Source organism: Miscanthus floridulus, chromosome 7 (assembly GCF_019320115.1).
Source record: "Miscanthus floridulus cultivar M001 chromosome 7, ASM1932011v1, whole genome shotgun sequence".
Classification (NCBI taxonomy): Eukaryota; Viridiplantae; Streptophyta; class Magnoliopsida; order Poales; family Poaceae; genus Miscanthus; species Miscanthus floridulus.
In genome coordinates this window covers 105450209-105521752 of record NC_089586.1, presented here as the reverse complement: position 1 = coordinate 105521752, position 71544 = coordinate 105450209, and the positions used below count along the sequence as shown (strand labels likewise).

Sequence of the window (71544 nt, the reverse complement as noted above, 5' to 3'; positions counted from 1 at the left end):
ATAACTCATCAATTCTAGTATTCTTGAACTCACTACCATTGTCACTTCTAACTCTCTTGATGATTGTTTCAAACTCATTGTGAATGCCTTTGACAAATGATTTGAATGTTGCAAATACATCATTTTTGTCCACTAGAAAGAATACCCATGTGTATCTAGTGTAGTCATCCACTATCACAAAGCCATATTTATTTTCACCAATACTAGTGTATTGTGTTGGCCCAAACAAATCCATGTGTAATAACTCAAATGCTTTACTAGTGCTCATCATGCTTTTCTTAGGATGGGTGTTTCCAACTTGTTTGCCGGCTTGACAAGAGCTACAAAGTTTATCCTTCTCAAACACAACATCTTTCAAGCCTCTAACCAAGTCATGCTTAACCAATCTATTCAATTGTTTCATTCCAACATGACCAAGCCTTCTATGCCATAACCAACCCATGCTAGACTTAGTGAACAAGCATGTAGATAATTTAGCTTCACTAGCATTGAAATCAACCAAGTATAGATTCTCATATCTAAAACATTTGAAGATCAAGTTAGAGCCATCTACACTTATGATCTCTACATCATCTACTCCAAATATGCATTTGAATCCAAGATCACACAATTGAGCCACGGATAGCAAATTGAAGTTCAAGCTCTCTACTAGCAACACATTGGATATGCTCATGTCATTAGATATTGCAATCTTACCAAGCCCTTTGACCTTGCATTTGCCATTGTCACCAAATGTGATACTATCATAACCATCATTGCCATTAGTGTTGATTGAGTTGATCATTCTTGCATCACCGGTCATGTGTTGAGTGCACCCACTATCAAGAACCCAATGCCTTCCTCTGGCTTTGTAATTAACCTACAAAAGAAGATCAATTCTTTTTAGGTACCCAAACTTGCTTGGGTCCTTGAAGGTTAGTCACTAAGCTCTTTGGTACCCAAATGGCTTTCTTCTTTGAGCCCATCCATGGTTTACCAATGAACTTAGCCTTCACACCATTTGTACCCTTAGTAAGCATATAGCATGAATCAAGCTTAATGGAGGATACATTAGCATTTTTGCTTTTGTTTTTGCATTCATGCTCCTTATGACCCACTTGCTTGCAACTAGTGCAAAACCGACCATTGTTCTTCATAAAACTAGTCTTGTGAGGAGCAAAGGCCGCTTTGCCTTTCTTGAGGGTATAGCCTAATCCCTCTTTGTAGAGAGACTCTTTGGCTACCCAAGCACATAAGCAAGCGGTCCTCACCACCATAAGCTTTAGCTAAGGTGTGAGTGAGCTTATTGACCTCCTTCTTGAGATTCTCATTCTCAACCACTAGTGAGGTGTCACAAGTGAGACCATCACTACTAGATGAGGTAGAAGTGAAGGTGCTACAAGAAGGGTTAGTAGGAGCAACAATGATAGGCATGGATAGTGATTCATCAATTATATCACAAGTTAAACCTACATTGCAAGTTTCAACATGCTTCTTTTTATTTTGGTCATCAAGCAAAGATGAATGAGCCTTTTCAAGCTTTTTGTGAGCTTTGCCAAGCTTCTCATTGGCTTCCTCTAGCCTCTCATGAGATGCATTGAGCTCATCAAAGGCTTGCTTAAGGTCCTTTAGTTCCTTACACAAACTTTTGCATTCCCTTCTCTTGATGTCAAAGTGTTCTCTAGCATCTTCTAGCATGTCAAATAATTCATCTTTAGTAGGTTCATCAATATCACTATCACTATCATTTTCATTTTCATGTTCATTTTCATCATCATGTTCTTCATCACTTGCATCATCACAAGATTGTACCTTAGTGGCCTTAGCCATGAAGCATGATGAAGATTCGAAGAGAAAAGGCTTCTCATTGATAGCAATGCTTGCAAGAACCTTCTTCTTGGTGGTCTTGTTATCATCACTATCATCCTCATCATCACTTGAGGAAGCATCACTATCCCAAGTGACTACATATGAACCACCCTTCTTCTTCTTGAATGCCATCTTGTCCTTCTTCTCTTTCTTTTCCTTCTTGTCCTTCTTCTTGTTCTTCTTGTTGTCATCATTATTATCGCTATTGTATGGGTATTGAGCAACAAGATGATCTTTGCTTCCACACTTGAAGCACCTTCTTGACTCTTCTTTGTTCTTGGATGAAGACTTCTTTCTTCTAGCACGATAGCCCTTCTTCACCATGAACTTGCCAAATCTCTTGACAAAGAGAGCCATCTTCTCATCATCATCATCATCCCAAGATTCATCTTCTTCACTTGATGTTTCTTGCTTAGCTTTGCCCTTGGATGATGTGACTTTGAATGTCATGCTCTTTTTCTTGTCATCCTTCTTTTCATCTTTCTTCTCCTTCTTTTCTTCCTTCTCATCATCATCTATATAAGTATCATCGGTCATTATATCTCCCAATACTTGGTTTGGTGTCATGGTGTCCAAACCGCTTCTTACTAGAATGGTGACCAATGTGCCAAATCTTCAAGGTAAGCATCTTAAGAACTTATGGGAGAAGTCCTTGTCCTTCACCTCTTCTCCAAGTGCTTTGAGATTATTGACAAGCACTTAAAGCCTACAGAACATCTCCGGCACACTCTCATCCTCCATCATCTTGAAGCTTGCAAACTTCTCTTTGAGGATATATGCCTTTGCACCCTTTACGGCTTGAGTGCCCTCAAATGATTCTTCCAACTTCTTCCAAGCTTCATGTGTCATCTTAATATTCTTGATTTGCTCAAATGTTCTTTCATCAATTGCATCATGAATGGCACTTAGAGCAATATCATTATTTTGGAGAAGCACTTCTTCGGTCACGGTGGGATTCTCCAGATCTTCAATCTCAATTTTGGTTTCTACCACCTTCCAAACCTTTCTATTGATTGACTTGATGTGTGTGGTCATCTTTGACTTCCAATAAGGATAATTTGTGCCATCAAATTGGGGTGGCTTCTTGGTGTTATTGATTTGAGCCATTTTTACACCGAAGGTTGTTAAGCCTCAAATCATGGTGACCTTGGCTCTGATACAAATTGAAAGGTCCTAATTGCTAGAGGGGGGGTGAATAGCCTAATAAAAATTTCTACAACAACACTTAACAAAATGGTTAGACAATTATGAGGCGAAGCAAGTGTTGCGCTAGCCTACTCAAAAAGCAAGCCACCTACCACAATTCTAGTTTAGATAGAATCTATTCACACAATAGCTAAGATACTCCTCTATGTTAGTGTGCTCTCAAAGGCTAACTAAAGAGCTACACCAACCAAGCAAGTAAGCTCTCACAACTAGGTCCACTAAAGAGCTTGACAACTAGTTTGCGGTAATGTAATGAGAGTGATCAAGAAGGTTATACCACCACGTAGATGAAGGAACCAATCAATCACAAGGATGAATAACAATGAAGACCAATCACCTCAGAATCAATGATGAACACAATGATTTTTACCGAGTTTCACTTGCTTGCTGGCAAGCTAGTCCTCGTTGTGGCGATTCACTCACTTGGAGGTTCACGCGCTAATTGGCTTCACACGCCAAACCCTCAATAGGGTGCTGCACAACCAACACAAGATAAGGATCACACAAGCCACGAGCAATCCACTAGAGTACCTTTTGGCTCTTCGACGGAGAAAGGTCAAGAACCCCTCACAATCACCACGATCGGAGCCAGAGACAATCACCACCCTCTGCTCGACGATCCTCGCTGCTCCAAGCCTTCTAGATGGCGGCAACCACCAAGAGTAACAAGCGAAATCCACAACGAAACACGACCACCAAGTGCCTCTAGATGCAATCACTCAAGCAATGCACTTGGATTCTCTCCCAATGTCACAAAGATGATGAATCAATGATGGAGATGAGTGGGAGGGCTTTGGCTAAGCTCACAAGGTTGCTATGTCAATGAAAATTGCTAAAGGTATGAGCTTCAACCGGCCATGGGGCTTAAATAGAAGCCCCCACGAAATAGAGCCATTGTACCCCTTCACTGGGCACAACGCGGGCTGACCGGACGCTCCGGTCAGTTGACCAGACGCTGAGCCCCAGCGTTCGGTCGCTCGTAGTCAGCCACTTGTCCTGACTTTAACGGTCATCAGTCTTGATCGGACGTTGTGCCTGAGTTGACCGGACGCTGAACACCCAGCGTCCGGTCGTTTACAGTAAGGTTTCAAAACCGACTTTTGCCGACCGGACGCGTCCGGTCATGCTCGACCGGACCTTGCCAGCGTCTAGTCACACTATAACTTCTTACTGTGCTGACCGACAACATGACCGGATGCATCCCTTCAGCGTCCGGTCGCTGAACGACCCAACATCCGGTCAGTTGACCGACGCCAGCATCTTTGCGACCAACTCCATTTCACCTCTAACTTCTTCACCCTTGCTCAAATGTGCCAACCACCAAGTGTATCACCTTGTGCACATGTGTTAGCATATTTTCACAAACATTTTCAAGGGTGTTAGTTCTCCACTAGATCCTAAATGCATATGCAATGAGTTAGAGCATCTAGTGGCACTTCAATAACCGCATTCCGATACGAGTTTCACCCCTCTTAATAGTACGGCTATCAAACCTAAATGTGATCACGCTCTCTAAGTGTCTTGATCACCAAAACAAAATAGCTCTTATGGTTTATACCTTTGCCTTGAGCTTTTTGTTTTTCTCTTTCTTCTTTCCAAGTCCAAGCACTTGATCATCACCATGGCATCATCTTCATCATGCTATGATCTTTGTTTGCTTCGCAACTTGGAGTGTGCTACCTATCTCATGATCACTTGATAAACTAGGTTAGCACTTAGGATTTCATCAATTCACCAAAACTAAACTAGAGCTTTCACTGGCCTAGCACAGGCGAGCCCTAGGCACGCTCGACCGATGGCCTAGGTGGCAAGCCGCAACGGTGCGGACAGCCCAGCAACTGGCCCACGTGCGGCCTACCCACAGAGGGCGCGCAAATACACAAAAAGAACCCTAAGCTTACCTGAAATGAGCTAAGCCCCTATTAGCAAATCTATGGGTCTAGCACTTTTGCGAAATGAACCCGGTAAGACTCCTATTTATGCTTGAGCCCCTCTTTCTACCTTAAAACAGAGCCACGCAGAGGTAGGGGAGACCGACCGGTGGTGGTACTAAACACGGTGGCTCCTGGTGGCCTGACACCGGTGACCCAGCGCAGCAGCACTTGACTCAGGTGAGGTTGCTGCAGGTGCAGGCTCCTGACGCGAGTGGCCTAGCGGACGTGAACCGGGACGAAGGCAACCGAGGTCTGGTGAAGCAGAGGAGCTTGGCACGGCAGCCATATGCGGGGACGACGCCTAGCGGCCTGACCATGGGGAGGTGCAGTGAGGCGGGGCAGAAAAACAAGAGCTGGGTTGTGGCTCCTACGTGGGCCGAGGAGGAGCAGAATCGGGGGGGGGGGGGGTACATGTGCACGGAAGAGGCAGCTAGACACAGGCACGCCTGGCCATGGCGGCGGACCGAGGCAGAGGGGGAAGGATGGCACTCGCGTGTGGAGCGGCGCTCCAGGCGCAGCGGTGGCACGCGCATGTGAGGAGGAAAAAGCACAGGCCGGGGCACAGCACGGTGGCCCACGCGCGGCCACGGCAGGTAAACCGGCAATGGTAGCAGGGAGGTGCGCAGCTACGAGGCAACGTGGCTAATGCGGGTACGGTGGGGTCAGCAGTGAGACTCAGGCGCACGGGCACGGAAGGAGCGCTCACGCGAGCCAAGAAGACGGCACGCCGACCGTGGCGACACTGGTGCTACACGCGGAGGAGCGCGGCACGGGGCAACGCCATGGGCTGCAGCATGGAGGTGTAGCTATGGACCCCTAGATGGCATCGTGGTGCTGCGGAGTCAGAGCCCCATCATGGCCGTGGAGGCACGCGTGTGCTCGCACAGGGGAGGGGCCAGCACCGGCGGGCGTGAGACGTGGTCCGACGGCGTGCGACCACGGCGAGATTGTGGCATAGGGCAGCGTGGCCAACAGCGACTATGGCCATGGGCGCGCGATGCGAGGAAGGGACGGGCGGCGCTGTCACAGCGGTGGTGCTGGCGTGCAGGGCAAGGGAGCGGACGCCAGGGTACTAAGCACAGGGGGGGCGAATAGGCAAGGACCTACTGCCGCTAGATGGCTCGGCTGGCACTGCGACGTACGCGACAAGATGTGCGATGCTTGCGTGCGTGCCTAGCTCCGATGGTAAAGAAAAAGGGGAGCAGAGAAGCAGAGTCAGACAGAGGCAGCAGAGGTAGGCAAGTCAAAGACAAGCAAGGCAGGCAACAGAGGCAAGATAGATAGCGACGTTGATAGTGAACGCATGAGGGCAGCAGCTGCATGTGCGGCCATGGTTAGAAGGACGAGAGTGGACAGGGACAGTACAGAGCAAGCACGAGGAGCCATGCGGTTCACCACTAGCCTCATAAAGCCACGCAACTCAATCATGTGCCTGGACAGAGACTGGGCATTACAGTAGCTAAAGGCTAGATGTTCGTACTGCTAAGCCTGATGAGTGGTAAGCGCTGCATGTACTCACTAAAAACTTCACGTGAGCCACTGTGTTTTTGTATGGTGGACGACACATCAATCACAGCAGTCACCGCTCGGCATGTTGCTGATGCTGATAATATAATAATAGTGAAGGCAGGCAACGACGCTGCGATGAAAACAATAATGCAACGAGACAACAAAGGCAGACAACGGTACTGCTGCATCGACGATATCCAGCGAGCCCACGTACACGGCGACGGGGGTCGACAACACGACACGACGTTAATAATTCAGATGACGGATTTATTCAGAGCAGGGGAGACGCACCACTGCACTCAAACGTCCAGAACGACAGTGCGGCAAGGACAATAATGCTTTTAAATATAATTTCATATTTCTACCATGGACGCAAGAAACTGGTTTTTAAATTTTAAAATCCGAGAAAAAAATTGTTTTGGAAATTTTTCTTAGGCCTAAATCTTGGTGCTAAACGGGCTCATAACACCAGGGGTGTTACATTGACGAACCTATTTTGGTGTGTCTCTATCTCTCTCAGTAGTATATCTAAGTTTGCCTTTGATGTTCCTTGGGGTAGCCTTTAGGACCCTCTTGAGCCTTGGCAAATTGGTTTGGTCTCAACCGAGCTGGGTTGGTTTTGGTCGGAGCTTTAAAATTCATGCACAGCATTAGTTCGGCCGTTCGGCCCTGTGGCCGCGGTCACCGTGCCCTTGCCCTGGTGCCGCTATGTTCGGTTGTGTTGTGTGTCTGTTGTGCCGCGCAAGGGTCGGCTGCAGCTATTCCGCATGACAGCGTTGGCCAGCCCTGGCTGGCTGCTGCCTGGCCAACGTCGTCGCTGCTGCCATGTTGCCCCAAAGCTGTCCCTCCCTATCCGTGTTGTTGCAACTGCCACCATGCCGCTGCGTCGCGCGCAGGGTCGGGCCAGTGCCTTGGCGGCCGCCGTTGGTCGATGTGGCGCTCGCTCTGCCCCTTGTTCTACCTACAGCGCCTGTCTGTCCCTTGGAGCCCTACCGCCGTGTCGCAATGGTGGCCATACACAGAAGCAATGGGACATTTCCCTGTCGCGCTTTGCTTTGACCCACTAGCTGTCGTGGGTGAGCCCCGCTCGCGTCCGGTCACCTTGGTTCAACACGTCACGTCAATCTTATAGGTCCTGTCTCCTGTGAGCGTGTGTGCGTGCTGCTGCTAACTGAGCCGTGTCGCTCTGTTTTAACCCGCTCGTGCGCCTTGTCCACGACATCGCCCGGCTAGAGCACCATACCATCGTCCACCAGTCCACCTAGCTCTAGGCATTTATAGCCCGGGCCTTCACGCATGAGAGTGGCTTAGGAAGTCAATTAGGCACTCTATCTTCCTCATCCCTGGCCAAGCGCTATCGACAGCCAATTTGGCGTTTTCTCGCCGCCGACCATGAAAGCCGCCGCAACAGATGGGCTAGGGGGTAAGTCCCAATACGAGGGGAAAGAGCTCCAATTGGTGTTGTCTCAGGACTCGCCTTGACTCCCTTCACCCAATGCTCGCATTGCCTTGGCCTGGCAGCCCGTCGACGGCGTGGTGACACGATGTTGTCACACTCGGAGCGCCGCCGACCTCACTGCACGCACATGGCCAGTCCTCTTCGGCACTCCTCAGCCCCAACCGCCGCCGTAGTGAGCACCACGGTGAGCCACTAATACTCATCCGCCACCCCTACTCTACTGAACGCGCGTAGTTTAGTCGAAACAATCACGCCGCCGCACGATTTTGCCCGTCGTCGAGACCTAGCTTTGGTAGTGCACCGTTAAGCTCCTAACCACCACCCACCCTTGCACGTTTGGCCATAGAGCCCGGTTGGCCTCCCTATCTCATCGGAGTGTCGCTAAGTTAACCGGCATAACCGTTGTGGGCTGTCGATGGCCTGCGCCGCCGCGCGCACGCGCCAGGGGGTGAGTCGTTGTAAAGACGGGTTTTAGAGGGTGTTAGATGCAAAGCGCATGGGGCCGCGTAATAAATGAATAGATCAAGGTCTTTTCTGCAAAATAGCCACGAGCGCGTGGGATCCCGTCATGGGCCGGCTTGCTGTGCGTGGGCCAAGTCGGGCCACTAGGCCGAATCGTTTGGCCACCGACCCTTTTCATTTTCTCGAGAATTTTCTAATTTAGTTCTAAGAGAAACTTGTAAATTCAATATCAATTTGTGTAGCTGACCAAAAATTGTGAAACCAATTTTGTTAAGTTCTTAAAATTATGGTCTACTTGTTAGTGTATTTTGTTCATATAGTTTGGTATTATTTGTAGGGTTGCCAGAATTATTTTGAAATGCGTAGTTTTAATAAGACATGAACTTGTAGGAATTTTTGTGATAAAATTATAATAGTGCTAGCTTTGGAAATTTTATAGTAGTTTCGTAGTTTTGTTATGTGCTCTCTGTAATTTTCGTAGCTCCAGAATAATTAGTTTGCTAAGGTAGCTAACGAGCCCTAGTTCAATTATATATTAAATCAATGAAATGGATAAAGAAAAGCACCTAGGGATTTTATAACTAAAACATCATGGGAAATTAGCACCTAGTTCGACAACTGTAGCCTAGCACGTTAGAGCTATCTCGTTAGCTTGCGAGGCGGAATCGAATTTCTAAGAGTTTCGGTTGTCGTTGATTATTTACATCTATGCGTTGCATCCACGTATATCAAAATTGGGACAACGATGGATCGTGGAGATGACCGAAGTAGCGGAAAAGATGGTGTCATGATGATTGTATCACCATGATGGAATGCTAACTTTTGGTTATATCTTACCCAGACAAGCCCCGGTGCATAACCCCTATTATTCTGCACTTTTATACTTGTGCATTGAGTTTAAGGAGTTGAATGAAACCCACTTGCATATATATATATATATAGGAAAGATATTATTGTTGTTATTATATTACTATCACACAGAAAATATATGAATGATAATTGAAGACCGGGCAGAATGGTACTTGGATCTGGACTTGGTTTGGCATTCGAGCGAGGCTCAGATTGCGCTTGTTCCGCCTGTGTCGGTTAAGGACCGTCTGTTGCATTGGATTCTAGTCAGGTCAAAGACTTATTATCCTGAACACATACTTGTTTATGGGAGCAGGGAAGGCTCATTGCTCTCTTGTCGTGGGTTCCGGCTCTTTCCGGACCGACTGATTGTAGGCGGGGATGGTGGGTGTCTAAGCATCACACTAAGTACAGGACCCAGGTGTGGGGGCTTGAAGTCCAAGTTTGGACGGGGACCTAGACCCCTTGACAGGACAGTGGTGGGTTGGTCCTGCTTGTGCCTGGGGTACAAGCGTGGAGTGTGTTTCAGGGTACCCAGCTGGGCACATTGATTCACGAATCGCCGGGTAATCTGATACGACTTTGTCTACAGTCTAGCATCGTAGTAAGAACTGAAATATAAAAGATAGTAAAATGGTTCTGATTGCTTACCACCTGCTTGAAAGTAGCACATGTGCTTATATAGAATGGTTAGTTAGTGAACTAATGATAACTACTAATGAAATTGAATATAAGGACACACGTTTAGTAATACTTTCTGCAGATGCAATAAACCACAAGTTAGATAGCTTTGCATATTCTTGAAGTATTTTCTTTCCTCTGACGGGTAAGTATTGCGGAGTACAATTGAGTACTCAGGGTTTGTTCTACACTGTTGTAGGTGACAGGAACATGTGGAGCTGACATTGTGTGTGGAAACCTCCTAGTGGACTCAGTGAGGATTTCCTTAACGTTGCGGACATAGAGTTTATTTGAAACTTCCACCCAAAATGTTTTACAATGGAAAACTTATAACCTGTTATGATGTATATAACGGATCATCATGTTAATGTTTAACTTGTCGTTAAATAATTTTATTCCCTCTGAAAATCTGATAGCATGGTTATATTCCGATGTTATAAACAATAAATATTATACTATGATGTTGCATGGAAAGTGATGTAAGAAATGATTTAAGAATGTTGTAAGCTTTATTCTCTCATTTGTGATCTCGATGGAAAAATGTGGATTTTCGGGTTCTCCCTTCGGATGTGCTCGACAGAATTGCGTAATTTAGTGTCCTCCCTTGAGTACTTAGTGTCTAATGAAAGACAAGTACTCCTGGGAGGCATTAGATTAGGCGGTTCTGCCACAAAGACTCTAGACTAATCCCTATATCTATATGTAAATTATCCAACTCTACATTGTAAAAATAACTCTGAGTAAGTAACACATAATCTTCATCCACATTAACCCCACTCTTTTCATTATAAAAAATATATAAGGCAGTCTCTATATTTGCATCTAAATCATCCACCTCCCGGGATAAAAGATAAGAACAACATCTATACGATTTGAGGATTAAACTCAATATTGGGAACCATGAAGTCCGGGTTCTTTTAGATTTTAGAATCCAAATAATTATTCAAAAAAGTTCCAAATAATTAAAAACACTAAAGTCCTCCCATTTGAGCTTGTCTCTGATTACAAGAGTATTCGTTGTGAACTTGTGCCATCTCCAAGCTTTGGAACAACAAAACTTGGAGTTTAGAGTTTGAACTGTTTTACTTTAAAGTTTATGCCAACTTTAAAGTTTTCTATCACTGGTCGTTCCCTGCTCCTCGGCTACCTTGCGTCAGTATGGGCCTGTTTGGTTGAGAATCCAGGGAAGTTTGTCTTAGACAACAACTCACACCATTGATTTAGAGCTAGCGACCTAGATCGCTGCTAGACAGTGTCACATCGCGAATCAAATAGGTCATATAGCTCCTAATTACCATCCTCACCCCCGCAGCACTTGTGAAATTTATCGCTACCTTGTGGCTGCCAACCAACAACCTTCCCTACTTCTACAAGCGTGGTGCAGTGGTGGCACTAGAGCTGTTGCACTCATTTTTTTTATTTATATATATGCTTATGCGCTTCGTGAAATCCTAATAACTCTATTGTGATACCATCCTTATTGCAAATATAAATATATATGTACTAGCAGATATGCTTCTACGTGGAACGAAAGTATAATTGTCGGAAATTTATTCAATGATAATGTCATGCATTTAAAACGAGGTTATTAATGAACTATAGCTATATGGAGGCAGTGGAGACACATAGAGAGAATACAAGTACAACCAAATAAATGAACAAAATCATTTAAAAAAGATATTCCAAGTGAAAAGAAAACTCTGAATGTTACGGAGTACAATGTAAAAGAGCTGGCTAGCCGTGCTATTTACGAGGACCCCCTTGCTCCTTTGAATGAAAATAAAAGGTACGAAAAGAAAGGAAATTGCGTGGGGCCAGAATGTCTCTGTGCGAGCACTACCAGTTGCATGATCATCCGCGCGTGCTTGCGCCTTGCGGGGCAGCAAATTGGCAAATTGGCAAAGACAGGATAGGTCATCGCAAAGACCTAAAAGGTCATTCCTCTTCAATCGTGTGTTACATTGTTCCTGGACCATATTTCCCAAGATAAATAAAGGAGGACCGGAGAAGGGGAAGACGACGACAGCGACCATATAGGTCCCGTTCGGCTTACCTAGAAACCGACGTGTTCGGCTTGTTTTTTTAGCTGGAGCAGTGTTTTTCTCTTACAACAATTCAGCCAGAACATTGTTTTTTAGCCAAGATTCAGCAAGCCAAATTGGGTTCTCTAGTCTGCCAACAACCAAACTGCTTCCCGCCCTTTTGAGTCTTTGACACTAGTAGAAGAGCATTTCCTATTGTGTCCGAGACTATAGAGAACAGAAAAGGCACGCCATTTGTGTATATTTAACTCGTGCTGATGATAGCCGAGTGCCGCTTGCGGCCCTCGTTATCCTGCACGTTGTGCATTTCACCACGCATGCCATCGACGCACAGCGCATACCGGCATTGCTTTCTACGTTGGTTTGATTCATGGGGTCATGGAGGAATCTGACTTTACAAACATTGTTCATCCTGGAGTCTGGACTGAGACGCAGGAAATTGCAGGAGGATGATTCATGATGGCGTTTCGGTTGGTACCTGGCTCGTCCGGCGTTAAGACTTTGCGTTTTCGGTCGAATTGACATCTGGAACCAAATCACTGTCGTGTTATTGCCTGGGTCAGACATTAGAGTTATAGAGTATGATGAGTATATGGTGGCAAACATTTTTAGACAGAAATATGGTGGCAAACATTGACAGAGGAAACCTCACGGTTGCTTCCTCTTCCCTGAAATCTTCTACTGCTCCACGTGCTGCTCGAGGAGTTCAGTGATTGCACCGAAAATCTACTGTGGGAAGTGTAAATTATTTTCAAAAAGGAAAAAGAAAAGTCTTCAGTGTTTCTCGATGACGTTGGCTCACTATTCTTTAATCTTTCGTACCACAAAAAAGATCTCGATGTGTGGCTCCATGTCACTCGAATTGCACAGTAACTAATAACAACCAGAAGAATCTACAGCTTACTGACATTTCCTATTTTTCCATGACGAAGATACTTGTGGTTGTTGCATACCGGTAGGGGCACCGTCTCAGCATAAGACCGATCGTGCAGGTGCAGCCATCTAGCAAGGCCCTTTCAGGAGTACCAAGAACCCGCTCCATGACTGACACATTCAGACAGACGTCGTGATCTGGTTCAGACTCTCCTCCTTCGATCAGGCGGCGGGTGTCTCTCTCTCGCTTCAAACGGGCTACGGCCGGCGGCACGGCTGCGCATTTCCTTGGGTCTGGGTGAAATGAACCTGCCCTGTCCTGGCACCAACTCCAACCATCAAATTGCAACCAGAGGCGACGAAAAGAAAAATGCCAGGAGGAGGAAACCAACAACCACCATGCCATGGGGCGTCATTTTCGACCTGAGAAAATAGATAAAGAAGACTTTTCGTACTAAAATCATCACGTGCTCTGCTGACCTGATCATCCAAAAATTCAGAGGATAAATAAACAATACTACGGTCATCGTTAGGGGATGCGTGGGTCCCAAGCCCGTGCACGAGTAAACTAGGAGCTGCAAGTTGCAAGCGCTTCCATCTTCCGGGCAGTTTCCTCGCGACGGAGACCGCGGTTCAATGGGACCTCATCACCACAGTGACAGCTCCAGTGGCCGCTGCCAGTTTTTGTTCCTGGCATATTCCAGATTTCCAGTCCTTTGACGCATTGCAGCGGGCAACGGCGATGGATAGCGATGCGACCGATAGTCGTTGACGCTAAAACACTTGCTACAGAGGGAGGACATCATGTGGGTAACCAATAGCAGCACACTAGAGCAACTCGGGTGTTTTATTGGGCCATCAAACTCATTTTCCGAGAGATACTCCCCTTCATTTCGAATTATCAGTGATTCTAATTTTCTTGGAGAGTCAAAATATCTCAAAAATTATAAAGATTTATGACATCAAGTAAATATACTATAAAAATATAATTAATGAAGAATATAAGAATACTTATTTGGTACGATAAATATTATTTTATTACATAAATTCGATCAAACTTGAGATGTTTTGATATTCATATAAAATTAAAATGACTTATAATTTAGAATGGAAGGAATAGAATAATAATAAGAAAAAAGGCTCAACAGGACCCCTATTTAGCTTTAAAAAATGGAAAGGCTTACAAATCAGGCCACAAGCCCTCATTTTCATAAGTCCTAAAGCATCTCCAGCAGCTCTCTAATAATCTTTTTCTTACAAGAGATTACTCTAAATGATCCGCTCCATACTTGACCATACATTTGGAACTCAGAACAATTCTCAGTAAGAAAGGCTTACAGACACTTGAGTGGGCACCTAACTATATATCGAGCGTTTAAATGGATTTGGAAAAGCTCATGCTAAAAAAAGCACAAAATTTTCTTTTGATGGCTAATAAAGCATAGACTAAGTACAAGGGAATTACTAATAAAAAAAATATAGTTATGCAAGACTACAACTGCCCACAGTGTGATGGACTTACATAGGAATCTTTGATTCACTTGTTTATACATTGCCCATTTGCAATTCATTGTTGGAGATGGATAAACATCCAGATTGATTACACCCTGGACTTTTCCCAGGTGTTACAAAGTTTCAAGGAACAACTTTAAGTACCCTTCTTCATGGCAATAATTATTATAATATGCTGGACAATTTGGAAAACAATGAATGATCTCATTTTTCTTGAGACAAATCCAGCAATCCATAACTCCAAGGCCTACTTCAAGTCTGAGTTTGACCTGCTGCTTCTGCGAACCAAAAGAAGTTATTCACCCCGTATCAATCAATGGATAGCCAGTCTTAAGCTCGATCCTGCTTTTAGTTTTTCTCATCTTCTTTACCTCTTTCTTTGTCTCTTGAGCTTTTTTCCCTTCCCTTTCTCCACTTAATTTGTATTTCTTTGTTGTTTCACGCAACTTTTAATATATATCCAGCAGGGGCTTGACCCTCCTAATCTATCTATATCTCTTATAAAGATAAACCCCACTAGCAATTTATCTTGTCATGCAAAGTGTCCACATCAGCATCCATTAGAACATCCCACTAGCATATTCAACTATTTCGCCATGCAAAGTGTCTATATCAGCATCCACTAATACATCTAACTAACATATGCCATTATGTCTTCATTCAAGTTATTCACATTAGTAAACGACATCATTTGCTAACATATATTTAGTTGTCCACATTATAATGCTAAAAAACATCCACTAACATGTACTAGTATATTGTCCGTGCTAACGCTACGGTGGTATCTAAAACATAAATCATAAAATTAAAATAAATAACCTCTTCAGGCTCTCTTCTAGTAAAACCATAAAAGTGTGCATATTTGTATGAGGAAATAAAAGTGTGCTTCAGAAAAAGGATCAACATGTAGATGTCAATTAATATCCTGTTTTGGCAAGGAAGCAGACCGCCCAACATTACTGTTTTGCTCTCGTTCTTCTGTCGTTTATGGCAAAGATGCATTAAGAGGAAAAGTATAGGAAGAGTATAACCGACGGGTGGCAAGAACCCTAGCCGCACTATAGGAAGAGTATAACCAAGGCAGCCGCCTCAAAGCAACCGCCTCAGTTAATCAATTAACCGAGACGGTTGTTGGGCCGGCTGCCCGGCCACCGAATAACGGAGGCGGGCAACCGGCCTACCCGCCTCCGAGCCCCAAAAGCGAATGCCTAGTAAAAATTTTAGTGTAGTAGTGTTCAATACAAACTCCCTCTGTTTCTTAGGTTTAGCCTAGGAGGGTTAGGGGCAGAGAATTGAACTCCCTGTCTTCAAAACAAAATAACTTTAGTACTTGAAAAAGTTGACAAAAAATAAAGGATCTAAACAACACCATAGACTTTTATATAAGCTTTTATAGGTGTGAAACTTTTACCCTAGTGTGGAGTTGACATAATTAATTAACGTAATTAATTAAGGTGGACAAATAGACTATGGTTTTGCTATATGTATTAGCTAATTCAGCAGTACAATAGATCATTTTACACGAAAATAGGAAAAGCTCATAGGCAATTTGCATTAGGAACCCTGTGTCAGCAGCGTTACTGCAGCGGCACCTTAACCTGGTGACATGGAAGGCGACGCCGTCCACACACCTGAATAAGGCATCGCCCGAACTAAAGATGTCAACCTGGGCCGAAGGCGTGGCGCGCGAGTGAAGAGGCCCAGTGTCTGAGCCCAAGGCCCTGGTGGGTGTGACCCAGTCCAAGATGAGAGAAGTCGTGGGAGAGAAGCATAAGTAGCTGTGAGAGAGAGAAGGGGAGATTTAATAAACAACAAGAATACTTGTAATATTGTTAAGCACTCCTCTGTTCTATGCAATTCGTCTGAACTATCCACTGCTGTGCTACTCCTATCTGTATTCTGTTTTCTGATTGCCTGCTATTTCTGAATCAATCCAGTCCTTTTCTATTTTTCTTTCTCCGTAGCAATTTTTCAACTGGAACCCTCCGTTGTTATCTATTCTTGTCAGCAGGTCCTAGTTTTTTCTCAGTTCACGCTACGACGTACAGACACAGCACAGGCGGCACTGAAGTCCGGCTCTGCGTGCAGCCTCTCGGCTTCAACTCCGGGGGCACAGGAGGGAGCGGGTTCCGGCAGGAGTGGAGGTAGGGCATTGCACTTACATTGATTGTGGACGCGAGGCCGCGGGCAGCGCTGATTATCGCCGGCGTCCAAGGAATCCTCATCCTCCGATCTGAGATGCTCGGAGCTTGGTGGACGTGCGTACACGTAGCTCCGTGGAAACTGACACCAGTGATTAATATCAGGACCTGCATATTGAACCATGTATGCAATTTCAGCACCAAATCATGGCGGCCGGACGCTGATGACCTGTGTGCATCGATCTTGAACGGATCAGACCAAATCACGGGGGCCGGCCGCTGTGGCTGCCGCAGGCCGCCACTGATAAAATTCAAAGGGACAGTTAGAGGATAACCTGGACGAAGCTGATGATCTGGGTGCGGCGATCTTGAACGGATCAAGCAGTCGCTGACTTTAACGTCCTATGGCAGCGAACGGATGAAAAACTCGATCATGAGTTTAGGGTGAGAACTGAGAATGGATGAAGACCAAATCATGGGGGCTGACCTTTGTCGGCGTTTCACTTACGTCGATTGTGGGCGCGGGCAGCGCTGATTATCGTCGTCGGCGTCCAAGGATTCCGATCTGATTAGGGCGACAAGGTTATCTGTACAGCAGATGGAAAAGAGGGTCGCGTGTATATGGAAGGGGGCGTCTGATCATGCGGGGCGCTGACTGCGGATGGGGTGCGGGTGCCGATCCTGCGAGGTGCGGAGGTCCCGAGCAGAGCGCCGACGTAGGAGGTGGGAGGGGCTGAGGAGGTTGACACACACGATCTTTGCCCTTGGATTTGAGTGAGCAAGGAGAAAGGAGAGATTAGAAGCGATCTACACAGTCTGTTTTAAAGTTGTTGTTTTTCTAGGTACACTTTTCTGGATGGATGGACGGTGGGCTTCTCAGCGGGGGACTTTTTTTTTTGTGTGGATCTAAGAAAGAAAAAGATAGTGAATTAGTAGGGTAGATTATGATATTTATTTAATCATATTAGTAAATATAAATAATATAATTTCATCGGCAATTTCCGCGGCAACGCGCGGAGTTCTATAAAAAACACCCCACATTCTCATAAACCTGACATGTCAGGAGAGTCTATTTCATTACCCAGCAGCCCCCCTCCAATAGCACTACCTTTTTTGGTGGCTAAAAAAAACCTCTCATCTCCCCAGTAAGCTTGGGCCCACTCCAACTACCGCTGATGGCATCCCTCCAAGCTCCGGCGGCATCTCCTCCAAGCTTCGAGATGGCCATGCGCACCGGTGTAGCTCGTGCCTGACGGTTTGCTCGAGCGGCATGCTGTCCAAACTCAGAGATGGTCGTGCCCGGCGGAGTTTCCTGTGCCCATGCCTACTGGTGTGCTCGTGCTGCTTGTGCACGCCAGTGCGCCCGCCTCTGGCATGGGCGACGGGTGTCCTTGCCAGCATTAGCGGAGCCAAGATGAGCACCTCGGGGGGCTAATCAATAGAGATTTAGAACAAATATCGAAGATTAATGGTGAAATCACGTTTTTTCCACAGTAAATACAAAGGAAAATCACTCTCACAGGGGGGGCTGCTGCCCCCCTAGCCCCCCCGTGGATCCGCCACTGCTTGCCAGCGAGAAGACACGACAAGGCCCGGGACGTCGATGAGTCTGACGTGTGTGTGCTTGGGACGGAGGAGTTCGATGAGTTGGTCAGGGCCGCCGTGGCGATGTTCGGGGATGAATATTTGCAATTTTAGCTACTAAAATATTCCAAGGGGTCAATTTATCACCCACTAAAGCTTTTCAAAAAGACACATTCTGTGAAAACTAGTTCATGACATGTGCCACTGTGACATGGGTATACTCCCTCATCCAGAAATGATAGGGTGCATTTGTCCACATGAAACATCAAACAGAGTAGAATTTGACATGTAAATTCTTTTATAGTAAATAGTCAATTGCTAAAGAATCAATGTCATCATAGAGTCACTTTGTACACAAATTTATTGATGCAAGTTTTATGCCCTAAATTTACACATAATTTGACTAATTATTGGTGGGCCATTGTAAAATGTGACTTTTCCTCTAGACAAATACACCTATAATTTAGGAACGGACGGAGTACAAGTTAAGAAATTGTTTTTTAAGGAACTTAAACCCTACTCAAATATCCTTCCTAAATCTAGTTTGTAAACCATCTCTTATTTTGAAGGTTCCACACCCAGAAAGTCTTCCCTAATATTGAAAAGACCTTCCAAAAATGAGAGTGGTCGGGTTTAATATGTACATGTGATAAACATTTCGAACTCATAAATAATTATTTCGAATAAATATGTCAGCTAGGTTCCATCTTCATCAAAAGATCTCTTACGCCTAGACCACCTTGATCTTTGAGGCGACAAGGAATGTCCCACTTGGCAAGGTGGTATTTTTCTTCTTATTATTATTACGTTGCCAAAAGAACCTTCATCGATAGAAATCAAGTCTCTTTATAATACCTTATGGGATTTCGAAGGAGGACATTATAAATATAATTAGACTACTAAGGATTGAGTCTAATAAAAGTCAGGTACCTGAGACATGCTAAGTTATTAGTTTAGAGATGATTAGACCCAATGGTTCCGGAGACCTAATGGGTGCAGCTGTAGGTATGCATTCTTAATTGTTAAACTTTGAAAGTAGCAGTACTTAGGACCTGTTTGGCACGGCTCCTCCTGAGGGGCTCCTCCGGAGGAGCCGGAGCCGTTTTGGAGGAGTCACAAATTGTGGCTCCTCCAAAACGGCTTCGGCTCCTCTGTTTTTTACTGAAAAACGGCTCCTCCAAGAAAACGTTTGGCAGGGCTCCTCTGGAGGAGCCGGAGCCGGAGCCGGAGAGGAGCCCTGCCAAACAGGTCCTTACTTCCGTTTGGGCTTGTTTGGCTGATAAGTCATGGCTAAAAGTACTGTTGGCTGATTTGGTGTGAGAAAAAAATATTGTTCGTCGAGTGATAAGCCATGCCTTATAAACCAAACACGACCAAACGAACAGGCTGTTCTATATGAGTAGCCTATTGCCTCCTCCATGATCAAGCCCCCCTGCATCACCACCACCGCTCCCCTCCGGCCCTCCTCGTGTGAGGGCCTCGTCGGCACAATGGAGGAGCAAAACCCTCCGTCGTTTGGTCTAATTGTAGTAACTAGTAAGTTAGGATTTAGATTAAATGAATTCTGCCATATGGGCTACCAAGTGGTATCACCTTCGTCAATCCCTTGTCGGGTCTTATTTCTTATAGAGAATTTCGATGTGCATGGCTTTCTAGGCATCCAGCCCGGCGTTCATCATGCAGTTTTGGTTTTTTGCATGGTTGATATAGTCGGTGGGGAAGTTCGTGCTCCCTGGTTGCATCTTTGTATCACCAACTTGCTGGATTCTGATTTCTAGCAGAGAAATTATCCAAACTTCCAGCTCGAGCATGCGTGATACTCTTGGTGCCAGATTGATGTCTCTTGACCATATTCAACGATGAGGTGACATATGCTCTTTCAATGTCACATACATCCTAGGAAGTTCTCATGGTGTTGGATAATGTGGTGTTTCAACAGCTCTGTTCGGCATGACTTATTGCTGCTGCGGCTGATTTGTAGGGCTGATTTGTTGTGAGAGAAAAATAATGTTTCATGCCTAAAAAAAAATAGAGCTGATTCTGATTGATAAGCTCAAGCGAACAGAGCCAACATTTGGAGATTGTCGTTGTGGATGATTGGAGGATGACACTACGATGGAGGTCATTGGCGCCGCTGAACTGTGAAATATCGAAACTAGGCAATTGTTAAGGACATGGATGGACGTGAAGAATGTCACTAGGGGCTCTTAATTTAGTCTAGCATATCTTTCTTATTATTGTGTCATTATACTCCCAGTTTAATAGAATATCTCCACCTTTGAAAAAATAACTTTGCAAATGTAGGTATAATTAGGGCCTTAGGGGTTTAGGTTATGCTATCGGGCTATTTGCTTCACCCAATCGACCTACTAAAACTGCGAGAAATCAAAACCCTACCTGAAGTGCAGAAAACTGGCAGAATTCGTACCGAGCTACTGGAAGTATGGTTCCATAAAATTTGACGTCCAAAACAAGGACCGGAAGATGCATGTACACAAGTCGGTTCATGACGGTACAGATACATGATGACATATGGGCAATGGCCCATTGCTTGCAATCCTTGAATCAAGTTATAAGCCCAACTTTCTTAATGAAAGAGGCCCATGGATAATAAGGCCCATAAAAAGGCACGTCCAGGAAAACGGTAGAAGCATATGGGCAACAAGGTCATTTCCCTCCACTCCCGGCCTCCACCCTCCACTCCCGGCGACCTCGCCGTCGCCGTGGCCATGGACCGGTGGACCGGCGTCCTCCACGTCCCCCTTTCCCGAGGCGGACCCCTCTTCCGCGTCGCCGCCTCACTCTTCCTCTCGCCCGCCAGAACGCTCGCCGTAAGGCCAAAACTTTCCCTTTCCTCTTCAGAGTTCAGACACTGGCCTTCTGCCTGCTTCGCCTACAGAGCCTGAACTCTCTGATGGCAGCAGGTTCCACGGGTCAACGCGATCCTTTTCACGGGCGACCGCGTCCGCGGCACCGGCGATCCGGCGATCAAACGGCTCTCGGATGCCGCCCACCTGGCTGGGATCCTCGCTGAGAAGCTCCCTGTGGAGACCAATGCGTGGGTGATCGACGCCGCATGCTTTGCTGGGCCATTTGCGGTGTACCGAGAACTTGTTCCGACCGTGGACGGCGCTGGAGACCCCAAGGGGTATGACCCCACTGGCCTTCCTGCCGCTGCCGGTGTTGCCAACATCCTTGCACACAGCATCGGCGAGGTATAATGTTTAGGCCCCGTTCGATTCGCTAAAAAAAGCCGAAACGCGGTTCCGTTTGATTTGTTGGGAGAGAAAAACACAGTTCAAACTGAAAAAATAAGCTGAAAAGTACGGATTATAAGATACGAATTTTTAGCACAAATCATCTTTAGTCAGCTGCAAAGATCATCGGATTACTGCATGGTTTGGCTTCAGGGTTCCTATTTCTGTGCTATTCTCCCCTCAAGAGTAGTTGTAGAGCTGTAGTGGATTCTGTGCTGTGGTTAAATTTTCTAATTCAGGAACTGTGGGGAAAATGGTATTTTTGCTACTTTTAAGTAATTAACATGGTATTCAAAGCTTTAAGCTGCTATTGTGCACTCCTGAACTAATTTGTACTGAATATATCTTGGATTTTCTATTGGGATAAAGAGGTGCCGTTTTAGTAACTGGACGACAAACTAGTTTGTTTCCTTCTTTGTTCTAAGAATGTTGACTGAGCCTCACTCATTTGGTTCACGTTTGATGACATTAGCAAATGTTCCTCAAATTTTCCTTGCTGAGATAATGCTTAGGTACTGATGACATAATGCTCCAGTTAATTTGTGTAATACACTGTTCTTGATAAATTTAACCATTTGCATCGGTAATGGACAAAACCTGCTCCGGTGTAATATTACTACAGTGCTCAAACTAGATGCTTGCTTTCTTTAACTCGAAAGTTATTTCTTATCAACATTTTTTTTGCATACTGGGACATTTGGAATACCTCATCATTTCAATATTTCCATGCTGTTATTATGGGCCTGGTGCAAGCGGTAGAGTCTTACCGCTTGTGACCGGAAGGTCCCGGGTTCGAGTCGCGGTCTCCTCGCATTGCACACGCGAGGGTAACGCTTGCCACTGACACCCTTCCCCAGACCCCGCACAGAGCGGGAGCTCTCTGCACTTGGTACGCCCTTTATTATGTTGACATATTGTGTTTATATGGTTTTGAATTTTTGTGATGTTTCTGACCTAAACTGAAGCACCCAGTTGTATTTGTTTTCTGAAGTAATGCTAGCTGTATGTTCTTTTTTAGGTAACCCTATTTGAATTTTCATTTCGTAACTTTCTTGTAGTCATGCCATCATGGTAGACTTCCTACTATAAAACCCTGTGCTTTTCCATCCTCCTATTTAATCTTTTCCCCACGTATTATGTGATTAACAGATACAAAATCGGTTCTTGGGGTTCTCAGAAAAGGATTCGGCTGTCAATCAGCATCCTTCAGCATCATTGCCATCCTACTCTCCTCCTAGGACTATCACCCTTGGCTTCAGCAAGGGTGGAGTTGTTGTCAACCAACTTGTGACAGAACTTTCTCATTGGGCATCAAGATCAATGAAAAACTCGGTTGATGTTTCGAGACCAAATCCATCACATTTGACCCAGAATCTCTTGGTTCCTACTTCAAGTAGTGATGTGTTATCAAGTATTTCTGAATTCCACTATGTGGATGTTGGCCTCAACTGTGCTGGAGCATACATAACTGACCATGCAGTGATCAAGAGGATATGTGATTATGTCGTGCATGCTGGTAAGAACCTCCGCTTTGTCCTTCATGGTACTCCAAGGCAGTGGTCTGATCCGAACCGCTCATGGATCCGGAAGGAGAAAGACATAATGCTCCAGGTACTTCGAGATGAGGCTCAGAGGAGTGAGCGAAGACTAGTGTCATCTGAAAAGTTCTATTTTGAGGGTAAACCCCACAGCCTGCTGATGCATTTTGAGATTTTGGAAGCAATGGATATAAGCTGATTCTCGATCCGTACAGCTTGTAGCCTTGTATTTTCTCCATAGCATTTGGTACAGATAATGTAATGTGAATATACTTCAGGGGTCTTAGATGCTACTACTTTCCTTCATGCTGAAATGCTGAATTCAAGTTAGTGCCGTTCTGTTAGTTGTCTTTTACAAGATAGTGCAAGAGAAGTCATAGTTGACAATCAAAAACAGTACCTCAAATTAAAGTGATCGATGGAATACTTATGTGAGGTTCTTTGTCTGAAGATATTTTTGTTTTCCGTTGGAGATAAGCGTCTTCTTTTTTCTTATCTTTCTTGCTGTGCTTATGAAAAGATTTGGCGCAAAGACTATGAGCTCTGCTCAAGGCTGTCAGGATAATCTGTCCTCTTTTGCTGATGCATGACTTGCCGGCCTGCCATTTTCATTCTGCCATGCGATCGGCGGGATTGTCTTTTGTCAGTTTTTCCTCCCTAGTATTCAGCTGTGAACAAGTCTCCGGTATTCAGCAAAACGACCAGAGCCTGCTGGCTGCGACGTAGTTGTCGGATCGGATATAGCACGACCACGATACCGAGCAGTGACGTTTTCCCGCAACTGAATCCTGGTTGGATGGACGCGCTTAGTTATTTAGTCAGTTACTGTTGGTCTGTAGCGATATGCAAAGGAATGTTGAGCAATTCTTCGTCAAACAGAAAGGATCTCATGGTCCACGGGACGCATAAAGATGAAGCCGTAAGTGTAGGATAATGCCAGTAGTGGTTCTGTTAGTAAAGTGGCTAGTGCCATACGAACACACACGAATGATACAAAATTCGATGGTGATTCCAGCTGCATTCTTCTCACTGTTCTTGTCTCAATCCCTGGAGAACGCCTGAACCAGTCAAACGACAGTGTCTGCTGTTTCAAACAAGGTGCCAGATAGTTTTAGCACTAGGCCTTTCAACCCTACCCGTAGACGAATCAGGTTGACGCCCCTGTGATCTCTCGTATCTTTATACGGGACGTCCAAATCCGAACCTGCAGTTCCAGAAGAGAAGAAGGCAATCCATCTTTTTGGAAAAATGAGAACAATTCTACACTGCTTGTGTCCCATCGACAGCAATTTGCAAACGTGTAAGACGGTCGCGACCGTATCACGGAGCTTGGACGCACGCGATCAGTTGGTTGCTGCTGCTCACGCTCTTGGACTGACGCGCGCGCTGTCCGAGCTCGCTGCGCTTCGTTCTGGTCCTGATGAATGCTGCTGCTGGAAGCGATCCGCTGTCTCCTTGCGTGGCCCCTCGCTGCGGGACAAAACACGAGTAAGACCGCACGAACGGATCAAATCAACTGCAGGGCTCAGGCGGCAGGCCGACGCTGATTTGAGTCCAAAAATACGCTTTTTGGGGGAACCTGATTGCTTCCGTAATCGGATCGCGATCGCCCCTTGAAGCGGTCAGCTCAGAGCTCAGACTCAGGGAGATTACTCTCTTTGTTTATTAAAGTACTACCGATATCACTCACAGACCAACAAGACCTGAACGATCTGATCTTGTTTCTTTTTTTTTTTTTTTTTGCGACAAAAGGGAACGATCTGATCTTGCCGTGCCGCCCGGAATGCATACCCAAGGCGTGCAGGTGTTTGGGTCTGAGAAGCAAGTTGTCAGCCTGCCTGCATTGCTTCTGCTTCCGTCTAGAAAGATACGTGTAGCTTGGGTGTTGAGAGTGCAGAGCTCAGAGCTGGGAGGAGCCGTCAGGGACTCAGATTCCTGCATCGGTTTGAGCTCCGAATCAGACCACGGACGCGATAGATTTATGCGTTCAAAGCAATGCAGCCGTTTTCTAATCATTGCGATCAACTTGACAGACTGACAGGTACACACACGGGTGTTTTCCTGGAAGCATTAAGCAAAGTATCGTCCTCTAAGTATTAAGCAAAGCATCGTCGGATTACTCTAGCTAATCCATCCGCTCGTTACTACCCAGGAGGGGGCAATGTGACAGGGGGCGTGTGGATGCTGCCCTCTTCTCTTAGCAGGCCACGAGGTTGGTGATTGGTAAGAGCGTGCACTTCATTCACCCTGCATATTCCAAATCACCATCTCTGTCCCTGGCAGTCTATTCGTCCCCCTGCCTAGTGAATGTAACCACTTACCGGGCTGTGACAGCGAAATCTCCTGTTGGAACTAGAGACCCCTGTGTTAAACTAATCCAGCTACTAGAAGACCGATGCGAATAGTACAAGTTCGGTTTCTTACCGGTACGACGATTAAAAATAAGAAGAAAAGGAAACAGCACACACACTGCTAGAGCACCTTTGCTAAGCAAACGGGTCCAAAGCCTGATCAACTGTGATGTGTAATGTGTTCAGACCTAAAAGGGGTAACTAGTCTAATCCGTCTGCACTATGCAGGACAGCACATGTTACAGCCTAATAAGAATATAAGAGATTCATCAGGAACCAAAAAAAAAGGATAAGGAATGGCTAACGCAAAAACCGCGTGGCCACGACCACGAGGGCCCGGGGTGCACGCGTGCATCCGTGATCCCCCAGACATCGTCAAGCGGACCTGGACGTCCCGTGCGTGCGTGTCTCGACGCTCGGCCGGCCGGCACCCGGATCGCCTAAAATTCAGGTCATGCTTACCCGCAAGCGTCCAACGTGGGAGGAGGATTCGCATGCCCTCAGTCAGGTCCCTCACCCACCCACCCCCCGCGAGGTCAGGCCGCAGCGCCGCTTGCTCGGGCCGGGGTGGGGGCGGTCCGCGCCTCCGCGGTCGCGGGTGCGGCCTGCGCTAGTTTGGCGTGGCGCGCCGAGCGGCGCGCGGACGCGAGCCATGCGTTTGCCGCAGCTCATCTTACTGTCACACACAGTTACACGAGAGTTACTGTGCACATCCAGTCGGCCACCCATCAACACCGGCAGACCGATCGATCGCCGTCCGCCTTAACTACACAGCCTACAGGTGCTGTTGCTGTTCGCGGTGGAGCCGCTCATCCCAAGGTCAAAACGAGAGGGAGGGGCCGGCAGCTCGATCGGACCGACTTGGCGAGACAGCGGCAGCGCCAGGGCAGCTACCTGCCTACCTCTGTGGTTTATTTGCCGGACCAGGCCAGGTCCGCTGGAAGGATCTGTGTCGTCCGAGTGGCCACGGGTCAGGCTCCTCGCCACCTTTGACCTTTCACCCCTTTCCCTTCCCTGCGAAACTATACGTTACGACTCTGGAGGAACCCAGGCACCGCACTGGCACTGGTCTGTACAGTAAGTACAGATGTAGCGATATAACTCTCCCCATCCTTACGGTTCGCTTTTCTAGGTACTTTCTGAAGTAAAAAATTATGTAACTCTATAGTTTAGAATAGAGAAATGGTACCAGTGGATAACTAGGTTGTTTTTTTCTTTTCATTATATAACATTCAGATTTTTGTTTAAAATACTTTTGCAAATAGTTTGTAGTGTTTAGTTGTATTAGTCATATCTTTTGTTGATACATCGGCGCGAACAACCATATATCTATCACCAATCAATTTCTTGGCTTTAAACCATAGTCGTCTTTATTTCATCTTTTTTCTCTCATTCATATCAAGTGGTCGTGCAATTTTTAGCGATGCCAAAACAAGAGTCTTTAATTTCCTTTGATGAGCTCCATTCACCAATAAAACCACTGGCATTTCTCAGTTCCTTCCGCCCTTCATCTTCTTCAAAATCTGAACTCTAATTCTCTGAACCATCTTGTACATTATATTGGGCATTTTTTGTGCTATAATATTATTGTTTTCATCACAATTCTACTTTGTTGAGGCCAATACGACCTTAACTAATCGCTCACTGGCTTTGTCAATGAGTCAACATCCATCACGTCTCAAGCGTTGCCAAGGAAATTATGGAACCATCACTGATGGTTTGTTGATCTCATACCTGTGACCCATTCACTTTGCTGCAAAGATGTCAATCATGACATGACTATATTTGTTTCCACTTATTACTATTTTTTTCTTGATTTTGATATAGTGCTTGTCTTCACTCGACTTCATGTGAAAAATTATGATTTTTTATATAAGGGAGAAATGAGAGGGAAAGAGAGACTGGTTGACATACTATCTGAAAAGTGGCTTTGAAATGGTTTTTTGTATTCGAGTTGATGGGTTTTTAGACTCGACGATAATTTTATAAGCACTCAAATGGACTTCATTCTTATATTAATATTAACCAGGTATGTCATTTTTTTTAACAGTACATGTATTTCGTATATTAATATTAATATGCACGGAACACTCAACGATAGTATATGTACATTAATATACATGACAAAGGTACTCAAATATTAAGTCATTTACCGATTTACTTTGTATAGGTAAATCGTTTACCTGTTTGTACATTATAGGAGCAAAATGCTCTTAGATCACCTTGTTATTGAGCTTTAAGACGGGTGATGTGGAACGTACGTGACAGATAACCCTCACTTCTCCATTTTTCTATCTGTTCGGCTGGTATTAAAGTCGACTGATTAGCCGGCTGAACTATTTTGTTATGAGAGAAAAATACTGTAGATTCTAGCTGATAAGTAAGTTGAAGCAAACAGGCTTACACGATACTAGTAAGCAATTACCGGATTCCTCACAGCGGGTCATGCGTGTCGTCAATAAATTATATGGAGCCCGTAATATTCCCCATCTTCCGATCTCCTTTTATTGCTAAACCTGGAAATCTGATGATGAAAAAAAAAAGTTCTCCCCTCACGCCTATATAAGTTCGCCGGCCCAGCTCAAGTGCTCAACCTCTCCACCGCAGTTAGCAGTCGCGCACGCATCCAAACTCCTGAGTCCTCTCTGCTGCCTCGCGACCTCCAGACTCCAGTTCAGCTCCACACACACCGCCCGCGAGCTAGCTAGCACGAGCCCCACACCCGAGCCATGGACTTCAGCGGTGAAATCGACGACTTCTCCCTGCAGCTCATCCGCGAGCAGCTTCTCGGCGGCGAGGCTTGCCTCCCCGCCGTCGTCGTCCCTAACGCCTCGGCGTACTCTGGCTTGTCAGTTCATCATCCCACGCAAACGGCGTTCCACCAGCCCGCCGCGGCGTTCTTGCCGCAGCAGCAACAGCAGCAGGTTGCGTACGTCGACTTGACGAACGAGTACGCCGCGGATGCCACTGCCGCCTCGGCCGGCGAGGCGGCGGCCTTCTGGGCGGAGCCGGTGATGATCCGGTTCGGCGGCGAGCCTTCGCCGGTGTCGGACCCCAGCCGGAGGCCGCTGCTCACGATCTCCCTGCCTCCGACCTCGCACGCCTGGGGCCCGGCGGCGGCCGTGCCGCTGGTGGAGGCACAGGCACAGGCACAGGCCGCGGCAGCGGCCCTGGACGTGAATGACTTCCGCAAGTACCGCGGCGTGCGGCAGCGGCCGTGGGGCAAGTTCGCGGCGGAGATCCGCGACCCCAAGAAGCGCGGGTCCCGCGTGTGGCTCGGCACCTACGACACCGCCATCGAGGCCGCGCGCGCCTACGACCGCGCCGCGTTCCGCATGCGCGGCGCCAAGGCCATCCTCAACTTCCCCAACGAGGTGGGCTCCCGCGGCGCGGACTTCCTCGCGCCGCCGCCGCCGCCCCCGCAGACCGCGGCGACGACGACGTCCCAGAACAAACGGAAGCTGCCGCACGACGCCGCCGAGGCCGGGGCCGAGCCAGCAGCCAACAAATCCGTCAAGGTCGAGGCGTTCGGATCGCCGGCGTCGTCGCTGACGTCGCTGTCCCCCGCGACAACGACGACCACCACGGCCTCGACGGTGACGACGTGCTCCCCGTCGTCGGAGGCTGGAGCCCACCACGAGGTATTTCCCATGACGCCGTCGAGCTGGACGTGGGAGCAGCTGGAGGGCGTGTTCGGAAGCCTGTCGCCGCTGTCGCCACACCGGCAGCTCGGCTTCCCGGAGGTCACCGTTAATTAAGCGGTTATCTATCGGCCGCTTAATAAGCATCGACGATAGGTGTAAAGACGTTAACAATTGTTTAGCGGTTTTTAGCTATGCACGGCCCTGGCTTTGGACTCATCTAGCTTGAGGATTTGGCGTGGCGCTTTGGAGCTGCATGTGTGTGTACAGAACGAAAGGAGGTGATATAAGCATGGACATAGATCAACGGCATAGATGTGGAAATATATACAAATATACAGGGGTAATTACACCAGAAATGGCAGTACGCCAGTACGTATAAGGTGTTTGATGTGATTTTGTACATTAAGTAAAGAAAAGAGTGTACATGCTTATTTAATACAGTAGTTACATATTTGTGAATCATGTCATCAGTTCGCCATATTTATGTTGCTTTTGCATTTTTTTTTAAAAAAAAAAGGACGACAAAAGCTTTTTCTCAGATTTTATTAGATGACAAAAATGAGAAAAAAGGTTTTTGCATTTTCTGGTGCCATATATTTGATCAACACGTAGATAGATGCAGGGAGATCAGGTACCTGGGTAAATACAAATAATAATAAAATGATATTGGGGGATCCGAAAACCTTCGTGTGGCCTGCTACTAAACGCCAGCCAAAATGTTGATGAAACTGCAGCAAAGAGATAGGATTATATTTTTTAGCAAAATGATCAAAGTAATTTTCTTTTTCTTTTCAAATCACCCAGCAAGATGCGATGGGTTTGCTCTCGTGGAACCTTGCATGGGTGTTAACAGACCTTGCAACTATTTGGTTCTATTTTGAATTTTTTTTCTAGGAACATGCAGTCATTTTCACCCGTCTGAACACTAGTCCATTACTTACAAGATGTTTACGTTAGAATGCAAAACATTTGACTGACGGCCCGATGCTCATCAGATCAGAGCAACCATTATATTTAAGCCTTGCAAATGTTCCTAGTATACATAGAACAATACAAATAAAGATTTTGCATTACTATAGCTTAGTGAGTACTATTACCGTACCAGGCATACTGTTTCGGCTGAAAATTTACGATCGTTTACGACAAGCCACAGCCAAACAAACAGGCTGAAGGTCTACGGCATGCACCTTGGAAAAATAGTGGATCCATCTGTGTTTGCTCAGCTAATTAGTTGTCTCAACTTAACTACAAATGACGCATCTTTTTCCTTTAATCAGGCGTAGACTGTGTAGACTGCTTGAGAAGTTAAGATTAGAGTAAGGCGCACGCATGCATGAGCATGAACGACGCTGAATGTCAATCGTCAACTGCTGCAAGTACGTTACGTTACGTGGTCTGATCAGAACAGAGAATCTGGAGTTGGCAGGCATAAAAACTCTACGAGAGTTTACCGCCAGTCCGCCACATGGCTGCTCGCGGTCAGTTGCTTCGACGACCGGGATACCAGCGTGAAACAATCTACGTTGGTAATCTCGTCGGGATCTCCTTATGGATCAGATTAGCAGTACTAAGGTACGCTTTAAGGAAGCTGGCACGAAGCTACACGTAAATAAGGTCCTCCCAAAACAAATGTAAATAAAGTCAGTTACTATATACAGTACTAGCTAGACGATGGACTGTTAGTGCAGTTCCTTACATTTGTATCTAATCAATGCATTTTGTGCATGCTTGATTTCGAGTATCAATCATCGCCGCATGTTTAGCTAGCAAAGCTCAAATCGCAGAATGGATCAAAGCTAGGCTCGATCGGTTAGAATTTTAAGTTTGGCTAGCAAAGTTTGGTCAAATCGCAGAATGGATCAACGGAGAGAAACGGCTTCCGTACGTTTGTAGTAGCTAGCCCTCGTCGAGGAGAAATGAATGTACGCGCGTGTTTAGTTGCACCCTAAAATCCTAAAAAGTGTTATAGTACTTATCACATCGAATGTAGACGAAAAAAAAACTAATTGCACAGTTTGGTGGAAAATTACGAGACGAACGTTTTGAGCCTAATTAGTCCATGTTTGAATATTAATTGCCAAATAAAAACGAGAGTGCTACAGTAGCCCAAATATGAACTAAACACGCTCTACGTAGTCAAGAAATGACGCTAGTGTCAGAGACTGAGAGCCAGACCGTTGAGATGGCGAGAGGTCTAAACGACTAAACTAAAGGAGAACAGAGGTCGTCAGTCTACCTTTTCCTTGAATCCTTGCCAAAAAATAAATGGAATTTTTTTCGGATCTTCCAGTTAATTCATGACGCAGTCTACGTGGTGCTGAAAACCGTTTAAAATTCCAACTTGACGAGTTATACTAATTGCATTCTGAATGGTAAGACCGATCGCGCCAGATATGGCCCTGTTCGCTTCGCTGAAAAGCCAGTGCTCGCTGATTTGTTGCGAGAGAAAAATAATATACCATGACTGATAAGTTGAAGGGAACATGCCCCCCCTAAACTCTACTACACTACACGCCAGCGCTAATATATTCTCTAATATAAATAATGGCAGACTGGCTCTAAATATCATGGAGCACAGCCAAACAGGCGCCACAAAAAGCCTACGCACTACATCCCTGTCAGTCTCATAGACGAGGCGATTCCATTCCATTCCACGAAAGAAAGCTGTATAGATGCTACGTCTTTTAAAGCGCCTGCGAAACGAGCGGGCGTATGCAGCACGTCCAGACCAAGATACGGCCTAGCAGGATGCAGGATGCAGGATGCAGGTGAAAGCGCTGGGCCTTCAATTCCGTGGCCAAAAATCGCGTGAAAAGCCGCAAAAACTTACTTGTCTCGGGGTTTACGAACGAAAGCGCAAGTGGGTCAAATGAGCGAGGAAATTTGGCACCCCGAGGTCAGCCGGCCGGTCGCGGGTCAAGCTGTGGTTTGTTGTTATTGGCCGTGGCCAACAGGGCTACGACATTGTCCGGTCCACCTCCTGCTCCAGGGTGGCAGCACCGAGGGCTGGCTAGCGTTGTCGCAGTTAGTTAAAGGACCATCATATACCAGAGCCACAAGCCACACCAACACCGCGTCGCAGGAGAGGAGAGTGTTGGTTGGCGAGGCTAGGGTAGCAAGGCGATTTCATATGGCCTTTTTGACGAGTATAAGTAGTTTAAATCTTTCAGATTAGTATATAGTATTGCTGCAATTGTACTTTGAGAGCTGAAAAGAAGGAACGAGTATACGGTCAGAACCGCTTGTAGATAGATAGATTGGTGGATTCAAAGTAAAACCTAATGCCGCAGTTGATTCATGGCCCTTATTCGATCCACTGAAAATTGGAATACCTATTACCTGTCTTTCAACTGGAAACTGGACAGGTCAGCTCAATCGTGTGCATGACACATCCGCCCATTGTCCAGCAGGTATGATTTGGTCGAAACAAAGTCAGCCTCCGCGCTGTGCTCCGCCACACAGATGCATGGAGATGGAGTCATGGAGAACGGACCAACGAAGTACGAACGTTCCCAGCCTCAATTCGGCATGCACACGTCTTTCACCGTTTCAGCTGGACATCGTGAGCGATCTGCAGCTGCAAAGCAAAGCCACGAGAGGAAAGGAAGGAGGCTCCGGCTTGATGATCCAGGGTCAATCAAAAGTGACGAGGCCGGACTAGGGAGCTGCTGCTAACCGCTAGCTAGCTCATCGCAATAAATGCGCGGCCTGCATTCCAATTTCCTTATCCAGGCGCTCTTTTCTGTGCGCGAAGAACTGCGAACTGCGAAAAAAAAAGAGTCAGAAAACTTGTTGGGCACACTCTCTGCACACGATTGGCAGGCAGGTGAACGCCGGAGCCACGCCACAGGGTGACTGACGACGATCCGCCGTCGATCGGGACCGCAGTTAATGAGCCCGGAAATGCAAGGGTGCCGCCATGAGATCTTGTTTCATGCTAATCCTCTCTCTTCCTTTTGTCTTGCGCGATTATTAGCTGCGTTTTCACGAATGATTCAAGGGCTGACTTTTGGTGTCGGAGCTGATCGTGGACGACGCGGTCGGCTGTCAGCAAGGTAGTGTCATGTCGGAGTGTATGTAAACGGCCGACGACCACTGTCCACAAAACAGTGCCCAGCTGACTAGTATTAGTAGTATCCCTACTCACTACAGGAACTGCTGGCTTCCCCGAGTGCCAGTTGCACTCGGGGAAGGCCCAGTTGCACTCGGGGAAGCCTTCCCCGAGTGCAACACTCGGGGAAGAGCCTCCGGCTAATCCTCCCACGGGAAAGGCGCCTTCCCCGAGTGTCGAAATCGTGCACTCGGGGAAGGCTTTGCCGAGTGCCGTGCTGGCACTCGGGGAAGACTTGACGCCGTTAGCCGACGGCCGACGCCGTTTTCTTTTTTTTTTTTTTTGATTTTCTTCCCCGAGTGCAACACTCGGGAAAGATTTTTGAATTTTTTTTTAAATACTCTTTGCCGAGTGCCGCAGCTCAGGCACTCGGCAAAGAAATTTGTTTTTTTTTAAAAAAAATCCCTCTTTCCCGAGTGCCACAACACAGGCACTCGGGGAAGCCACCTCTAAAATTCTTTTTTTTTTTGCTTTTCCATGTAAACAACAAAGCATATATATATATATCACAAACCACAAATCAACATCAATATGTCACAAACCACATTTATATATCACAAACGACCAAATTTGTCCGAAATCCACAATATATTACAAACCACACGTTCAAAAGTACACACTATTCCAAGTTCACAAGTTCAATACATAAAAACGACTCCGCAGTACCAATATCAAAGTCAAAGTTATAAAGATAAAAATAAATAGATCAAAGTTTCACAACATTTTGTGAGTCACTATTCAAAAGATGACCAAAATCACATTTAGCAATGTGAAGAAGAGTCAAATCTGAGCCACTTGAGAAGAACACCTACATGTGAACAAGAGTTGATTAGCAATGTGAAAACTGATTCATCGTTACAAAATTCACCATGCTCCTATGTTCCAGATATATATATTCTTAGCCAAACACTTGCACTCAGCCAAACAGTTACCTTAATTTCACATTCATATATTTGCATATGTTTCAAAATTCACCATGCTGATTCAACATTACAAAAGCTTGTGACCTACTCCTATGTTCCAGATTCATATATTCTCAGCCAAACAGCAAACTAGCACTCAGCAAAACAGTGGTGAGAAAAAAAGAAGAGATGGCTGCACTTACATGAGCACTGAAGAAATGATCACTGAAATCCAACCTATCAACTTTGAGTGGACCAATCTCCATTAAGCCTCAAATCATCTGCTCTAATCATCTTACGAAGGCACATCTCCAATGTTCCTGCTAGCAAATATAATGCATATCAACTTAACAAAAAATAGCTTGCAAAGCATACTTATCAATTATTGCACTGACTGCAGGCACACAAATCTCACAGTATCATATTCTACTCTCTGCTACAGTGATTCCATCTTTGTTCTGGAATGAAAGAAAGGACAACTCTGACTCAGTTAAATTGTTAAAGAAAAACTGTGCAGAGCTCTCTCTTTCTCTCACAGGTTGCACAATGACATTCAGACAAGTAAAATGACAGGTTGCATCCATTTTCAGACAATGCAGTGACATTCAGTTTTCAGAAGAAAAAACATGCAGTACTCTCTCAGGTTGCATCCATTTCTGTACTTAACAGGAAGAGGTGATGAGGCTAATTTTAACAAATATAACACAGGCATAATTTTTCAATATAAATTAGACGATTAATGTTAATTTGCAGTGCCCATCATATATCAATTATGGAACCCACACAATATCAGGATTGTAAGCATAGGCCAAGATGCCTGAATCTGTCATCTAGTAAAAAGTTAGCATGGGCTAGCCTAATTTCATTGAGCAAACTTTCCCATTCACAAATCATTTCCTCAGTGGCCTAGTGACAAGTAGATAACTTTTAATTAACTGAGAACAGCGCAAAAAGAACTTACTAGTTCTAAAATGTCCAAGATATGCACATTATATGATGACGACACCATCTGTTGCAGGATATGCACATTTGAGATAAGTCGGTTCAAGAAAAGCCGAAAATAAAGGAATAAGGAGCTAGCGTAATCAACAGCCAAATACTATCATCAACTAATATTCTCATCACTGCAATTTCTAAGATGATTCAAACATTTCAAATAGATGTACAAGATTGATATAACGCAAGGGAGGACTTGCTGGTTCCCAGTTCAGGAGGCAGAAGAGTGAACATCTAAGAAGACGGAGGACCTCTCGCACTCGTAGATGACCATAATTTATTACCTCTTGCACTCGCAGATGATGAACATCTAAGAAGACGGAGTCGCGCTGTCTTTCTAGTTGAATTACGAATCCGAAGGGGATGAGAGAAGTACCTGCAACTCTCGGCGAGCAGCACTGAGATCCGGCGAGGGGAACGCCGCACGGCCTGGGGTGGGGCAGCGAGCGCGGCTCCGCGTGGCGTCACGAGCGCCGCCACCGCGTGGCCGAGCCCAACCTAGCAGACATAGCACCTCATAATCATGTAACAAACTATTATAGAAAGTAAAATGCAGTCACACCTTTGAACACCCTCAATCTTCTTTCTTTCTCTTAGTCAGGACACAAATGAATTTATCAACCTGGCAAACTATATTGGTTGCCTCCACAACTATGAAGCAACATGTATCTGTGAATGGTTTCTATTTGAACAGCCACTGTATCTATACTGTAAAAAGCTTTGGATGAGAGGGGCTAGAGATTTGGGCAACAGCTAAACAGCCACTGTATCCAAAGAGTTGCATACAACGTTGGTCTCCCCTTTAGTACCTAATACAAGACACTGCAAGAGATAATACTGCAATAAAATAAGGGACGAAGCTACAGCAATCCGGAAACATGCAATGTAGAGTTATAATTAAGTATTTTCAGCCCAACCGAATTTTAAGTATAGAGTACATGTAAACAAAACAGCAACGTTCAGGTTAGGTACTATTCACTATACCATCATATATGCAAATACGATTAAAACATCTTGGTGGCTATGTACATCTCAAGGGAACTTCACAGGTCATCACTCACAACTGACGATAGCATGCATTTGAAGCGTATGTAATAATGGTTCATATAACAAGCAATAAGATAGCATGCAAGATTGAAGCGTATGTAATAATTGGTACCAATAAAATTGCAAACCCACCTCCATCTCCAAAGTGAATAGCAGAACGGGCCAGCTGCAGAAGTCCACCTGCACTTGAGGAGGAGCACAACGTGTTTAGCACGAGACGCAAGGCATTGCTGCAAAAAAGAAAAGGAAACAATAGGCATTGGTAAATCGAAGCACGGATCTGCAGCTGAGTAAGCAAGACTAAGATGGCATTAGTAAATCAAATCACGGATCTGCAGCTGACGAAGCACGACTGAATGAAAACATCAGGCATTTTATTAGTAAATAAAAATCTAATCCAGGATCTGCAGGTAAGGAAGATGAAAAGACGGGAAACGGAGAAAACCTAACCCAGGGTGGGCGGCCGGCATCGATATTCCAACATCGAAGGCGACAATGTCCGAAGGAACGCCGAGAACGGCTGATGTGGTCGCCGACGGAGGGCACTGGCCCCACACCCGCGCTCGTCGCCGGGACATCCGCGGTGGAGGCCTGCTTGTGCTGGGGCCGTGGTGGTCGCCGACGGGACGTCCATGGCCGAGCCCGCCATCGGGACGGCCGCTCGCGTCAGGGCCGCCCGTGGTCGGGAAGCCGTGCCGGGGACCCCTGCACCCGAGAAGCCGCGATGAGGGCCGCTCGCGCTGCTGCCCCGCTGCGCCGGTGGCTCCTCCGCTGATGCGCCATGCGAGAGGAGCAAGAGAGATCTGAAGAGGAGAACTGGCGTGGGGGAGGCGGAGGCATCGCGGGGGGCGGGAGGCGAGGTCGGGAGAGGCGGCGGGGGCCGGCCGCAGGGGCCGGGGAGGGGGCGCGCCGGCCGGACGGGCCCCGACGCGCAGGGACAGGGACGGCGCCGCCGTCTCGGGCTGCGGGGGCGCGCCGGTGGGGCCTGCGGGGGCTGGGGGCGTGCCGCGCTGCGGGGGCGCGCGGCGAGGGCTGTGGGGGCGCAGTGGCGCTGGGCCGGCGAGCAGCGTGGCGGTGGCGCGGGCGCGGCGAGCGGCAGCGGCGGAGGGGGCTGGCGGCGGCGGGGTAGCGCACGGGCGGGCGGGCTGGCGGGTGTGGGGTGGCCAGGTTTAGATAAGGCCTGGTGGCCCTTTTTTTTAAGTGTTCCCCGAGTGCCGGTCCCGGCACTCGGGAAAGGGTCTCTTCCCCGAGTGCCGGCGAAGGCACTCGGGAAAAAATTTTTGTTCTTTTTGTTTTTTTTTTATCTTATTTTTTTTGTGAGGCCTTCCCACATTATTTAAAACTCTATGTTCAAATTTATGATAATTTTGACTTTTTTTTATATTTCGTTAGTTTTTTTCGTTTCGTTGAATTTTTTTGCATATTTCGAATTTGAACTGCAGGTGCATGAAATAATGGAATTTGGTGATTTAAAAAATTATATTAATGATATTTGGTGTATGTTGATGCCTTATCCAGGAACTCGCATGAAATGTCGAGCATCTTGTTGACGTAACATGACGAACAACTTGCGGGAAAAGTGTATTTAAATTATATAAAATCCGAACGAAGTCCGAAAATCACGAAACATGTCTGGGCGTCGTGTTATCGCATGTAGAGGCTATGATAAAAAATTGAGAAGGTTTCGAGCAAGTTGTGACGTCGGATGCCTAAAACCCAGACATCTCCGCATGTGATCACTTGTAGAGCCATGCGGAGATGTCTGGGTTTTAGGCATCCGATGTCGCAACTTGCTCGAAACCTTCTCGATTTTTTATCATAGCCTCTACATGCGATAACACGACGCCCAGACAAGTTTCGTGATTTTCGGACTTCGTTCGGATTTTATATAATTTAAAAACACTTTTTCCCGCAAGTTCTTCGTCATGTTACGTCAACAAGATGCTCGACATTTCATGCGAGTTCCTGGATAAGGCCTCAACATACACCAAATATCATTAATATAATTTTTTGAATCACCAAATTCCATTATTTCATGCACCTGCAGTTCAAATTCGAAGTATGCAAAAAAATTCAACGAAGCAAAAAAAACTAACGAAATATAACAAAAAAAGTCAAAATTGTCCCAAATTTGAACGGGGAGTTTTAAATAATATGGGAAGGCCTCACAAAAAAATGAGGCAAAAAAAACCAAAAAAACAAAAATTCTTCCCCGAGTGCCAGAGAAGGCACTCGGGGAAGAGGCCCTTTTCCCAAGTGCCAGGACAAGGCACTCGGGGAAGGCAGCCTCTTCCCCGAGTGCCCTATTCTGGCACTCAGGAAAGGGACTCTTCCCCGAGTGCCAGGGAAGGCACTCGGGGAAGATTTTTTTTTTTTAAGTTTTAACGACGTGGGCGAGGTGAACCGTCAAGTACCATGTTTCTTTGCCGAGTGCCGATCTTCCCCGAGTGTTGCACTCGGGGAAGAGGGCCTTTGCCGAGTGCTGCGCTTTACCGAGTGCCAGGACCTCTTTGGCACTCGGAAAAGCCTCTCTTCCCCGAGTGCAATTATTCCCCGAGTGCAACACTCGGGAAAGATTCTCTTTCCCGAGTGCCCGATTTTTGGCACTCGGGGAAGCCAGAGACACTCGGGAAATTTTGCCTCTCCCGTAGTGACTGTTACTAAGGTTCTGATTTAAGGGCCTATTTGGCACGGCTTATGTTGGCTTCGGCTTCATCTATTTTGCGCAAATCGAGGCACTGTAGCGTGAAGCCGTTTTGTAAGCCAGGGTTAAAATGAACTAGAAGCCGGAAAAAGCCAGTTTTTCTGGCTTCACTGGTTTTAGCTTCACCGGTGAACCCGTTTTGGATGAGCCGTGTCAAAGAAGGCTTTACTACAACACCTCTGCTGCACCCTTGTGTCTCTTTCGACGTGGACGAAGCCGTGTTTGCGTTGGTGGTTGGCAGCTTTGTCGAGCAAGTTCACGCACCTGTAGTAACACCCTGGCCTTGTTACGTCAATAGACATGGGCTTGATTAGGCTTCGATTGGTTTTTTATCTACAACTTGCCACACTTATAAGCTGACGCGTTACAATTTCGTAAGCACTGTATATGTTTGGTTCATGCCAAAACTACGACGTACTGAACTTTCTTAATCCTATGTCCCATGTGTCATAGAGCCATTTTCTTGCTAAACTTTAGCATAAACATAGTACCAGATTTGCTCACGCAGGTTGAGTAATTTAGATGTATATATTCAGGAGGTTGATTCATGTTGGCTTTTATTATGGCAGAGGTGGGTGATTGTTTTTAGAGAACAGGATTGATCCGATGGCTACTATTATCAGGACGCAACTCAGAATTTTGTAGTCCTCGAAGTGAAACCTCCTCATATAGCAAAACCTGCTGAATTTATTATGCGGGTTTCAGAAACTCTCAGGCCACCAGTTCTGCAGACGTTTTGGACCATTGCATTCAGAAATCCTCAAAAAAACGATAGCCACTCCATGAGCTTTGAGCCATACACATCCAGCGCTAGGCAACAGAGGGTGACATGAAGTTCCGTGACAGGATCAGCATCTATCTATAATATACGCAACAACAACAACGTTGACGCATGCTTTCAACCATCAATTCATCGCAAAAGTCAGCCGCTTCGGAGCTCCAAAGTCTTCAGCAGGTAGAATGAACAGCGACGGGCGAGCTAGAGAGCCGTCCGGGAGCGAGCTCGATTCCCTGATGCGGATCGGCGCCGCGCGCAGGACATGGATCTCTCCCCAAGTCAGCAAGCATCGATCGACGCGAGCAGTGCACAGCACTGCAGCTAGCTTGCGAGGCCATTAATGGCAATGCAAGCACATATCCTGCGCAGGTCAACCCCGTACACACGCGCTGGAGGCTGGAGCGCTAGCTATCGTCCGGCTCTTGTGATCCCGGCAACCGGGCCGGCCGGCGGACGGTGGAGAATGATTCACACGGACGCGCGCGCGACGGTTTTGTTGCCCGTGCGAGACCATTTAAAAAACTAGCGGATCAGCCCAGGGCATCTGTGCGCGGTGCGCCGACGCGGGCGGCGGGTTGCTGTGCGCCTGTGCCGCTGGGGCACCCACAGCCAGAGAGAGCGGAGCCGCGCAAGTCAGCTGCTGTTCCATCACATGCCGTGCGCCGCGGCCGCTCCCGGACGAGGGCACCCTTTTCGGCCTCGTCGATGCGGCACGCGCGGCGGCTGAGACTGAGAGGCGGAGGCCCCAGGAAACGACGGGTACACTGGACACGCGTCGCTCGGTCCCCGCGCATACGGTGCACGGAGAGGGTGCGCGGCAGGTGGCCAGCGGCTAGGCACGCATGCAGGGGAAAGGGGTCGCATGGCTGTGACTGTTAGTGCCGCTATAGGACAGTACGTGCCGGGGGAAATCCACATGTACATCCACACTGGCCGGTTTAATTTCTACTACTACTAGCTGCTAGTACGTGGACCTTGCTGGCATGTGCATGCCACATTTTTCAGAGGGATGCTGTGCCGTACAAATAGTCGATGAGACGTGTGTCCCTTGTGATAGCAGTGATACTAGTGCATCACTCGCGCCATCGCGCGCGACGGCAAATCACGCGTATAGGTGTGGCATATAAAATTGAAGGGTATACAGATTATGTTATAACCTATGGGCAATGACTGTCAATTAGAAGTTGAAAAATAAAGGACAAGGACTGTGGATTAGATTTTCCATTGCCCTTTCTATCCGAGGTAGGAGATGGTCACTATATTGCTAAAAATAGTATCATCAGACTTAGGCTATCTTCCAACAATATAGCGACTAAATTTAAGTATGACATGAGACTGAATTATCTGAACCTAGAAATTTGCACAGTATGCACTGGGAAAAGTCCTTATAACAAATGAGGCACGAAGCAAGTTATGAACCTATAAATCAAGGACTTTGTGATAATTACTCCTCACCTGGTTTTTTCCAGGCCATCAAACGGATTGTGTAGGTACGTGGAGGAGCACATAGGTAAACGCAGGCTGTTATCATGTACCTTGGACCAACCATAGTAACCATACTCATTCATTTGATCTAATCCTTTAGTATGGTATAAGGCATAGTAGCACAGTACATTAACATATAACCATATATGATTATTTAACCTTAAGATTTATCAAAATAGCATCTCGCTGTAGTCCACAAGATGTATCGGCATTTAGAAACAAACCAACTGTGTGATGTTGGGTTATGGTTGGTCGCTTCTTTGTACATTTGGTGGATTAATCTAACTGACACCATATGAATAAGCGAAAAGCTAAAAAGATACTAAGAATCTAAAAATCAGTGTAAATTGCAGTGAAGAGCCCAAACAAATTTAGCTGACAAATGAAGATGCTAAAATCTCAAATAAAAGGCATCGTGCACACACACAATCATAGGAGGAAGGACAATAACTAAAATGACTGAGCTGCAGGTACAGTTAAGGATTTATGTGTGGAAAGGGAAAAAATATTTGTTGGAAGTATCTGAAGGAGTGCTTGTCCTCATTTTTCATGAGGATATGATAGATTAGCAAACTTAGTTAGAGGTGCATGTATATCTGTAAATAAAGAAGGAAGAATTACATTACCAACATACAACACATATGAAGATATTTTGCTTTAAAAATTATGAGTGTTGCATGAGGTCTAAGCTGTAATACTCCTGTGCATGTTTCCTGAGTTCCTGCATGAAAGCATATATAGGTGGATTCGGTTTATATATTAAAAAAAGGAAAAAGAAAGAGTGGTCAGTTATGATTATAGAGTGCACAGATAAAAGAGCATCCAGCATTAGATGAGGAAACCAAATAGATAAATTGATGGGTAAAAATCTAAAGAGGGTAGTGCTATAATAAATCTGTAAGGAAGGCGTGTGTATCAGCTGCAAAAATTACAGTACTAATCAAATATGTAAGTTGCACATCAGGTATAGAAATTACAGAAGAAACTACTGAAATGGAGTAGAGGATGGAATTCATTAATCTTTTTGCATTGGGAAATTTCAATACTGACAAAATAGACATAGCTTTAATTTTGAAGAGTAGATTATGTAGATATAGCACTAACTTTACGCGATCCTAGGTATGAATTTCATCATTTACTATAACAGGAAAGGTAACATGTAAGACATGAGTAATAATTCTTTACTGCTAATGAAATAGGCATGAGAGAAGTAAGTACACAGTAAAAATTAGACATAGTCTGGGCAGACAGTCAACGAGCTTCACATATAAGCAAGAACTGTCTAGTTTTTTGTGCTTGTCGATATAGAATGGTTAATAGAACTAAATCGAGACATACAGAGGCTATAACCTTGAACCAGCAGTGGATGATCAGCCTAACAAAAGAAGAGTTCATCTTTCGTGTTTGTATAGCGGCTGACGCGGTAACCTGTAAATATTTTTTTGTATACGCAGATAGAAAATGCTCCAGCAATTAAGGCCACATATCGGATGGGTTATAAGAGTACGTAAGGGGTGTAAGGCTTACCAATATTGATGGACCAACCTTGGTGGTACTTTATCTAGAAATATTTTAGAGAGAATATAAGTAGCATTTGTTGGCCGACTATAGAACCCAAAAACACGAAAACAACTTTGCCACTGGGAGCAACACGTTGTAAGTAACGGCAGCAAGAATCCATCAAACCCAATCAGCTGACTTTAATTAGAAAACACGAAAGATGACCATCAGGAATCCGTTAAACTGTGTCAGACGACGTAATCAGAGGCATAAAAGTAAAAAACATAAATAACGAATGGCAAATTTTCATAGCCGGCTGAAGTAGGAAAAAAATAGCAAATGGCAAATGGTCAGAACATGAGACCATTAACGAATGTGGAATGCACGAGATGAATTGGCAAATGGGTAGGACAAGAGATTATTAGCAAATAGGCTTAGACCATATAGAAAGTTGGCAGAGAGTCTTAAAGGCCTCAGTAATGTCTCAATCATCATTTGTTCATGAGCCTAGAGCTTCAGGGCATGCTGATAGCTGGGTCACTCTAAAAAAACTCCATAATCAATGGATACTGAATTTTCATGACAGGCCATGCCCAATACCTCACAGGCAAATGAACATCATATCGTATCCCTGATCAATGGATACTGAATTTTTATCACAGGCATGTAGTAGGCATGTGTTTTAGGTAACAAATATGTGCGTGTGTTAGGAGGAGAGCTTTGTAAAGAAGAAAACATTAGACCATAAGCAGATACAGGCGGGAGTGACGCAGGTAGCCCATCAATGTCTCACCGCATGAGCAGGCCACTGAAATTCAAAACAAGGTACGTAAGGCTGAAGAACTGATTTAAAAAATCAGCGATGCAAACTCATAGTCTTCTAATCGAAACCCTAAAAGGAAATCTACCTATGCTGACAGTCTGACATCAGTATTATTGACAGATCCATGCAAATACAGGATGTGAAGATATATAATTGGAAGTATTTGTACCAGGATGATTTGGAGACAAAAAAACAGGTGAGGACAAAACATTTATCAGTACCAAATAAATAGCAGGGCTGTGGATGGCAGGCTAAAAGATCTATAGGAATTTTTATCAGTAACAAACAATAAGCAGGTTCATATGTTTTAATATTCCTGATCCATCAGACCATGACCCCATATTCCTTTTTGATAAACAAAGATCAGGCTGGAAAAGGTGAAACAAAGATGAGCACATGTATTTCCAATGGAAAATAGAAAACATTATGCTCTAAGTTCAGGTTCAAAGAGGTGAAACAAAGATGAGAACATATATTTTCCCAATGGAAAATAGAAAATATCATGATCTAGATGGCAAAGGCAAGGGTGTATATCGTCAGCTACTCTATATTTAAGATACAACAGAGGTACCTGATTAATTAAGATACAAGACAATCTATCTATGACGTAAAATATGAATAGAACTTTTTTCCGTGTGTCATTACAGGGCACAATCATATCCTCAGCTACACAATATATGAGATGCAAGACTGGTCGCTGACTGATTAAGGCAGAAGACAATGATCTGGGAATAGTTTAGCAACTAACTCTACCTTGCTGTTGAACAGTTTAACATGAGACATGGGATTAAGATCAAGTACAAAATGTAACAAAACATAAAGGGTGTTGGGGTTGGAGATGGAGCACACTTATCTGTGAAGCTAGAACAGTTGACTGGCGGCGTAGGTGGACGGGTAACAGTGACAACGCAGGAACCCTAACGAAGCTAGGGTTTCATGGAGGAGCGAAGCACGCGTGCAGAGGATGGGGATGAGGTAGGGTAGCTGTCGGGGCCCACCCGAGCAGGAGCGTCGGCCGCAGGGGGCGCGGGTGCGCCCGCGCGTTGTGTCCGCCGCCGCATCGGGAGGGAAGGGGAGAGAGAGGGGAGGGCTCGCGCTGGATCCGGCTGCTCGCCGCAGATCCACCGCCTCCGTTGGCTACGCGAGGTCGACGGGGTGGTCCAGCCTCAGATCGGCCGTCGGTAGGGGCCCCGTGAGCGGCCGCTCTAGATCCACCGCCGAGGTCGCCGACGTGACCTCCCCGCCGTCATGCACGGCCAGCACGGAGGTTTCTCCGTCGCCAGAGGCCTCGGGCGCGTCAGGGCCTCCGCTGGCTGGCCGCGCGGCCGTGGGGAGGACCGGCGACGGAGGGGCGAAACCCTAGGCCGCGTGACCCGCCGCGTTGCGTCGCGAGGAGGAAGTGGCGTGGTGTTGGGGGTTGTGGAGGATGAGGAGGAGGAGAAGGAGGAGGGAGGCCGCCGCCGCGCGGAGGGCGGGCCACCGACGAGGCCGCCCCACGCCGTCGCCTGAGGCGTGTGGCGAGCCGGTAGAGAGAGAGAGAGAGAGAGAGAGAGAGAGAGAGAGAGAGAGAGAGAGAGAGGAGAGGAGGAGGGCGTCGGGTTCGGGGAGAGCCACCGAGGGCGTCGTCGCGTGCGGGCGCGGGCTGTAGCGACCGACGGAACCCACGGGCCGTCGATCGGAGAATCGGACGGGCAGGGGGATTTCGGCCGACGTGGGCACCCTGAGCGGTGGCCGAAGCTCGCTGCTTTGATAAGAAGAAATTACGCAAAAGATGTCAAGACTGCGCATAGAAGGTTTTTTTTCTCCAAAAGATTTGCTTATCATTGTATTAATGAGAAGAGTTTAAAGAAATATACAACGCGCTTCTATCGAGCGCCGAAGTAGATCGACCTAATACAGCCGAAGCTGGACCATCCTAGGCATGGAAGGTTTGTTACCGTGCCCCTGCAGGGTACATGCTCGAATTGGATTTATCGTTTTATGTACTGCTGCAATGCAATCAAGTCTACGGTTATGCACCTATAGGTTAATTAAGTTCATTTTTTGACAAAGCACTAGAATAACCTATTCGCAGGTCATCTTTTTGGACACAATAATGGATCTAGTTCTGAATCCTTACTTCTTAGGGACTGAGGGAGGAGGTCCAACCTTTTTTTTAAACAGACGGCACTTTCATTACCTTAGAAGATCATTACAAAGTAGATATACAAATCACAGAGCCACGAGCCAACGATGCTCCGTTGGCTCTATGGTACGACGTGCATTCCCACTTAATCAATGCCAGTGTCTTATGCACACTTCATCGAAAGGTTGGACCTCATGGGCATGCATGCCGTACCATAGAGCCAACAGAGCATCATTGGCTTGTGGCTGTGTGTTTTGTATATCAATTTTTCACCCTTCAGTTTGAAATACTTCCTTGTTTGTTACTGGCATTTTCTCGAGCCGTCCGAAGCTAAAACTATAACAATAGATGGATGTGTCCTTGTATAGAGACACTGTTTGTCTAAACGGCTATGTAGCCCGTTTAAACACCGTGTAAACGCTACAGAGTGGTACACCGTTTCCGTTTAATCATCCGTTTAGCCTGTTTAATTGGCCGTTTAGACCGTTTAATGGACTGTTTAGTCCAAATAATGGCTAAACGGCTGGTGACCGACTGTTTACCGTTTAGCGTTTAGAAAAACATTTAGAGACGGGAATAAAAAATTCTTTCATCTAAAAACTGGCTAGATTCTTGTTTGACTTATGCTTGAGCTTGATTGGTTGAGCAGATACAGACGATCGACGAAACCAGTATAGAATGTATCAAAGCCGTGATGTTGGTGCTGGCCCAAGTTTTGGGCGTTCGGCTCACGCAGTCGGCCTCTTCCATTTCCATGGGCTACTGTGATCTGTGACAAAAACACCGAATGGATCCAATAAGGATTTAAGGCCCAGTACGCTGTTGATACATCAAAGCTCAACACACGATTTTATAATTCTACAAGGAAAATTCATTTTTTATAACAACCAAAGTACCAAACTGTTGATTCTCGTTATAAAAATAATAAATTTGCCATAACATCATAAAAGTGAAAATTTCTAAAACTACTTATTGTATTGTAACTGGCATCATTTAATGGTAAATCAAAGGGCATGTGCCCCACTACTCAGTTCCACGTAGTACAAAGCAGGCATCAGAGAACACCTTTTCTAGCTACTAGATACTAGTAAGTACCCGCGTGTTGCCGCAGGCTGTCGTAAACATGAGTCATTTTAGGAAGATGAACTTAAATGTGGCCATGTGGAGTGAGTTAGTATCGAGGAACTGTAGAGAGTAGTTCTGATAATCAGTCTGTTCGCTGGTTGGTTTTTGAACTAATTTGGGCTGGCTGCTTTGTTGTGAGAGGAAAACACTGTTGACTGGCTGAAACCAACAAGCGAACAGGCTGAATAAATTTTTTGTATGGCAAGCGTGCATGTAGGATATCAGTTCGTAGTTAGTGGCGGAACTAGGGGGCCAGCAGTAGATTTTATTTAATACCTATATAAATATTTGAATTTATAGCACCAAAAAAATCAATTTTCACCATTTTTATTAAAATATTATGATTTTGGTTATAAATAGTGTAAAAGCATTTAAAAAGTTAGAACATATAATTATGTATATTTTATCACACTAAAAAATACGATGATATTTGTCCGGCCCTCTTAATCAAAATCGTTGGTTTCACCACTGTTTGTAGTTACCTCGTAAATTAATTAGGTTCATTCTACTTCCAAAAATATATGATAATCTCAAGATAAATGAGCATACCTAGACATATTACCAAGACATACACAATGAAATGAGCAGTCTCGACTTGTAGGAAAGCAGAAAGTGGTCGTCGCTAAAGGCTAGTTTTATATACATGAAGGATAGTCAACCTTTATGTTTTGTCATCAGATTTAGATCTTGGCCGTAGCACACATTGAAAATAAAATCTGCGTAAAAAAACAGTAAGCCTTAGTATCAGCAATGGATCATATTCTCTAGTCCATGTAGTATCCACAACAAAATTTGGACCCTGAAAAAACCCATCAGTAAGGTCCCGTTCGGTTGGCAGAATTTTGGCTGAAACTGTCTGAAAAACACTGTTCTAGCTGAATTGTTGTGAGAGAAAAAACACTGTTCCGCCTGAAAAAAGAAACCGACCAAATCGAATATGGGTAAGCCGAACAAGCCCAAATGTATGGCATTCGATGAAACTGAGTCATAAATGAAGTAGTGGTGTAGCAAGGAATCGATCGATAAGAGGCCTGGTTATAACAAAATTCTACAATGTATTTGCAGGAATTATGGAGTTGAAAGATCGAATGTCGGAACGGTTATTTGTATGGAATGGACTCCGCACTACTTTGTAACACGTATAAATCATGAGATCAGTGCACCTAACACACATACATGTAAGAAAAAGGTGTTTACTGTGTAATCTCCTACTTTATTCTAAAAGGAGTTCGATTTGTCCCAGTACAAAGCAAAGGGCATCATAATACTCACCTAAAATGATTCGTGCGAGGGGCATAAAAACTTGATGTCGTGCTAACGAACTCGACAAAGAGTATATGCAGATGATTTCCTCCTGCAATGAAAATTATTGGCAACATTAGTATTAGTCTATATTTATGGTGATGAACAGCTTTGAGGTTTCGGTACAATAATCAGAGTTGTTGACAAAGGTTTGCACATACATTTGGAGGGTGCCTCTCTCTGTATCTGAATCAATCCTAACGTCGACTCTACTAAAATAACGCAGCATGTTCGGGAGGCCATATCGTATCGTGGATTATTTACTGCTGGCTGGTTTGGTGTGAGAGAAAAACACTGTTTCTGACTGAAATTTACGATCGTTTACGAGCAAGCGAACAGGCTGTGATCCGCAGAGGACAGAGTGACTCGTGTCGCTCCTTGGCGAGTCTACCCAAAAACGATCCACGGACGGACCGACTCGTATCGCTCAGTTCCAGTAGTATCGTAGAACCAAATCAAAGAGAGAAAACAAAAAAGTAGTATCGTAGAACCGGACGATCCTACGATTCATGTCGCGATTACTGAGTACTGACTACGTTGCCTAGAGCTACAAGCCTACAATACCAGACCATAGGAGAGTCAGGTAAGGAACCAAACTAGCCCCCCTAGTTATTCGCCAATAAAATAAAATCCTGTATTTGTCATCAGCCTCAACTGACCTACCTGTGTAACTGACAGTGGTGAATGCAGGATTAAGTGAAACTGCAACGACATGTAGAGAATTATTCAAAATTTATGCCCCCAACTATAAAAAGAAACAATGTGAATGCAACCATTTAATTGCATATCAAAAGCTCAAATACATCAACAGGTAACGAGTATCAAGAGTTGTACACATAAGATGACAACAGAGCAGTTATTCAAACTGATAAGAACAGTAGCAGGCAGGTACAATTGTACAAAGAGTACTAACAAACGATCTGTGACAAAAGACCATGGATTGATTCTTCATGACTCGGTAGGCTGCAGCTTATTTCAAAACACCGTCGACAGCACAAAATTATGCAGAAGTAGGTGCAGTAACTCTTGGTCCTAACTCCAGCTTATTACTTCATGCGCGCAGATTACAGAAGATGAAACTTACCTGAAAATTCAACGTCTGCCATTACAATAAAATAGATACAAGTACAACTGAGGGAGAGAAGGTTGATAATAAAGTACCACCCTATAATTATAGGTTGTTTTGGATCTTCTAGATACATAGCCTTTGCTATGCACCTAGATATATGATATGTCTAGATACATACGACCTATAAATCAGAACGGATGGAGTATCACCCTGTTCGTTTGGGCTTGTTTGGCTTATAAGCCGTACTTTTTCAACCAACGAACAGTATTTTTTCTCTCACACCAAATCAGCCAACAGTACTTTCAGCCATGACTTGTCAGCCAAACAAGCCCAAGCGAACAGGGCGTATATCGTATTTGGTTCTTTGAATTCTACCTGTGAAAGCAATGCAGATCCTGAAATGAAATTCAACCGAGGCCTTCTTTGGATAATAGAGATTGTTAAAAGCTAGTTTGAGAATTGTTAAGACTTAAGAGTTGGTGTAAAAGCTGGCATGCTTGATCAGCTAGAGCTTTTATGGTACCTTTGCCTCTCACAAGCTGGGAAAAACTGAAGCCCGTGACATTGCTACAATCTGGGTAGTTGGATTGTAAAAGTTGAGCTGTTTGGATCAGCTAGAGTTTTTAAAAGCCACAATCCGCAAATTCTAGCTGATCCAAACAGGACCTAAGTTTAACCCAATGATCTGGAATGGGAGGAGCTTACCCACAGTCAGACTCAAGTAAATGCTCGTTTGACACACGCCAGGTCATGCCATCATAGGATGAAGATCCAACCACAATCCTGCCCTCCAGTCATTTTGGGCAGTCTGCTCACACACACAAAACCTGTCCTGCTGGTGCATTTCCTATCAACCCCTCCCTGCCAATCCAGTAGTTCGACACCGCTCCCAGAGTTCCCACCATCTCACCCAACCACCATAGTTGACCTGCAGCCCACGGCTTCCGCCTAAGGCCAGCATAAGTGAAAGACCCCAATCCCAAAAGCTCGCTGGTATCCAGCTGAGAAATTTGGAACTCACATGTTAACACGATAGACACAGGCTTTGGAGATTCAGGCTACTGAAACATAGGTTGCGTGGTCAGGAATACGTCATGATTGTTGACTGCCATAGCCAGCATTGAGGAATTGGAAACAGTAGGTACCAGATTTTTTTGTTAAAAAAAAAATAACGACTCCCAAGTTACCGAGGGCTTGTCACAATTTTGCAATCTGGTCATTAATTTTGTCAAATTGTGGCTCAAGTCAGCTCTAGTTGATTTTATCATTACTGAATCAAGGTTGATTTTAAAACTTTGCCACCAGATTTTATTCATCTTTACAATGAGATATATGCAGATCCCCCAGATTGGCAGATTCCATGAAGAAAGTAACAAGAAATCCGAATTGATTAAAACTTTGCCACCAGATTTTATTCATCTCTACAGTGAAATATATGCAGATCCTCCAGGTATTCGACCAATAACCCAAAACAGGTACTTCCATCCCTACCCACCAGGATTTTCTGGTACAATTTGATTTGCTAGTAAAATTTTAGCAAGATGTCATGGGGCTGCAGATTCAATGGGACATGCGAATACCTAGAATTTTGATTATTGCATTACCCTAAGGATAAAAAAATGTTTCCAATAACTGATTGCTATGATTGTTCTGATAAAGAAGGAAAATACTCTTTCTAGCAATGTAAATTAACACCTCATCTTTAAATCCCAAAATACTGAACCTCGTCTTCAAATTCCAAAAATATTGTAATTCTAATAAGAAATTTAAGTTAATGAATGAGGAAATTGGCTCATCCGACAACCATGTGGTTAGGAGTAGGAGAACAATCACAATTCTTGTCCCAAATTAACTGCTTGAAACATTCAGTTATTGTGGACACCAATAAGCTATTCCAAGAACAAATATTAACCTAGAAGGCCAAAATACACATTATTATAAGTTTAAAAAAAATACACATTATTATGGTTTCCTACATTATTATCCAGTTGCATCAGAGGTATTGGCTCTATGGAGTTCTCTATTCTCATCAATGTCAATGGGAAGGTGTGCCTCCAGCTCTCCACTGCCACTCCTAGACTCCTAGTTGAGCTCTGATCTGAACTCCTTTTCCTCTTGTGGTCCAGTCTGATGGATTCTGTCTCAATTTTGCTGCTATGTTCTAAAACTTCATGTTCTGATTTCAGCTGTGGTACGAAATCTGATTAGTTTGTAGCTCTAATTTGATGCTTGATGTGATGCAGTAGTTGAGGAATTTTCTGTCAATAGCTTAGTTCTCAGTTAATTTGCGCACCTGTTTCCACCCCTTACCCAAATAATAACAGCTTACAGGGGGAGTAAAATTACTTCCGTTTTCCTGTGAACAGAAGGTTTCAGGTGTAATTCAATTACAGGTGTAGAATAATCCAAAGTTTCCAAACATACCCTTACTGCACCAAAAATAGGTTCCTTATCAGCAAGTATTGGTCCCTAGTGTATGACTGCCATATAGTAGTCACATACATGAAACTATCAAACACAGGTGACTAATATGAGCTCATTTTATCTCTGGACAACAATTACATGAAGACTAATCTAAGCACACACCAACATGTATCGGCAAGGCTCAATTTCATAGCTTGATATGCAGAGCAACGAAAACATGAAATCCAATTATCTTACCTTACCCTCATGCAGCAGCTTTCGACGCAATCATTCCTGTCTTCCGGGCATAGGCAAAGATCCCTCCCGCCTCAATTACCGGACCAGCATCACCAATTGGTTTCAGCTTGTACTCCTTGCCAGAGGTGTGGTTAATAAAAACGGAGTTACCAAGGTCCACGGTGACCACATCCCCTGTCTTGCACTCCTTACAGGCCCCAGCCTCCGTGAGCTCCAAAGGGTACACCTCTCCAGTGGCCACGGAGTTGCGGAAGAAGATGCGCGCGTAGCCCTCCGCGACGACGGCGCGTGCGCCGGCGGCCCCGAGCGCGACGGGCGCGTGCTCGCGTGAGGAGCCGCACCCGAAGTTGGCCCCACCGACGATGACGGCGTAGCGCGAGGATTCCTCACCCGGGGCGAGGAACGGCGTCGGGTAGGCCGCGGAAGGGAGGCCCGCGAAGGCGAAGGAGCCGAGCTTGCGGTACTCGTCGGGCTTGGAGGGCACCAGGGTGAGGTGCTCGGCGGGGATGATCTGGTCGGTGTCGATGTTATCGCCCACCACAAAGCACTCGCCGTGGAAAACGGCAGACGACGGGGAGCTGCTGCCCGCCGCGGCAGCGGCGGCCGCAGGGACGATGGGCCCAGCGCGGCGGCATTTTAGCGAGTGGAGGCGGTGACGGGTGAGCTGGGTGCGCCGGAGAAACGCACTGGTTGGAGCTTGGATGGGGACTACAAGCGCCGCCGTGGACACCGCCGTCGCCGACGGAGCCGCCGCCATGATTGGGGAAATGAAATCAGGGGTGGGTCTAGGGCAAGGGCTCGAACGGATCGAATGCTTCAACACTAGCTTACGGCTGAAGGCCCATTATACATTGAGCTGCGTAATTTTCGTAAGCGCCACGAAATAGAGCCACGTCGGCCCAGCCCGCATTGACAAGTACGTGCGTACTAAAAGTTTCCGTGAACGCCACGGAACTGTCAGGCGTCCGTCGTCCAAAAGAAAATTTTCTTGTTGACTAGGTGAGTGTCCATGCGTTGCTATGGTTTCAAAATCAATAGAATCAAGTATAGGTATGGGTAACCGAAATATTTTGTATGGTCAAACGTTCTTGCAAGCACAGCTTAGTTCACTTCAGCTAAGGCAATGATTAATAGTCTACCATGCCCACCCTAGCCATTTAGCCTGTTCGCTTGCTCGTAAACGATCGTAAATTTCCAGCCGAGAACAGTGTTTTTCTCTCACACCAAACCAGACAGCAGTAAATAATCCACGATACGATACGGCCTCCCGAACAGGCTGCTTGCTGTGGAGATTATCATCTTTGTGAATTGCAAACCTTTCAGATCAACCTTCAACTTCAACAAAGGTAGTATAGAATTGCATTGCAATATACTCCCTCCATTCTAAATTACAAGTTGTTCTATGTACATAACTTTTACTATGTATCTAAATATACATTATCTCTAGATAGAAAATCCAAAACTATTTACAATTTGAAACGGAGTGATACAACATGAAAGGATCAAGATGTTCTAGAGGGAGGGTGAATTGGACTAATTCTAAATTTCTTTCAATAATTTAGCCCTACACTTAACCCATTTCACCCCTTTTGTGCCTAGAAGTTTTTCTATTTTTCTACCGCACAAAAATTTTGCACCCCAGGTTCCAATGCCACTCTAACATGGCAATTCTAAAAATGTAAAGACATGAATTGAACTGCTCAAACATAAATGCTCAAAGTAAAGAGAAGGAGAGGAACGCGGCGATGTTTTTTCGAGGTATCAAAGAGTCGCCACTCCCCACTAGTCCTCGTTGGAGCACCCGCGCAAGGGTGTAACTCCCCCTTGATCCGCGCAAGGATCAAGTGCTCTCTACGGGTTGATTCTTTGACACTCCGTCGCGATGAATCATCCACAACCGCTCACACCATGACTTGGGTCATCCACAAGCTCCACCGGATGATCACTAAGTTTCCAATCACCACCAAGCCGTCTAGATGATGGCGATCACCAAGAGTAACAAGCACAAACTCTCACTTGACCAAGACAAGCCTAATCAGAAAGGTGGATGCACACTTGCTACTCCCTATACACTAATGAGGTCCTTAATCTTGGATTATCAAATCTCAATCACCCCACTAGGCTCTTGCTCTCCCTTTCACTCCAAAGGTATTTCTCAGCTAAACAAATGGACAAGAGAACTCAATTGGACGAGTAGGATATGTATTTATACCCCCTATTCAAAACATAACGGTTGGTGTCCAACTCAGCATTTTTTGAAGTGACCGGACGCGCAGGTCCATGTGACCGGACGCGCCGGTCAGTAGCCAACGGCTACGTGGCGTCACCCTGTCAGAGAGGGCCGTTGGAGTGACCGAACATAGAGGAGCGTCCGATCCTCCAGGACCTAACGCGTCCGGTCCTCAAATTTTCTCTCTAGAACCTTACTAATGTTGACCGGACGCTGCAAACACAGTGTCCGGTCATTCACTGTTCTATGTCCGATCCTTCATCAATACTGAGACCTAGCTGCTATAGTTGGTCGGCACCAGCGCGTCCGGTCCCAATCAATGCGCAGCGTCCGGTCTCTTCTCGGCTTCTGCTGTGTGCGCTGAACACTGACCGGACGCAGCACCTGTGAGTCCGGTCAATCATTTGACCCTCCATTCACTTCCAATTCAAAATCCTTTGTGAAAGAATTTGACTGCAATCGATCTTAGGGCTATTCCTGAGCTGTCTAGTGCTAAGTTTGACAAGTGTGCACCACACCTAACCCATTAGACTCACCTAGGTCAAGCTACTAGTTCATGCCCCCTTAATAGTATGGCTAAATGAAAAATAAAGTCATAAAATACTCTAAGCGTCTCTCCAACGCCAGACGACATTTAGAACTAGTCCGTCCTTAACATTATCGTCTATCCTTTGAAAACCGAAACAATTTCCATCGATAGGGGCATGAAAACCATAATTGCCCAAACAATCATCATTACCATGACCAAGGGCCAGCTTCTTCATTGAGTCCCACCATCGCTTTCCCAGCTTGGAACGATGCATAAACACACCACTACATGATGTCCACAAGAGCCGTTAATAAGCCATTAAAATCCTTGTAATATTGTAGAAAGTAAAATACATGTATACTAAATCAGAACCGGGGGAATTATCTCTGAGAGTGTGGAGTTCGGACAATTATCGCCTAACCATCTGATCATTTCAGTAAAATTATAAATGATGTAGCAGGCAACTAATTGAATTGATAGACAATCTCATTTTGGCTAAATGAGGTATGGACAGTAAAGAAACTAACTATTCAGAGAGTATGTTGCAGCACCTGACATTATCGGAAAAGAAGGATACATAAGGCTAAATTAGTATAGACTAATGGCAAACAATAATAAGTCTGAGATGCAGGGAAGCGAACAAGATCACACTGACATTCAATTCGCACAGTGAAGTCATAGCTTGCACAGTGACATTTTCAGAGAAGTCATAGCTTGCACAGTGATAATCAATTTTTAGAAAAAAATATATAGAAGCTACAATATTCAGTTCAGAAAGAATATCCAGGCTCACAGCATGCTAACAGCAATATCATGGTCACAGAAAAATTAATGGAATAGAAAAAATATAATACAGGCACAAACAAACAAAAAAGCTAAAATATGATCAGAAACAATCTTTTTGTCAGGATGTTATGACCGGCATCCCCTATGCCAGGCGTAGGCCCAATAGTGGCTAGGGGGCCGGTCTGTTAAGGGGCTTAGAGGCCCAATTTATCGCTTATTTGGTATTTTTTAGAGACAGATATAGTTTCTTAATTATAGCATCTATAGGGAAGGATAAATATTTATAATCGGGGATGATTGGAATTAAGCAGAAAGCAAAAATTAAGTTGCTGGCTTCCCTTGGGAGCCAACCGTCCCTGCCCTCTCCCTCACGTGAACAGTACCCGCGTTACTGTAGCGCTACGTGAACTCTAGGGATGTAGCAGCAGCCGCCGCTCTCGCCGCCATGGCCTCTCGCCGATGTCGAGAGTACAAACCACGTCCTCCCCTCTTCCACCCCTATAACCTGCGCAGCAACACCGGTAGGGCATCAAGTCCTATCAATCTGGTATCAGAGATCTCTGGTTCGATCATGTCTAGCCCTCTACTGAGTTCTTCCCACCCGCCGCCGCCGCACACCCACCCGCCGCCACCAGCGTCTTCGTCGGCGCTGCTGCCCCACACATCAGGCGTGCCGGCATTAGGCGCGCTGGTGTCCTCAGGGGTGATCGCGCCCTCTACCCCGGCGCCGTCGTCTCCCGCCGCCCTCGTCCTCACCCCGGAGCAGATGACGGCCGCAATCCTAGAATTAGGGCAGGCCATGGCGGGCATTAGGGCCTTCCTCGTCGAGCCCTATGTGCCCCAGCAGCATGTGGCGGTGACCTCTGTCGACTCTCAGCAGCCCTTGTTGGACCGCCTACTGCAGCAGCACGGTGCCATCTTTGAGGAGCCGCAGGGCCTTCCACCTTCCACCGGGCCGTCAGTACGACCACCGCATCCACCTCCTGCCAGACACCGCTTCCATCACCGTGCGCCCGTACCGCTATCCCTAGCTGCAGAAGGACGAGCTGGAACGGCAGTGCGAGGACATGCTCACCCAGGGCATCATTCGGCCTAGCACTTTGCTGTTCTCGGCGCCCGTGCTCCTTGTCCACAAAGCGAACAAGTCTTGGCGCTTCTGCATTGACTACCGTGCCCTCCACGCCAAGACGTCCAAGGACAAGTTCCCTATACCGGTCGTGGATGAGCTTCTCAACGAGCTCCATGGGGCTCGCTTCTTCACTAAGCTCGACCTACGTTCAGGCTACCACCAGGTGCGGATGCACCCCAACGACATCGCCAAGACCGCCTTCCACATAGACCACGGCCACTACGAGTTCCTGGTGATGCCTTTTGGCCTCTCCAATGCCCCGGCGACATTCCAGGCATTGATGAACGACGTCCTTCGCCCCTACTTGCGGAGGTTTGTGCAGCTGCTGGAGGGCGCCTGCGTCCACGACGTCTTCCATGTGGGGCTGCTGAAGTGGCACCGCGGAGATCCGCCGGCTGTTTCGGCCACCCTTCCGTCGGTCCTCGATGGTCGCGTTCTGCCGGGATAAGAGCGGGTGCTGCAGGCGTAGCAACGCCATGGTGTCTGGCGCGTACTGATCAAGTGGCGCGGCCTTCCAGACGGGGATGCTACCTAGGAGCCTCTCGACAAGTTCCGCGAGCACTTCCCCGACTTCCAACTCGAGGACGAGTTGTTTGCGCAGGTGGGGAGAGATGTTATGACCGGCATCCCCTATGCCAGGCGCAGGCCCAATAGTGGCTAGGGGCCCGGTCTATTAAGGGGCTTAGAGGCCTAATTTATCACTTATTTGGTATTTTCTTAGAGATAGATATAGTTCCTTAATTATAGCATCTATAGGGAAGGATAAATACTTGTAATCGGGGATGATTGGAATTAAGCAGAAAGCAACAATTAAGTTGCTGGCTTCCCTTAGGAGCCAGCAGTCCCTGTCCTCTCCCTCGCGTGAACAGTACCCGTGTTACTATAGCGCTACGTGAACTCTAGGGCTGCAGCAACAGCCGCCGCTCTCGCCGCCACGGCCCCTCGCCGACGTCGAGAGTACAAACCACGTCCTCCTCTCTTCCACCCCTATAACCTGCGCAGCAACACCGGTTGGGCATCAAGTCCTATCACAGGACTACTTACTAATCAACCCATCCTAACTCTAGCCGTTTCATCTGAGAATATATTTTAGTTTTCATTTGTCCTCGCTTGTGGCAAATGCTCAGGGAACCAAACACAAATTGGATTTATCAATTGAAAGTTAGTTGACGGCAGCCTAAAGTTCAGTAACTTAGCAGCCCAAAGATCAGTACCAATTGCAAAAATGCAGGAAAAAATGCTATAGAACTAGATGCCTGTGCTTCCTGAGTCTCAGCCTAAAATTAGCTGTTGAATGAGCAATTGCCACCATATCTATGTTTATATGTTTAATAGGTTCTTTTGAGCTCTATACAACACTCAGATTTTAGAGCCATCACATTACATTGGCCTACTAAAATCCGAAACTTATATGAGTCGATTTTTTAACACTTTTTGTAAACTAATTTTAAATCTAACACTGTTTTCTTCTTCTTCAAAACTAACACTTTTGGCCGCGCCTATTGCCATGGCGCGGCGAAATGCCTGTGCCGCGCCATGCATGGTGGCGCGGCAGGAGGCTGACGTGGCGACGACCGAGGTTGCTGACCAGTGACGTGGTAGGGTCTACCGCGCCACCAATCTTGGCGCGACAATGACGCGCCACGGCGCATGGCACGGCAGTACCTGGACGGTTTAGATCCTATTTCAATCGGAACTTTCCGCGTCGATCCTTTTTTATTATGTCTTGTTTTTACTCCTATATTGGGAGTTACTCTACGTATTGCTTGACGTAAAACCAATAGTGGATTTGTTTCTGTCTTTTGTTGAATCTTTTTTATAGCTCGATAGAGAATTTGATAAGCCAATGATTTTTTTCCGTCTTTCATAATACGGTTAACCACCATGTTAACTAATCGATTACAAAAAATTGGATCGGATTTTGCGGTTCTTTTTTCTGTAGTACCTCGACGTGACATGAGCGTGAAAGAGGTTCAAGAATCCGTTTTTTTATAAGGGATAAAAATGAATCACTTATTTTTTTGGCTTTTTGGCCCCATATTGTAGGATCGGCAGCGACGCGACCATGGACCCTGGCTTCCTCGACCCCTCGCACAGCACGGTCGACTACTGCGCGTCTAACCAGGGTGCCTTCTTCGGTGATTTTGTGGTGGCGATGACCAAGCTCGGGAGGATCGGGGTCAAGACGCCAGCCACCAGCGTCGAGATACGCCGGGACTGCCGGTTCCTGAACTAGTTGCTACTTAATCTCGCCGGCAGTGCTGCCGCGACGCATTGAAACGAATATGAAGCAAATAAATGAAGTCCATGCGCAAGTTGATGCCACATAATATTTTCATTGGTTTGACATAAGTTCGACATAACATAACCAACTAAGCCTGTAAGTTTCAGACGCCAATATTCGTTCGACCTAACAAACTGAGACCCAGGAGTGTAAGGATCCCTCGGACGCCTCTGCCTCTTTGGATTTGTTGGCAACACATTGGGAGTGTAGCCAACGTCAGTGTGGTCGCGTCGCCGGTGCGTACGGCTCGTACCCTGCAAGTATATGATATGCACGATTACTTATAATCTTTATGATCGTTAGTTCATGGAGCCTACGTATTTAAAGAAACTACATTTGTTAGTACCTGTGAGGCTCCTCAGGTACCAAGCGGGGCACCACCTAGCTGAGACATGCCGATCTCGTCCTACGGCCAATCGTCCCACTAGCCGTGCTGTCTGCGGAAGCCCGGGGGGTCGTCGTCATCCTCGTCGTCCTCGGTTGCAGGGTCCTTCCTAGCGCTATGATATGGTGGTGTACGCACTGCGAAAGTCGCACCTGTCATCGGCTGAGAAGAGCCGGCTGGTGTCCTCAAAGAGGTTGAAGACGTGCCACCCGACCGCGCCGGGAGTGGCGGTTCCACCCAAGGAGTGTCCATGCAGCTTAGCTTCTGAGCTAGCTTCCTGCAGCTCTTCTTCACCTTCTGCATAAATAGACGTTAAAGTTAGTGCATTTTCCAAACGTATATACACTAAAGAAACATTTTCTGAACGAACAAGTTTATATTTACCTCCACAAAAGCCTCGAGAATGCCTGGCCCCTGCCCTCTAGACTCATGAAGCTGGAACGCTGCTTCGTTGGACATCCTTGACAGTTGTGTCACCTGAGTACAGAAACGTGGTTGGATAGTTTTAGTACACATACTTAATACCAAATGGATAACAAATTGTACCATTCAAGTATCTTACCATGTATCTTTGAAGCGGGGCTCTCTGTAGCTGTGTGTCCTCCCTAGTGGCAACGTCATACACATCTTCGATCACATCTTCCTCCAAGTCCTCGTCAATCACCTCCTCAGTGTACGGGGGCTTGATATGTGTCCTCGTAGACCTGTGAAGCCACCGCAGGTACTCGTCGAAGGTGTGCTGGTCATGTTGAGGACCCACATGGACTGGCTATTGTTCCCTATTTTGCCACAAGTGGATGTGCGCGTTGTGTGTCACGCGCCAATCCTTGGTCCTATACCTCTTCCTGCGGTCATACCTGCAACAAAATAATGTTAGTTGTACCACACATACCTCTGAATTGTAGCTTTGTTATTAATCGATAACACACCCGTGCAATTCTTGGTTTATGGAGTAAAGCGGTGGTGGGTAGCCTGTCATTCTTCTAAACTATCTGTAGACCCTAATGGACAAGTGAATCTCGACCACGTGAAAGAAAATAAGAGGGATGTTGCAGCGATACTCGTCTGACTCATCTCTAGTGATAGGACTGAGATAGTACTGGAGCTCCGGAGCATCCCAAGGACACCAATTCACCTGAACATTTTGTAATTGAGTTAGGTTATGATATAGTGTACATCGAACAAGACACCGATATGATAGTAAAGAGAGTGTAACCTGGTGCTGTGTTAGGATGTCGAGACCGTCCGTGTACTTGCGCCTCACATTCCCTCTAACTAGCTCTGCTTCCGTCTAGATATATAGAGCTATAGGGAGTGTATCTTGCCCATTTCATTGCTGCATTGAACACGATAATGAATTAGCCATTTATAATTTGATCATATGTAACTGCCTCGAAGAATATAGTGAACCAAAGTACTTACCGGTAGACCAGTATTAAGGGGCCTCCCAACGGGTCATCATTCCCAACACCAAACATGGAGTAGGTAGGAGGAACCCCCAAGGTTCGCATACCCTAAGGTGCGACGACAGGCAACACGTAGCTGTCGATACGTCCATGCCAGGACTGCGCTGCCCCAGCTATACGCCACTATGTTTTTCTACGGCTGGCGTAGTATGTCAAGGAAGATCTAGCTGATGGTGTTGCCCGAGGCGTCTAGGAAGAGGAAAGCACCAAGGAAGTGCCAGAGCCACACTCTAGCGAACCTATCGATGTGAGCCTCCTCAGCCTATGGGTCTAAGTAATCAAAGCGCTCTGTGATCCAGGACGACAAAACACCAAAACTTTCCCTAAAATTCACCAAAGAAAATGATACTCGATGGCTGCAGGAAAGCAATACAAGTATTAAATAGGCTTCAATTGCTCACTTATTTTTCTTTGAAACCTCATCGTCCGGTAGAAGAAAGCCAATGAACTGAGCCACCAGCTCCCTCCAGTGATCGTTGTCAACTATACCCGTCACTGGAAGTCCTCCCAACTGAAGGCCAAAGATAGCCTTCACGTCTTGCATGGTTAAGGTCATCTCGCCGCAAGGTAGGTGGAACGTGTGTGTCTTAGGCCTCCACCTATTATAAGAATAGAACAACTGTTAGTTGACTCAAATTTGTTATAAGAATGTTTACGTACAAAGAAGGCACTCGCACCTGTCTACAGCTGCAGTAATTAGTGCTGGGTCAAGGGGCGGAAGACCGTAGTTGACAATATAGACAAGCTCGAGGAAGCCGGCGCGCTGTATATACGGTGTGTAACGCTCGTCCCACTAGCGTGCCTTGGTGTGCGTGCAAGGCCTCAAATGAGGCAAGGCCACCTCTGCGTTGGTGTCACTCAAGATGTGTGCTCGATGCTGGTCGTCGTACTCCACCTCAAGAATGGGATACAACGGGTGCTGCATGGGAGGGGTCATCCTGTTACAAATTGATAAACAAAGGGTTAGAGTGTTCAAATTAACAATATTCAAATTAACATTATGTAGCATTGTAAAATTTGAACTACTTGTTATGCAATACGAACACAATATGAAAGCACATGTATATATTCAAAGTAACATTAACAGACATATCACGCACTCTAAGTACCGACACTTGAAAACTAGTATCTATACCCAAAATCCCTAACTAAATAACTAACTATAAACTAAATAATAAATACCTAATCAATCCCTAAACCCAAAATCCTAACTAACAGTAACATAAACCCTAACTACCTAACCAAACCTTAACTATACTACAATACACAACCTCAATCCTAAAAACTACCTACCTAAATCACAAATAAATTCACTAACCAAACTATCCTAAATCACTAACCAAACTATCCTAAATCACTAACTATATTAAATCACTAACTATCCTAAATCACTAACTATCCAAAAGCAATAACAATCATAAAACCCTAACTATCCTAAATCATTAACTATCCTAAATCACTAATGTAACTATCCTAAATCACTAACTATCCTAAATCAATAACAATCCTAACAACATAAAATTGAGAGGGAGGTACCTTGATATGAGCGGGCGGCCGTGACGCGCCGGCGTTCGTGGCGCGGCCGGTGCGGGCGCTGCGCGGCAGGAGTGGGTGGGCGTGGCCGGTGTGGGCGGGCGTCCGTCCGGGCGCGTGCGGGCACTGCGCGGTGGTGTGCGGGCGGGCGGGCGCTGTGCGGTGTGCGGGTGGGCGGGCGGGCTCGCTCGCTATATTTATTTGGTCCTGCCGCGCCATGCACCATGGCACGTCAGTGCCGGGCCAAGATCAGTGGCGCGACAGACCCTGCCACGTCACCGATCAGCAGCCCCGGTCGTCGCCACGTCAGCCTCCTGCCGTGCCACCATGCATGGCGCGGCACAGGCGTTTCGCCGTGCCATGGCAATAGGCACGGCCAAAAGTGTTAGTTTTGAAAAAAAACAATGTTCGCGCTGAACACCGACCGGACGCAGCACTTGTGAGTCTGGTCAACACTAAATCAGTGTCCGGTCAATCATTTGACCCTCCATTCACTTCCAATTCAAAATCCTTTTTTGAAAGAATTTGACTCCAATTGATCTTAGGGCTATTCCTAAGCTGCCTAGTGCTAAGTTTGACAAGTGTGCACCACACCTAACCCATTAGACTCACCTAGGTCAAGCTACTAGTTCATACCCCCCTTAATAGTATGGCCAAATGAAAAATAAAGTCATAAAATACTCTAAGTGTCTCTCCAACGTCAAACGACACTTAGAACTAGTCCGTCCTTAACATTGTCGTCTATCCTTTGAAAACCGAAACGGTTTCCATCGATAGGGGCATGAAAACCATAATTGCCCAAACAATCATCATTACCATGACCTAACTCAAGTTACCTATGCAAAACACACGTTAGTCACAGTAATCTCGTGTCGTCATTAATCACCGAAACCCAACTAAGAGCCTAGATGCTTTCACAACCCAATTCACCTAAAAGTTTAGCATTCATCCACTAATTTTTTGTACCATAACCTAAATGACAATTACAACCTCATGAATAAGAAAATAGTTTTATAAAACTGTACAAGTCAGGAATCCACCTATGACAAACCTTATTGGCATTAGCAGATTGAACGAATAAAGAAGATAGTGAACTGTATGCACGCCTGCTTCACCTTGGGCTCGACCTCCATCTTCCTAGCATAGGATGTACCCTTGAATCCCCTTACCTAGGTAGAGCATGCGTTCAAAGCGCTCACTACCTATAGGACGAGATCACTGGCTCCGGTAAGTTCCAACACAAGCTTACATGAGTACAGAGAAATTTCTTGGATGATGACAAAGAAGAAGATGAAATCGATGCTAGGTGGGCTGAAAGAACCTTCTACACATAGTTGAGGCCAAGGCCCAGCTTCTTCATTGAGTCCCGCCGTCGCTTTCCCAGCTTGGAACGAGGCATAAACACACCACTACATGATGTCCACAAGAGCAGTTAATAAGCCATTAAAATCCTTGTAATATTGTAGAAAGTAAAATACATGTATACTAAATCAGAACCGGGGGAATTATCTCTGAGAGTGTGGAGTTCGGACAATTATCGCCTAACCATCTGATCATTTCAGTAAAATTATAAATGATGTAGCAGGCAACTGATTGAATTGATAGACAATCTCATTTTGGCTAAATGAGGTATGGACAGTAAAGAAACTAACTATTCAGAGAGTGTATGTCGCAGCACCTGACATTATCGGAAAAGAAGGATACATAAGGCTGAATTAGTATAGACTAATGGCAAACAATAATAAGTCTGAGATGCAGGGAAGCGAACAAGATCACACTGACATTCAATTCGCACAGTGAAGTCATAGCTTGCACAGTGACATTTTCAGAGAAGTCATAGCTTGCACGGTGATAATCAATTTTTAGAAAAAATATATAGAAGCTATAATATTCAGTTCAGAAAGAATATTTAGGCTCACAGCATGCTAACAGCAATATCATGGTCACAGAAAAATTAATGGAATAGAAAAAATATAATACAGGCACAAACAAAAAAAAAAGCTAAAATATGATCAGAAACAATCTTTTTGTCAGGACTACTTACTAATCAACCCATCCTAACTCCAGCCGTTTCATCTGAGAATATATTTTAGTTTTCATTTGTCCTGGCTTGTGGCAAATGCTCAGGGAACCAAACACAAATCGGATTTATCAATTGAAAGTTAGTTGACGGCAGCCTAAAGTTCAGTAACGTAGCAGCCCAAAGATCAGTACCAATTGCAAAAATGCAGGAAAAAAAAATGCTATAGGACCAGATGCCTGTGCTTCCGGAGTCTCAGCCTAAAATTAGCTGTTGAATGAGCAATTGCCACCATCTCTACGTTTATATGTTTAATAGGTTCTTTTGAGCTCTATACAACACTCAGATTTTAGAGCCATCACATTACATTGGTCTACAAAAATCCGAAACTTATATGAGTCTGCCTGGCCACTGCATATGCACAATTGCATGTAGGCTAACTAAAATGGACGAACATTTAATCATGAAACTGAAGGATGTAATGTCTGTAGAGTCTCACTAAATAGAGTAGTATTTTGAAGGCAGAGAAAATAATACAGGCTGGCCAAAGAGGAAATCTCATGAACTCAATTTGAAGGTACAGATCCTCTGCTGTATGGGTCCTGGACGAACAAGCAGTTGAGTTAGTCTTGGGTCTCGGCGACAGCGTACCCCAACTTTCATTTTTATCTGCCACAGCAAGGGAGAAGAGCGGCAATGGCAGTAAAGAGTACTCAACCAGGACAGTGGTGCACGTCGAAGAAATAAGAGTGTTTTAAATCTCTACTATATATAACATGTGGCCAGGCCTGAAAAGGAATTGGCCAGCAAAGGAACCGAACAGGAAAATCTCCTACAACTAAAAAGAACAAAACGTGGATATTTTTTTGTACGACATTTGTTTTGTTTCGTCCGTCTGCCCACGCCTGCGATACCCGCCTGTTTTGAAGGAAACAAATCGATCACCTGAGGCCACATGCATGGAAAGAAACAATAATCATGCATTGAAATCATGTTGCTCTGGAAGGGGGTACATTGATGTTCTTCAAAGGATCCCCGCCTGCTTTGAAGGAAACAAATCGATCACCTGAGGTCACATGCATGGAAGGAAACAATAATCATGCATCGAAATCACGCTGCTCTGGAAGGGAGGTACGTTGATGTTCTTCAAAGGATCACTGCCTGCTTTGAAGGAAACAAATCGATCACCTGAGGCCACATGCATGGAAGGAAACAATAACCATGCATCGACCCCTGCGATATTTGTTTTGGTTCGTCCGTCTGCCCACCCCGTCCCCTACGATACCGCGTCTAATAAAAAAAGAAAAATCCCCCCTCGTCTCTCTCGTGACCCGACGCCCGACGGTGCTCCCTCCCCCCGACGGCCGACAACGCTCGTCCCTCCCGGCCGTGGCGATGCTCCTCCCTCGCCGGCGGCGGTGGTGCTCCTTCCTCGCCGGTGACGGCGGTGCTCCTCCCTCGCCGGTGACGCTCCCTCTCACGGCGGCCTCCCATCTCCAGCGAAGCTTTGCGAGCTCGGCCTCGGAGCGGCCAGATGCGCAGGCACGGCGGGCCCTAGCTGCATCGCGTGGGGGCTAGGACGACCGTGCGGCAGGTACCTTCCTCTCCTAATCCCTATCTCTTCTTGCGTTGGATGCTGGATGTGTGAGACATATCTGAATGAGGAGCTAATCTGGATGTGTTGCACATGCTTCTTTGTCTACACTTGCTGATTATGTGTGAAACCTATCTGAATGAGGAGTGAAATGGCACTGTTGAAATTGAAACCAAATTGAAGTTGAATAATTCAGCTATGCATGTTTCTATGGCAGCTCTGTATGTTTCCCCAATGCACGGTTGAATAATTGGGACCAATCGATTTTGCTGATTATGCATTAGACATGTATCTTAGATATGTTTGGTAGATGATATGTAAGCTGAAGCTGCTCCCATGGCATTGCTGTCGTACGTTAGATTTGTAGCTGCTGCATTAAGAACATGTGAACTCCGATCAAACATTGTCGACTTCGGCAGGTATCCGCATGGACGCCGAGTATTTTGGTCCTGACAGAAGCATGCAGCTTCTCATGAGAAGAACAAATTGAAGCAATGTGTGTGCAAGCTATCTACAGTGTGCGTGCATGACTGCATATATGTATATGTGATTAGAAGAGGTGGAAGGGAAAGAAACTGATCTAGAGTGCAAGTGCACACAACATATCTAAGAGACATATATTATGAAGTAGCTCACTGTCCACTCCTGCCCTCCATTTTCATTTTTAGATATATATTATGAAGTAATTAGCTTGTTATAAACATCATATATTTGAAAACGGAAACAGAGGGAGTACTTGTGCATTTTGTGTAGAGCCGCACTAGCCTAGGATAACACTGCAGCCTGCATTCTTGTTGTTTTTGCATTCACATGTATAACTTCAGAGGAAGTGTGCAGTGTGCTACATATAGGCTGTTTGGTCATGCTTTGCTTTGCAATGTTCCCTTTTCTCAATTCTCATGGCCTGTTTCGTTAGGTATTTCAGATAGATATGTCCAGTTAGTGGATATGGATTATAATAAAAGAGCTGAAACTGTATCTAAGGAAGAAGAAGATGATGAAATGATGATGCTTGTTTTTCCGGTGCTATATTTAGCTTCTATCAGAACTAGAACAAGAACTCCATGTTACACTTCAAAGTTTACTGGTTCAGAATATACACGTGAACTTCTTGAGGGCTATCCACATTGTTCTTATCATAATTTGCGTATGGAGCCATGGATTTTCAAAGCACTTGTAGATTACCATAGTTCAAGAGGGCTTTTAAAGAATACAAGAGGGGTTACTGTAGAAGAACAACTAGCAATGTTCATGTACATGCTTGCGCGAAATGCAAGTTTTACTGCATTGTGTGATAGGTTTCAGCACAGTGGAGAGACAATACATAGACATATCGCAGCAACCTTTGATGCAATCTCTTCATTGCCTTTTGATTTTGTGAAGCCCCCATCATCTGAGACCCATTGGAAAATATCGACCAATCCACATTTTGCACCTTACTTTCAGGTACATATAACAAATATATGTACTGTTTTAAAATTCTTACCTTTTTCTTACATATGCTAATTACAAATAGCACCTCTTCTCTCCCTTGCTGAACAGCTTAGGAGCGATAGATGGGACTCATGTTCCAATCACAATCAATGCAAGTAAAGCAGCACCGTATCGGAATAGAAAATGAACTCTTTCTCAAAATGTGATGCTTGCATGTGACTTTGGCCTGAACTTCGTTTATGTTTCCACTGGCTGGGAAGGTTCAACATCAGACGCTGGGGTTCTACATTCTGCCATTAGGTCTGGCCTGTCCCACCGTGCCACCAGCACCTGCGGTGACTCCCAGGACATGCACGGCAAGGTGTAGGGGCCATGGCGTGGCCACCCCATAGCGGCACCGGCGGCGGCGGTGCCCCCTCAGATCCGGTCGGCAGGCAGGAGGAGCCTCGAGCGAGATGAGGGGCGAGCAGATCGAGCGGGATGAGGAGCGAGCAGATCGACAAGGTACGCCCTTTCCTCCTCCCTAGCTCGACAAGGTGTGGCTAGGCCATTGAGCTCCATGGCCCCCGGTGACAGCCTAGCCAAACCCACGTGCTCAGCAGCCCCTGGCGGCGGTGTGGCCCCTGATCTAGCTACTTCAACCTTCCCCTCTCCATGGGCATCATAGGGGTGGCTCCCCCTTTCGTGGCTCCAGTCGGGCAAGCAACAACTACAGCTCTGGCATGCTTAGCCCACATAATAACCCATCATGCCCAGTGCTTCTCCTCTCGTCTGACCCGTGCAAGCTTCCCCTGCTCTATCAGATTCCTTGTGATTCAATGATTTTTTGCAGCATGCTGATACCCCGCTTGAATGTTGCAGTAGTGCTTCTCTTCTTGAATGTTGAATGTTACAATTTCAATGGTGACGTGAAGTTGCAGCCTCCAAGAGCGACCAAGGATAAGGAGAAGTACCATCGGTGACTACTATACACCAGCCACATAGGCAACGATTGCTATAGGGCATATCTTTTGTATTTTCTTGGACAAAGATTAAGGTCTGGCATCGGTAACTTCTCTAATGTGATCGAAGTCTATTAGTGTCCAGATTGCTATCCGGTGGATACACAAATCATTTGACATTGTATAGTAAACTGAGAACTAGCTGCTTAGGAAAAACCTTAAAGAGTTCATGACAATTCTGATAGTTCTGTTGATCTATTTATCCTTTCTATCTTTACCACGTCGATTCTTCTTTCTCTAAAACATACTTGATTACTCGTAAATTCATGGTTAATGCATTAAGTTTTGGATTGTTATAGGTATGGGCAAGGTTGTCGCTCGGCCCTTACCGAGTCGGTGAGCCTACGACGCCGTGCACTCCGTGACGATGTTAATTTCATGAATTTTGCTTTTTGGATTAAATGTCACTTTAACATTTTCACAGTATTGTTATTTTATCGTGCGATCCTTGTGTTTTTAGTACAAAAGTTTTATTGTCCTATAGCAACGCACGGGCACGCTACCTAGTACAAATATGAATGCTTAAGCAGGTAGATAGGAATATCGGAAGAAATTAAATTTCTGATTTTTTTGAAAGTTTGCTCCGATGAAAGTAGTCTATATATTTATACATCTCCTACAATCTCCTACAACTAAAAAGAACAAATCGTTGATATTTTTTGGTGTGACATTTATTTTGGGTCTGTCTCTCCCCATTAGGATCCACGCCTCCTCTGAATATTTCCGATTTCCTCTCCTTTTCTGTTGCTCATGATCAGCTGCAGGCGCCTCCGTGCAAAATTGGCACCACGCAAGATCAGCGCCCCTCACAAATCGGCCGCATGCCCGCATGCAAAATCAACTGCTCTGAAATCGTGGACACCCTATCCATCTTTTCTTTTCTTTTCTTTTAGGACCTCTCCACGCCCATCTATCGTCGTTCCTCATTTGCCACCTGAGCTCGACACCGATAATTCCTTCACCTCCCACTCCCAGCCTTGACAAGGGGCCACCTGCAGCGAACAACCATTCACCATGGGCCTGCGAGTGACTGCTGCCCTGATCATCCCACCTCGGCGATATGGCCAGCCACCGACGGCGACCTCCGTCTATCCAATACACAGTGATTTCTCTCGATGGCAGGAGGAGACGAGTACCACGCATCACCACGATCACCTGACCCGCCTCGGATCCCTTGTCCAGTGGACTGCATGACTGTTCCATAGCCAGCCATTGGCCCTCCCACGATTGGCCTAAGGTATACCGTGATCGTCAATCCTGTTTTAACTGTATACTGAAAATTCATGTACTGCTTAATTTAATTAATCGTTCCTTTCTGCATCTTGTCTCCGTGAGGATCAACGCCATCCATGTGATTTCTAATATATTAAGGTCCCAGATTTGCAGGCTCTGTGGTTCTAGTTCATCACTGCTCCCTCAGGCCTCACGTCGTCTCCAACGCAAGCCTCGCCGTCCACGAACCTGCCGCCAGCAACAGTGCATTAGCAGCTAGCACAAGTCGTTCAGGGCTGGTCACAACACCATTGGCCAAGGCTACCTACAGTCTAGGTCTGCCTCCTTACCATTCCTTTCTCTGTGAAAAAACCTGATACTATATACATGGCATGATTGCAGTTTTAAAATAATTGAATATGTTTTTAATTAATTAAGATACATATCCATGTTTGATATCCCTCAACTAAATTATTTAGTTTGATAATCAGTTAACCGTTCATACTAATTTGGGACCAAACCGTTCTTATTTATTTTGGGGCCGTCTGCTTTACATCGAGGCAAAGCTGCCTGGTGTGAGCATTGAAATGATATATAGCTATATAAAAATACATCATAATTAGGGTTTTATTAAATCAGCTAAATAATTATCGCTATTTTTGTTTGGTTATTCAATTGAACAGAATAAATCTAAATGATTTCATTATTAGTGCTTAGAAAACTAAACTTAGTGTATATAATACTTTTTTAAAAACAAAGCAGAACAAAGACAATATAATTTTATATAGCTATATATCATTTCAGTTCTGAATTAATGACATCCATGTTTCATATACCTTAATTATTTAAAAAATAATAATATGTACGTCTTTTAGGTCTCGATGGACAGGTCATTATAGAGTGATTGAGGTACAAGCATGTTTTTTCGGTTTTTTTGGCAATCACAATGTGCTAAATAGTTTGTCTTGTTTTATATTAAGTTAGGACTCATCGTGCTCTTTCATGAATCATGATTGCCTCAATCTGGTGTTTTGCTTGCTTCCATGTGTTCTGATATTCTTGGTTTAGCATCTGCATTTCTGCTTTGTATTTGTAGGTGCCTGCAATTTGTTAACAGTAGGGTTGGAGACAGTTGAAACAGTACCAACGACAATGATTTGGAGCGCCGGTGAGAATAAGGTAACAACAGACATTGTCAATGTTCACTAAATTTCATATCCAAATTGTCAGGAAAAGAAGGCAGCTAAGTCATGAAGTTTTCAGTCAAATAATTTAATAGACTACTAAAATGCTAACACGTTCTGGTGTATCTCCCCAATCACCATAAGTGCAACAATTGTTTAGTAATTATGCCTATTACAATAGGTCAGTAGCCATCACAATATGATGTTGTTAGTATGTTAGTATTGTCAATATCTCAGAATTTTTATAAATAGAAATCAGTCCTTTCTCGTGAGACTGCAAGCCATGCTGATATTATTTCCTTTAAGATAGAATGACTGAACTGCACAACTGTCCAACATATATTTTAAAACTTCTCTTATATAAATAATGACACATGCTTCTGTTCTTTACTAGGACTCGTAGGAACTAAAAAAAATCAAACCACTGTCTGCCCGTGTCATTCACACAAGCATGATTGCAGGGCTTCAGCCAAGCAATGCCTGAAATCAGAGTCTGCCTGACCAGGTAATTTCTTAATCATTCATGGTCCAGCAATTGGATTCAGAAGTAGAGAGGATTCAGTTAGATGCGAATTGCTTTCACCATGTCCCGTTTCTCCCGCTTCCTACTCGGTCATCTCCCTGATCTTGACGTTGACATCAGGGATGATGATCGCACACATGGCTCACACTACTATTTCTCAATCAATATATTTGTTTTGATGAATTACAGAATTAGTCAGCCATCATAATATCACAAACTTGTATGTAGTTCTGGATAGTAGTAAACTTAGAGTTTTGCAGGTAACCTAAATCAGCATAGTTGTAGAACACTAGGTTGTTGTTATATGCTTTCTGATAACTATTTAATTGTCATCATCAAGTTGTTCACTGTAGGATTCTGACTTAAAAACAATCCAGCTCTTAATCCATATATAGTGTCATTGTACAGTCCATTGATCTACTTGCCTAATAGTGCTCGATTACATCTTCCATTTGATTGAATATTGCCTGTCATGTGCTTTAATTTTCACGCCCTACTATTTTCTTTAGCTTCCTGTTCATGTATGGTCATTGTGCTTTGAGCCCAAATATGGTTAAAGTGATTGCCTGTTTACCATCTCAAAGGCCCTCATTTGATTTTGTCCCAACCTATGTGGTCGACCCTGGGCTGGTTGACTCCACTCACCTACACTGTCACCATGGGATTTTGTCATGTCCACTATGTGAACTCAATAGATGATCACTAATATGGTGCCT

General features: G+C 45.5%; 4 protein-coding genes and 1 long non-coding RNA gene across 8 annotated transcripts; 2 read left to right on the top strand and 3 right to left on the bottom strand.

Moving 5' to 3' along the window:
• Nucleotides 1-14111: 14111 nt before the first annotated feature.
• LOC136464110 (uncharacterized) lies at nt 14112-17271 on the bottom strand. Of its 2 annotated transcripts, XR_010761145.1 has the most exons (4): nt 17025-17271; nt 16852-16918; nt 16538-16684; nt 14112-16153 (listed from the first exon to the last, which is right to left on the bottom strand). It is a non-coding gene; the product is annotated as an uncharacterized lncRNA (long non-coding RNA). The 2 variants fall into 2 exon arrangements; XR_010761144.1 differs by having other exon boundaries at nt 14112-16684.
• Nucleotides 17272-20781: 3510 nt separating this feature from the next.
• On the top strand, nt 20782-23284 carry LOC136464109 (uncharacterized). 2 transcript variants are annotated; one of them, XM_066463071.1, is made up of 3 exons: nt 20782-20931; nt 21025-21315; nt 22507-23284. In XM_066463071.1, the coding sequence occupies exons 1-3, from the start codon at nt 20830-20832 to the stop codon at nt 23092-23094; spliced, it is 981 nt and encodes a 326-aa protein (XP_066319168.1). In that variant the 5' UTR covers nt 20782-20829; the 3' UTR covers nt 23095-23284. The 2 variants fall into 2 exon arrangements, with proteins under 2 accessions (XP_066319168.1, XP_066319167.1); XM_066463070.1 differs by having other exon boundaries at nt 21022-21315.
• A 4587-nt stretch (nt 23285-27871) lies between these two features.
• LOC136467475 (ethylene-responsive transcription factor 5-like) lies at nt 27872-29244 on the top strand. The gene has a single exon (XM_066466191.1). The coding sequence runs from the start codon at nt 27976-27978 to the stop codon at nt 29002-29004; it is 1029 nt and encodes a 342-aa protein (XP_066322288.1). The 5' UTR covers nt 27872-27975; the 3' UTR covers nt 29005-29244.
• A 4291-nt stretch (nt 29245-33535) lies between these two features.
• Nucleotides 33536-49969, bottom strand: LOC136466005 (uncharacterized). The gene is made up of 9 exons (XM_066464525.1): nt 49949-49969; nt 49685-49858; nt 36397-37091; nt 36079-36176; nt 35276-35397; nt 34865-34912; nt 34319-34361; nt 34107-34226; nt 33536-33809 (listed from the first exon to the last, which is right to left on the bottom strand). Exons 1-7 carry the CDS (start codon nt 49967-49969, stop codon nt 34323-34325), a joined length of 1197 nt encoding a protein of 398 aa, XP_066320622.1. The 3' UTR covers nt 33536-33809; nt 34107-34226; nt 34319-34322.
• LOC136464108 (3-isopropylmalate dehydratase small subunit 1-like) lies at nt 48579-52355 on the bottom strand. Of its 2 annotated transcripts, none has more exons than XM_066463069.1 (2): nt 51524-52355; nt 48579-48872 (listed from the first exon to the last, which is right to left on the bottom strand). In XM_066463069.1, exon 1 carries the CDS (start codon nt 52273-52275, stop codon nt 51526-51528), a length of 750 nt encoding a protein of 249 aa, XP_066319166.1. In that variant the 5' UTR covers nt 52276-52355; the 3' UTR covers nt 48579-48872; nt 51524-51525. The 2 variants fall into 2 exon arrangements, with proteins under 2 accessions (XP_066319166.1, XP_066319165.1); XM_066463068.1 differs by having other exon boundaries at nt 51519-52353.
• Nucleotides 52356-71544: the final 19189 nt, after the last annotated feature.

Coding starts and splice junctions, on each gene's coding strand:
- LOC136466005 (XM_066464525.1), bottom strand. CDS start 49,969: ATGGCAGTCAACAATCATGAC. Junction 36,177..36,396: donor ATGCCGGCCGCCCACCCTGG/GTTAGGTTTTCT, acceptor TCTTTTTTGCAG/CAATGCCTTGCGTCTCGTGC. Junction 34,913..35,275: donor CTGCTCGCCGAGAGTTGCAG/GTACTTCTCTCA, acceptor ATCCTGCAACAG/ATGGTGTCGTCATCATATAA.
- LOC136464108 (XM_066463069.1), bottom strand. CDS start 52,275: ATGGCGGCGGCTCCGTCGGCGACGGCGGTGTCCACGGCGGCGCTTGTA.
- LOC136467475 (XM_066466191.1), top strand. CDS start 27,976: ATGGACTTCAGCGGTGAAATCGACGACTTCTCCCTGCAGCTCATCCGC.
- LOC136464109 (XM_066463070.1), top strand. CDS start 20,830: ATGGACCGGTGGACCGGCGTCCTCCACGTCCCCCTTTCCCGAGGCGGA. Junction 20,932..21,021: donor CGCCCGCCAGAACGCTCGCC/GTAAGGCCAAAA, acceptor CTCTGATGGCAG/CAGGTTCCACGGGTCAACGC. Junction 21,316..22,506: donor TTGCACACAGCATCGGCGAG/GTATAATGTTTA, acceptor TGTGATTAACAG/ATACAAAATCGGTTCTTGGG.